The following is a 72,089-nucleotide window of genomic DNA, read 5'->3' as shown; positions in this document are numbered from 1 at the left end:
AAGTTTCTCAGAAAGCTTCTTTCTCTTTGTTATCGGAGGATATTTCCTTTGGCCCTATAGTCTTCAAAGGGATCCGAAATATCTGTTCTCAGATTCCACAGAAATAAGGCTAGCAAAGAGATCCACGAAATATAGAAGTAACTCTGTGAGATGAATTAACAGAACACTAAGCAGGTTCTCAGAAAGCTTCTTTCCAGATTTCATCTGAGGATATTTCCTTTTTCACCAAAGCCCTCAATGGGCTTCCAAATATCACTTTGCCAATTCCACAAGAACTCTCTTAGCGAAAGGCTTCTTGAGGGGAAAGCTGTAACTCTGTGAGATGATTTCACAGAACACAAAGAAGTTTCTCAGAAAGCTTCTTTCTCTTTGTTATCGGAGGATATTTCCTTTGGCCCTAGAGTCTTCAAAGGGATCCGAAATATCTGTTCTCAGATTCCACAGAAATAAGGCTAGCAAAGAGATCCACGAAATATAGAAGTAACTCTGTGAGATGAATTAACAGAACACTAAGCAGTTTCTCAGAAAGCTTCTTTCCAGATTTCATCGGAGGATATTTCCTTTTACACCATAGCCCTCTATGGGCTTCCAAATATCATTTTGCCAATTCCACAAGAACTGTCTTAGCGAAAGGCTTCTTGAGGGGAAAGCTGTAACTCTGTGAGATGATTTCACAGAACACAAAGAAGTTTCTCAGAAAGCTTCTTTCTCTTAGTTATCGGAGGATATTTCCTTTGGCCCTATAGTCTTCAAAGGGATACGAAATATCTGTTCTCAGATTCCACAGAAATAAGGCTAGCAAAGAGATCCACGAAATACAGATGTAACTCTGTGAGATGAATTAACAGAACACTAAGCAGTTTCTCAGAAACCTTCTTTCCAGATTTCATCTGAGGATATTTCCTTTTTCACCATAGCCCTCTATGGGCTTTCAAATATCACTTTGCCAATTCCACAAGAACTGTCTTAGCGAAAGTCTTCTTGAGGGAAAGCTGTAACTCTGTGAGATGATTTGACAGAACACAAAGAAGTTTCTCAGAAAGCTTCTTTCTCTTTGTTATCGGAGGATATTTCCTTTGGCCCTATAGTCTTCAAAGGGATCCGAAATATCTGTTCTCAGATTCCACAGAAATAAGGCTAGCAAAGAGATCCACGAAATACAGATGTAACTCTGTGAGATGAATTAACAGAACACTAAGCAGTTTCTCAGAAAGCTTCTTTCCAGATTTCATCTGCGGATATTTCCTTTTTCACCATAGCCCTCTATGGGCTTCCAAATATCACTTTGCCAATTCCACAAGAACTGTGTTAGCGAAAGGCTTCTTGAGGGGAAAGCTGTAACTCTGTGAGCTCATTTCACAGAACACAAAGAAGTTTCTCAGAAAGCTTCTTTCTCTTAGTTTTCGGAGGATATTTCCTTTGGCCCTACAGTCTTCAAAGAGATCCAAAATATCTGTTTTCAGATTCCACAGAAATAAGGCTAGCAAAGAGATCCACGAAATATAGATGTAACTCTGTGAGATGAATTAACAGAACACTAAATAGTTTCTCAGAAAGCTTCTTTCCATATTTCATCGGAGGATATTTCCTTTTTCACCATAGCACTCTATGGGCTTCCAAATATCACTTTGCCAATTCCACAAGAACTGTCTTAGCGAAAGGTTTCTTGAGGGGAAAGCTGTAACTCTGTGAGATGATTTCACAGAACACAAAGAAGTTTCTCAGAAAGCTTCTTTCTCTTAGTTTTCGGAGGATATTTCCTTTGGCCCTATAGTCTTCAAAGGGATCCAAAATATCTGTTGTCAGATTCCACAGAAATAAGGCTAGCAAAGAGATCCACGAAATACAGATGTAACTCTGTGAGATGAATTAACAGAACACTAAGCAGTTTCTCAGAAAGCTTCTTTCCAGATTTCATCTGAGGATATTTCCTTTTTCACCATAGCCCTCTATGGGCTTCCAAATATCACTTGGCCAATTCCACAAGAACTGTCTTAGCGAAAGGCTTCTTGAGGGGAAAGCTGTAACTCTGTGAGATGATTTCACAGAACACAAAGAAGTTTCACAGAAAGCTTCTTTCTCTAAGTTATCGGAGGATATTTCCTTTGGCCCTATAGTCTTCAAAGGGATCCGAAATATCTGTTCTCAGATTCCACAGAAATAAGGCTAGCAAAGAGATCCACGAAATATAGAAGTAACTCTGTGAGATGAATTAACAGAACACTAAGCAGTTTCTCAGAAAGCTTCTTTCCAGATTTCATCTGCGGATATTTCCTTTTTCACCATAGCCCTCTATGGGCTTCCAAATATCACTTTGCCAATTCCACAAGAACTGTCTTAGCGAAAGGCTTCTTGAGGGGAAAGCTGTAACTCTGTGAGCTCATTTCACAGAACACAAAGAAGTTTCTCAGAAAGCTTCTTTCTCTTAGTTTTCGGAGGATATTTCCTTTGGCCCTACAGTCTTCAAAGAGATCCAAAATATCTGTTTTCAGATTCCACAGAAATAAGGCTAGCAAAGAGATCCACGAAATATAGATGTAACTCTGTGAGATGAATTAACAGAACACTAAATAGTTTCTCAGAAAGCTTCTTTCCATATTTCATCGGAGGATATTTCCTTTTTCACCATAGCACTCTATGGGCTTCCAAATATCACTTTGCCAATTCCACAAGAACTGTCTTAGCGAAAGGTTTCTTGAGGGGAAAGCTGTAACTCTGTGAGATCATTTCACAGAACACAAAGAGGTTTCTCAGAAAGCTTCTTTCCCTTAGTTTTCGGAGGATATTTCCTTTGGCCCTATAGTCTTCAAAGGGATCCAAAATATCTGTTGTCAGATTCCACAGAAATAAGGCTAGCAAAGAGATCCACGAAATACAGATGTAACTCTGTGAGATGAATTAACAGAACACTAAGCAGTTTCTCAGAAAGCTTCTTTCCAGATTTCATCTGAGGATATTTCCTTTTTCACCATAGCCCTCTATGGGCTTCCAAATATCACTTGGCCAATTCCACAAGAACTGTCTTAGCGAAAGGCTTCTTGAGGGGAAAGCTGTAACTCTGTGAGATGATTTCACAGAACACAAAGAAGTTTCACAGAAAGCTTCTTTCTCTAAGTTATCGGAGGATATTTCCTTTGGCCCTGTAGTCTTCAAAGGGATCCGAAATATCTGTTCTCAGATTCCACAGAAATAAGGCTAGCAAAGAGATCCACGAAATATAGAAGTAACTCTGTGAGATGAATTAACAGAACACTAAGCAGTTTCTCAGAAAGCTTCTTTCCAGATTTCATCGGAGGATATTTCCTTTTTCACCATAGCCCTCTATGGGCTTCCAAATATCACTTTGCCAATTCCACAAGAACTGTCTTAGCGAAAGTCTTCTTGAGGGGAAAGCTGTAACTCTGTGAGATGATTTCACAGAACACAAAGAAGTTTCTCAGAAAGCTTCTTTCTCTTTGTTATCGGAGGATATTTCCTTTGGCCCTATAGTCTTCAAAGGGATCCGAAATATCTGTTCTCAGATTCCACAGAAATAAGGCTAGCAAAGAGATCCACGAAATATAGAAGTAACTCTGTGAGATGAATTAACAGAACACTAAGCAGGTTCTCAGAAAGCTTCTTTCCAGATTTCATCTGAGGATATTTCCTTTTTCACCAAAGCCCTCAATGGGCTTCCAAATATCACTTTGCCAATTCCACAAGAACTCTCTTAGCGAAAGGCTTCTTGAGGGGAAAGCTGTAACTCTGTGAGATGATTTCACAGAACACAAAGAAGTTTCTCAGAAAGCTTCTTTCTCTTTGTTATCGGAGGATATTTCCTTTGGCCCTAGAGTCTTCAAAGGGATCCGAAATATCTGTTCTCAGATTCCACAGAAATAAGGCTAGCAAAGAGATCCACGAAATATAGAAGTAACTCTGTGAGATGAATTAACAGAACACTAAGCAGTTTCTCAGAAAGCTTCTTTCCAGATTTCATCGGAGGATATTTCCTTTTACACCATAGCCCTCTATGGGCTTCCAAATATCATTTTGCCAATTCCACAAGAACTGTCTTAGCGAAAGGCTTCTTGAGGGGAAAGCTGTAACTCTGTGAGATGATTTCACAGAACACAAAGAAGTTTCTCAGAAAGCTTCTTTCTCTTAGTTATCGGAGGATATTTCCTTTGGCCCTATAGTCTTCAAGGGGATACGAAATATCTGTTCTCAGATTCCACAGAAATAAGGCTAGCAAAGAGATCCACGAAATACAGATGTAACTCTGTGAGATGAATTAACAGAACACTAAGCAGTTTCTCAGAAACCTTCTTTCCAGATTTCATCTGAGGATATTTCCTTTTTCACCATAGCCCTCTATGGGCTTTCAAATATCACTTTGCCAATTCCACAAGAACTGTCTTAGCGAAAGTCTTCTTGAGGGAAAGCTGTAACTCTGTGAGATGATTTGACAGAACACAAAGAAGTTTCTCAGAAAGCTTCTTTCTCTTTGTTATCGGAGGATATTTCCTTTGGCCCTATAGTCTTCAAAGGGATCCGAAATATCTGTTCTCAGATTCCACAGAAATAAGGCTAGCAAAGAGATCCACGAAATACAGATGTAACTCTGTGAGATGAATTAACAGAACACTAAGCAGTTTCTCAGAAAGCTTCTTTCCAGATTTCATCTGCGGATATTTCCTTTTTCACCATAGCCCTCTATGGGCTTCCAAATATCACTTTGCCAATTCCACAAGAACTGTGTTAGCGAAAGGCTTCTTGAGGGGAAAGCTGTAACTCTGTGAGCTCATTTCACAGAACACAAAGAAGTTTCTCAGAAAGCTTCTTTCTCTTAGTTTTCGGAGGATATTTCCTTTGGCCCTACAGTCTTCAAAGAGATCCAAAATATCTGTTTTCAGATTCCACAGAAATAAGGCTAGCAAAGAGATCCACGAAATATAGATGTAACTCTGTGAGATGAATTAACAGAACACTAAATAGTTTCTCAGAAAGCTTCTTTCCATATTTCATCGGAGGATATTTCCTTTTTCACCATAGCACTCTATGGGCTTCCAAATATCACTTTGCCAATTCCACAAGAACTGTCTTAGCGAAAGGTTTCTTGAGGGGAAAGCTGTAACTCTGTGAGATGATTTCACAGAACACAAAGAAGTTTCTCAGAAAGCTTCTTTCTCTTAGTTTTCGGAGGATATTTCCTTTGGCCCTATAGTCTTCAAAGGGATCCAAAATATCTGTTGTCAGATTCCACAGAAATAAGGCTAGCAAAGAGATCCACGAAATACAGATGTAACTCTGTGAGATGAATTAACAGAACACTAAGCAGTTTCTCAGAAAGCTTCTTTCCAGATTTCATCTGAGGATATTTCCTTTTTCACCATAGCCCTCTATGGGCTTCCAAATATCACTTGGCCAATTCCACAAGAACTGTCTTAGCGAAAGGCTTCTTGAGGGGAAAGCTGTAACTCTGTGAGATGATTTCACAGAACACAAAGAAGTTTCACAGAAAGCTTCTTTCTCTAAGTTATCGGAGGATATTTCCTTTGGCCCTATAGTCTTCAAAGGGATCCGAAATATCTGTTCTCAGATTCCACAGAAATAAGGCTAGCAAAGAGATCCACGAAATATAGAAGTAACTCTGTGAGATGAATTAACAGAACACTAAGCAGTTTCTCAGAAAGCTTCTTTCCAGATTTCATCTGCGGATATTTCCTTTTTCACCATAGCCCTCTATGGGCTTCCAAATATCACTTTGCCAATTCCACAAGAACTGTCTTAGCGAAAGGCTTCTTGAGGGGAAAGCTGTAACTCTGTGAGCTCATTTCACAGAACACAAAGAAGTTTCTCAGAAAGCTTCTTTCTCTTAGTTTTCGGAGGATATTTCCTTTGGCCCTACAGTCTTCAAAGAGATCCAAAATATCTGTTTTCAGATTCCACAGAAATAAGGCTAGCAAAGAGATCCACGAAATATAGATGTAACTCTGTGAGATGAATTAACAGAACACTAAATAGTTTCTCAGAAAGCTTCTTTCCATATTTCATCGGAGGATATTTCCTTTTTCACCATAGCACTCTATGGGCTTCCAAATATCACTTTGCCAATTCCACAAGAACTGTCTTAGCGAAAGGTTTCTTGAGGGGAAAGCTGTAACTCTGTGAGATCATTTCACAGAACACAAAGAGGTTTCTCAGAAAGCTTCTTTCCCTTAGTTTTCGGAGGATATTTCCTTTGGCCCTATAGTCTTCAAAGGGATCCAAAATATCTGTTGTCAGATTCCACAGAAATAAGGCTAGCAAAGAGATCCACGAAATACAGATGTAACTCTGTGAGATGAATTAACAGAACACTAAGCAGTTTCTCAGAAAGCTTCTTTCCAGATTTCATCTGAGGATATTTCCTTTTTCACCATAGCCCTCTATGGGCTTCCAAATATCACTTGGCCAATTCCACAAGAACTGTCTTAGCGAAAGGCTTCTTGAGGGGAAAGCTGTAACTCTGTGAGATGATTTCACAGAACACAAAGAAGTTTCACAGAAAGCTTCTTTCTCTAAGTTATCGGAGGATATTTCCTTTGGCCCTGTAGTCTTCAAAGGGATCCGAAATATCTGTTCTCAGATTCCACAGAAATAAGGCTAGCAAAGAGATCCACGAAATATAGAAGTAACTCTGTGAGATGAATTAACAGAACACTAAGCAGTTTCTCAGAAAGCTTCTTTCCAGATTTCATCGGAGGATATTTCCTTTTTCACCATAGCCCTCTATGGGCTTCCAAATATCACTTTGCCAATTCCACAAGAACTGTCTTAGCGAAAGGCTTCTTGAGGGGAAAGCTGTAACTCTGTGAGATGATTTCACAGAACACAAAGAAGTTTCTCAGAAAGCTTCTTTCTCTTAGTTATCGGAGGATATTTCCTTTGGCCCTATAGTCTTCAAAGGGATCCAAAATATCTGTTCTCAGATTCCACAGAAATAAGGCTAGCAAAGAGATCCACGAAATATAGATGTAACTCTGTGATATGAATTAACAGAACACTAAAGAGTTTCTCAGAAAGCTTCTTTCCATATTTCATCGCAGGATATTTCCTTTTTCACCATAGCACTCTATGGGCTTCCAAATATCACTTTGCCAATTCCACAAGAACTGTCTTAGCGAAAGGCTTCTTGAGGGGAAAGCTGTAACTCTGTGAGATCATTTCACAGAACACAAAGGAGTTTCTCAGAAAGCTTCTTTCTCTTAGTTCTCGGAGGATATTTCCTTTGGCCCTATAGTCTTCAAAGGGATCCGAAATATATGTTTTCAGATTCCACAGAAATAAGGCTAGCAAAGAGATCCACGAAATACAGATGTAACTCTGTGAGATGAATTAACAGAACACTAAGCAGTTTCTCAGAAAGCTTCTTTCCAGATTTCATCAGAGGATATTTCCTTTTTCACCATAGTCCTCTATGGGCTTCCAAATATCACTTTGCCAATTCCACAAGAACTGTCTTAGCGAAAGTCTTCTTGAGGGGAAAGCTGTAACTCTGTGAGATGATTTCACAGAACACAAAGAAGTTTCTCAGAAAGCTTCTTTCTCTTTGTTATCGGAGGATATTTCCTTTGGCCCTATAGTCTTCAAAGGGATCCGAAATATCTGTTCTCAGATTCCACAGAAATAAGGCTAGCAAAGAGATCCACGAAATATAGAAGTAACTCTGTGAGATGAATTAACAGAACACTAAGCAGTTTCTCAGAAAGCTTCTTTCCAGATTTCATCTGAGGATATTTCCTTTTTCACCAAAGCCCTCTATGGGCTTCCAAATATCACTTTGCCAATTCCACAAGAACTCTCTTAGCGAAAGGCTTCTTGAGGGGAAAGCTGTAACTCTGTGAGATGATTTCACAGAACACAAAGAAGTTTCTCAGAAATCTTCTTTCTCTTTGTTATCGGAGGATATTTCCTTTGGCCCTAGAGTCTTCAAAGGGATCCGAAATATCTGTTCTCAGATTCCACAGAAATAAGGCTAGCAAAGAGATCCACGAAATATAGAAGTAACTCTGTGAGATGAATTAACAGAACACTAAGCAGTTTCTCAGAAAGCTTCTTTCCAGATTTCATCGGAGGATATTTCCTTTTTCACCATAGCCCTCTATGGGCTTCCAAATATCACTTTGCCAATTCCTCAAGAAATGTCTTAGCGAAAGGCTTCTTGAGGGGAAAGCTGTAACTCTGTGTGATGATTTCACAGAACAGAAAGAAGTTTCTCAGAAAGCTTCTTTCTCTTAGTTATCGGAGGATATTTCCTTTGGCCCTATAGTCTTCAAAGGGATCCGAAATATCGGTTCTCAGATTCCACAGAAATAAGGCTAGCAAAGAGATCCACGAAATACAGATGTAACTCTGTGAGATGAATTAACAGAACACTAAGCAGTTTCTCAGAAAGCTTCTTTCCAGATTTCATCTGCGGATATTTCCTTTTTCAACATAGCCCTCTATGGGCTTCCAAATATAACTTTGCCAATTCCACAAGAACTGTCTTAGCGAAAGGCTTCTTGAGGGGAAAGCTGTAACTCTGTGAGCTCATTTCACAGAACACAAAGAAGTTTCTCAGAAAGCTTCTTTCTCTTAGTTTTCGGAGGATATTTCCTTTGGCCCTATAGTCTTCAAAGGGATCCAAAATATCTGTTCTCAGATTCCAAAGAAATAAGGCTAGCAAAGAGATCCACGAAATACAGATGTAACTCTGTGATATGAATTAACAGAACACTAAATAGTTTCTCAGAAAGCTTCTTTCCATATTTCATCGCAGGATATTTCCTTTTTCACCATAGCACTCTATGGGCTTCCAAATATCACTTTGCCAATTCCACAAGAACTGTCTTAGCGAAAGGCTTCTTGAGGGGAAAGCTGTAACTCTGTGAGATCATTTCACAGACACAAAGAAGTTTCTCAGAAAGCTTCTTTCTCTTAGTTCTCGGAGGATATTTCCTTTGGCCCTATAGTCTTCAAAGGGATCCGAAATATCTGTTTTCAGATTCCACAGAAATAAGGCTAGCAAAGAGATCCACGAAATACAGATGTAACTCTGTGAGATGAATTAACAGAACACTAAGCAGTTTCTCAGAAAGCTTCTTTCCAGATTTCATCAGAGGATATTTCCTTTTTCACCATAGTCCTCTATGGGCTTCCAAATATCACTTTGCGAATTCCACAAGAACTGTCTTAGCGAAAGTCTTCTTGAGGGGAAAGCTGTAACTCTGTGAGATGATTTCACAGAACACAAAGAAGTTTCTCAGAAAGCTTCTTTCTCTTTGTTATCGGAGGATATTTCCTTTGGCCCTATAGTCTTCAAAGGGATCCGAAATATCTGTTCTCAGATTCCACAGAAATAAGGCTAGCAAAGAGATCCACGAAATATAGAAGTAACTCTGTGAGATGAATTAACAGAACACTAAGCAGTTTCTCAGAAAGCTTCTTTCCAGATTTCATCTGAGGATATTTCCTTTTTCACCAAAGCCCTCTATGGGCTTCCAAATATCACTTTGCCAATTCCACAAGAACTCTCTTAGCGAAAGGCTTCTTGAGGGGAAAGCTGTAACTCTGTGAGATGATTTCACAGAACACAAAGAAGTTTCTCAGAAAGCTTCTTTCTCTTAGTTATCGGAGGATATTTCCTTTGGCCCTAGAGTCTTCAAAGGGATCCGAAATATCTGTTCTCAGATTCCACAGAAATAAGGCTAGCAAAGAGATCCAGGAAATATAGAAGTAACTCTGTGAGATGAATTAACAGAACACTAAGCAGTTTCTCAGAAAGCTTCTTTCCAGATTTCATCGGAGGATATTTCCTTTTACACCATAGCCCTCTATGGGCTTCCAAATATCACTTTGCCAATTCCACAAGAACTGTCTTAGCGAAAGGCTTCTTGAGGGGAAAGCTGTAACTCTGTGAGATGATTTCACAGAACACAAAGAAGTTTCTCAGAAAGCTTCTTTCTCTTAGTTATCGGAGGATATTTCCTTTGGCCCTATAGTCTTCAAAGGGATACGAAATATCTGTTCTCAGATTCCACAGAAATAAGGCTAGCAAAGAGATCCACGAAATACAGATGTAACTCTGTGAGATGAATTAACAGAACACTAAGCAGTTTCTCAGAAAGCTTCTTTCCAGATTTCATCTGAGGATATTTCCTTTTTCACCAAAGCCCTCTATGGGCTTCCAAATATCACTTTGCCAATTCCACAAGAACTGTCTTAGCGAAAGGCTTCTTGAGGGGAAAGCTGTAACTCTGTGAGATCATTTCACAGAACACAAAGAAGTTTCTCAGAAAGCTTCTTTCTCTTTGTTATCGGAGGATATTTCCTTTGGCCCTAGAGTCTTCAAAGGGATCCGAAATATCTGTTCTCAGATTCCACAGAAATAAGGCTAGCAAAGAGATCCACGAAATACAGATGTAACTCTGTGAGATGAATTAACAGAACACTAAGCAGTTTCTCAGAAAGCTTCTTTCCAGATTTCATCTGCGGATATTTCCTTTTTCACCATAGCCCTCTATGGGCTTCCAAATATCACTTTGCCAATTCCACAAGAACTGTCTTAGCGAAAGGCTTCTTGAGGGGAAAGCTGTAACTCTGTGAGCTCATTTCACAGAACACAAAGAAGTTTCTCAGAAAGCTTCTTTCTCTTAGTTTTCGGAGGATATTTCCTTTGGCCCTATAGTCTTCAAAGGGATCCAAAATATCTGTATTCAGATTCCACAGAAATAAGGCTAGCAAAGAGATCCACGAAATATAGATGTAACTCTGTGAGATGAATTAACAGAACACTAAATAGTTTCTCAGAAAGCTTCTTTCCATATTTCATCGGAGGATATTTCCTTTTTCACCATAGCACTCTCTGGGCTTCCAAACATCACTTTGCCAATTCCACAAGAACTGTCTTAGCGAAAGGCTTCTTGAGGGGAAAGCTGTAACTCTGTGAGATCATTTCACAGAACACAAAGAAGTTTCTCAGAAAGCTTCTTTCTCTTAGTTTTCGGAGGATATTTCCTTTGGCCCTATAGTCTTCAAAGGGATCCAAAATATCTGTTGTCAGATTCCACAGAAATAAGGCTAGCAAAGAGATCCACGAAATATAGATGTAACTCTGTGAGATGAATTAACAGAACACTAAATAGTTTCTCAGAAAGCTTCTTTCCATATTTCATCGGAGGATATTTCCTTTTTCACCATAGCACTCTATGGGATTCCAAATATCACTTTGCCAATTCCACAAGAAGTGTCTTAGCGAAAGGCTTCTTGAGGGGAAAGCTGTAACTCTGTGAGATCATTTCACAGAACACAAAGAAGTTTCTGAGAAAGCTTCTTTCTCTTAGTTATCGGAGGATATTTCCTTTGGCCCTATAGTCTTCAAAGGGATCCAAAATATCTGTTGTCAGATTCCACAGAAATAAGGCTAGCAAAGAGATCCACGAAATACAGATGTAACTCTGTGAGATGAATTAACAGAACACTAAGCAGTTTCTCAGAAAGCTTCTTTCCAGATTTCATCTGAGGATATTTCCTTTTTCACCATAGCCCTCTATGGGCTTCCAAATATCACTTTGCCAATTCCACAAGAACTGTCTTAGCGAAAGGCTTCTTGAGGGGAAAGCTGTAACTCTGTGAGATGATTTCACAGAACACAAAGAAGTTTCTCAGAAAGCTTCTTTCTCTTTGTTATCGGAGGATATTTCCTTTGGCCCTATAGTCTTCAAAGGGATCCGAAATATCTGTTCTCAGATTCCACAGAAATAAGGCTAGCAAAGAGATCCACGAAATACAGATGTAACTCTGTGAGATGACTTAACAGAACACTAAGCGGTTTCTCAGAAAGCTTCTTTCCAGATTTCATCTGAGGATATTTCCTTTTTCACCATAGCCCTCTATGGGCTTCCAAATATCACTTTGCCAATTCCACAAGAACTGTCTTAGCGAAAGGCTTCTTGAGGGGAAAGCTGTAACTCTGTGAGATGATTTCACAGAACACAAAGAAGTTTCTCAGAAAGCTTCTTTCTCTTTGTTATCGGAGGATATTTCCTTTGGCCCTATAGTCTTCAAAGGGATCCGAAATATCTGTTCTCAGATTCCACAGAAATAAGGCTAGCAAAGAGATCCACGAAATATAGAAGTAACTCTGTGAGATGAAGTAACAGAACACTAAGCAGTTTCTCAGAAAGCTTCTTTCCAGATTTCATCGGAGGATATTTCCTTTTTCACCATAGCCCTCTATGGGCTTCCAAATATCACTTTGCCAATTCCTCAAGAAATGTCTTAGCGAAAGGCTTCTTGAGGGGAAAGCTGTAACTCTGTGAGATGATTTCAGAGAACACAAAGAAGTTTCTTAGAAAGCTTCTTTCTCTTAGTTATCGGAGGATATTTCCTTTGGTCCTATAGTCTTCAAAGGGATCCGAAATATCTGTTCTCAGATTCCACAGAAATAAGGCTAGCAAAGAGATCCACGAAATATAGAAGTAACTCTGTGAGATGAATTAACAGAACACTAAGCAGTTTCTCAGAAAGCTTCTTTCCAGATTTCATCGGAGGATATTTCCTTTTTCACCATAGCCCTCTATGGGCTTCCAAATATCACTTTGCCAATTCCTCAAGAAATGTCTTAGCGAAAGGCTTCTTGAGGGGAAAGCTGTAACTCTGTGAGATGATTTCACAGAACACAAAGAAGTTTCTCAGAAAGCTTCTTTCTCTTAGTTATCGGAGGATATTTCCTTTGGCCCTATAGTCTTCAAAGGGATCCGAAATATCGGTTCTCAGATTCCACAGAAATAAGGCTAGCAAAGAGATCCACGAAATACAGATGTAACTCTGTGAGATGAATTAACAGAACACTAAGCAGTTTCTCAGAAAGCTTCTTTCCAGATTTCATCTGAGGATATTTCCTTTTTCACCATAGCCCTCTACGGGCTTTCAAATATCACTTTGCCAATTCCACAAGAACTGTCTTAGCGAAAGTCTTCTTGAGGGAAAGCTGTAACTCTGTGAGATGATTTCACAGAACACAAAGAAGTTTCTCAGAAAGCTTCTTTCTCTTTGTTATCGGAGGATATTTCCTTTGGCCCTATAGTCTTCAAAGGGATCCGAAATATCTGTTCTCAGATTCCACAGAAATAAGGCTAGCAAAGGGATCCACGAAATACAGATGTAACTCTGTGAGATGAATTAACAGAACACTAAGCAGTTTCTCAGAAAGCTTCTTTCCAGATTTCATCTGCGGATATTTCCTTTTTCACCATAGCCCTCTATGGGCTTCCAAATATCACTTTGCCAATTCCACAAGAACTGTCTTAGCGAAAGGCTTCTTGAGGGGAAAGCTGTAACTCTGTGAGCTCATTTCACAGAACACAAAGAAGTTTCTCAGAAAGCTTCTTTCTCTTAGTTTTCGGAGGATATTTCCTTTGGCCCTATAGTCTTCAAAGGGATCCAAAATATCTGTTTTCAGATTCCACAGAAATAAGGCTAGCAAAGAGATCCACGAAATATAGATGTAACTCTGTGAGATGAATTAACAGAACACTAAATAGTTTCTCAGAAAGCTTCTTTCCCTATTTCATCAGAGGATATTTCCTTTTTCACCATAGCACTCTATGGGCTTCCAAATATCACTTTGCCAATTCCACAAGAACTGTCTTAGCGAAAGGCTTCTTGAGGGGAAAGCTGTAACTCTGTGAGATCATTTCACAGAACACAAAGAAGTTTCTCAGAAAGCTTCTTTCTCTTAGTTATCGGAGGATATTTCCTTTGGCCCTATAGTCTTCAAAGGGATCCGAAATATCTGTTTTCAGATTCCACAGAAATAAGGCTAGCAAAGAGATCCACGAAATACAGATGTAACACTGTGAGATGAATTAACAGAACACTAAGCAGTTTCTCAGAAAGCTTCTTTCCAGATTTCATCAGAGGATATTTCCTTTTTCACCGTAGTCCTCAATGGGCTTCCAAATATCCCTTTGCCAATTCCACAAGAACTGTCTTAGCGAAAGGCTTCTTGAGGGGAAAGCTGTAACTCTCTGAGATGATTTCACAGAACACAAAGAAGTTTCTCAGAAAGCTTCTTTCTCTTTGTTATCGGAGGATATTTCCTTTGGCCCTATAGTCTTCAAAGGGATCCGAAATATCTGTTCTCAGATTCCACAGAAATAAGGCTAGCAAAGAGATCCACGAAATACAGATGTAACTCTGTGAGATGAATTAAGAGAACACTAAGCAGTTTCTCAGAAAGCTTCTTTCCAGATTTCATCTGAGGATATTTCCTTTTTCACCATAGCCCTCTATGGGCTTCCAAATATCACTTTGCCAATTCCACAAGAACTGTCTTCGCGAAAGGCTTCTTGAGGGGAAAGCTGTAACTCTGTGAGATGATTTCACAGAACACAAAGAAGTTTCTCAGAAAGCTTCTTTCTCTTTGTTATCGGAGGATATTTCCTTTGGCCCTATAGTCTTCAAAGGGATCCGAAATATCTGTTCTCAGATTCCACAGAAATAAGGCTAGCAAAGAGATCCAGGAAATATAGAAGTAACTCTGTGAGATGAACTAACAGAACACTAAGCAGTTTCTCAGACAGCTTCTTTCCAGATTTCATCGGAGGATATTTCCTTTTACACCATAGCCCTCTATGGGCTTCCAAATATCACTTTGCCAATTCCTCAAGAAATGTCTTAGCGAAAGGCTTCTTGAGGGGAAAGCTGTACCTCTGTGAGATGATTTCACAGAACACAAAGAAGTTTCTCAGAAAGCTTCTTTCTCTTAGTTATCGGAGGATATTTCCTTTGGCCCTATAGTCTTCAAAGGGATCCGAAATATCTGTTCTCAGATTCCACAGAAATAAGGCTAGCAAAGAGATCCTCGAAATATAGATGTAACTCTGTGAGACGACTTAACAGAACACTAAGCAGTTTCTCAGAAAGCTTCTTTCCAGATTTCATCTGAGGATATTTCCTTTTTCACCATAGCCCTCTATGGGCTTCCAAATATCACTTTGCCAATTCCACAAGAACTGTCTTAGCGAAAGGCTTCTTGAGGGGAAAGCTGTAACTCTCTGAGATGATTTCACAGAACACAAAGAATTTTCTTAGAAAGCTTCTTTCTCTTTGTTATCGGAGGATATTTCCTTTGGCCCTATAGTCTTCAAAGGGATCCGAAATACCTGTTCTCAGATTCCACAGAAATAAGGCTAGCAAAGAGATCCACGAAATACAGATGTAACTCTGTGAGATGAATTAACAGAACACTAAGCAGTTTCTCAGAAAGCTTCTTTCCAGATTTCATCTGAGGATATTTCCTTTTTCACCATAGCCCTCTATGGGCTTCCAAATATCACTTTGCCAATTCCACAAGAACTGTCTTAGCGAAAGGCTTCTTGCGGGAAAAGCTGTAACTCTGTGAGCTCATTTCACAGAACACAAAGAAGTTTCTCAGAAAGCTTCTTTCTCTTAGTTATCGGAGGATATTTCCTTTGGCCCTATAGTCTTCAAAGGGATCCGAAATATCTGTTCTCAGATTCCACAGAAATAAGGCTAGCCAAGTGTTCCACGAAATACAGATGTAACTCTGTGAGATGAATTAACAGAACACTAAGCAGTTTCTCAGAAAGCTTCTTTCCAGATTTCATCTGCGGATATTTCCTTTTTCACCATAGCCCTCTAAGGGCTTCCAAATATCACTTTGCCAATTCCACAAGAACTGTCTTAGCGAAAGGCTTCTTGAGGGGCAAGCTGTAACTCTGTGAGATGATTACAAAGAACACAAAGAAATTTCTCACAAAGCTTCTTTCTCTTAGTTATCGGAGGATATTTCCTTTGGCCCTATAGTCTTCAAAGGGATCCGAAATATCTGTTCTCAGATTCCACAGAAATGAGGCTAGCAAAGAGATCCACGAAATACAGATGTAACTCTGTGAGATGAATTAACAGAACACTAAGCAGTTTCTCAGAAAGCTTCTTTCCAGATTTCATCAGAGGATATTTCCTTTTTCACCATAGTCCTCTATGGGCTTCCAAATATCATTTTGCCAATTCCACAAGAACTGTCTTAGCGAAAGGCTTCTTGAGGGGAAAGCTGTAACTCTGTGAGATGATTTCACAGAACACAAAGAAGTTTCTCAGAAAGCTTCTTTCTCTTAGTTATCGGAGGATATTTCCTTTGGCCCTATAGTCTTCAAAGGGATACGAAATATCTGTTCTCAGATTCCACAGAAATAAGGCTAGCAAAGAGATCCACGAAATACAGATGTAACTCTGTGAGATGAATTAACAGAACACTAAGCAGTTTCTCAGAAAGCTTCTTTCCAGATTTCATCTGCGGATATTTCCTTTTTCACCATAGCCCTCTATGGGCTTCCAAATATCACTTTGCCAATTCCACAAGAACTGTCTTAGCGAAAGGCTTCTTGAGGGGAAAGCTGTAACTCTGTGAGCTCATTTCACAGAACACAAAGAAGTTTCTCAGAAAGCTTCTTTCTCTTAGTTTTCGGAGGATATTTCCTTTGGCCCTACAGTCTTCAAAGAGATCCAAAATATCTGTTTTCAGATTCCACAGAAATAAGGCTAGCAAAGAGATCCACGAAATATAGATGTAACTCTGTGAGATGAATTAACAGAACACTAAATAGTTTCTCAGAAAGCTTCTTTCCATATTTCATCGGAGGATATTTCCTTTTTCACCATAGCACTCTATGGGCTTCCAAATATCACTTTGCCAATTCCACAAGAACTGTCTTAGCGAAAGGTTTCTTGAGGGGAAAGCTGTAACTCTGTGAGATCATTTCACAGAACACAAAGAAGTTTCTCAGAAAGCTTCTTTCTCTTAGTTTTCGGAGGATATTTCCTTTGGCCCTATAGTCTTCAAAGGGATCCAAAATATCTGTTGTCAGATTCCACAGAAATAAGGCTAGCAAAGAGATCCACGAAATACAGATGTAACACTGTGAGATGAATTAACAGAACACTAAGCAGTTTCTCAGAAAGCTTCTTTCCAGATTTCATCTGAGGATATTTCCTTTTTCACCATAGCCCTCTATGGGCTTCCAAATATCACTTGGCCAATTCCACAAGAACTGTCTTAGCGAAAGGCTTCTTGAGGGGAAAGCTGTAACTCTGTGAGATGATTTCACAGAACACAAAGAAGTTTCACAGAAAGCTTCTTTCTCTAAGTTATCGGAGGATATTTCCTTTGACCCTATAGTCTTCAAAGGGATCCGGAATATCTGTTCTCAGATTCCACAGAAATAAGGCTAGCAAAGAGATCCACGAAATATAGAAGTAACTCTGTGAGATGAATTAACAGAACACTAAGCAGTTTCTCAGAAAGCTTCTTTCCAGATTTCATCTGCGGATATTTCCTTTTTCACCATAGCCCTCTATGGTCTTCCAAATATCACTTTGCCAATTCCACAAGAACTGTCTTAGCGAAAGGCTTCTTGAGGGGAAAGCTGTAACTCTGTGAGCTCATTTCACAGAACACAAAGAAGTTTCTCAGAAAGCTTCTTTCTCTTAGTTTTCGGAGGATATTTCCTTTGGCCCTACAGTCTTCAAAGAGATCCAAAATATCTGTTTTCAGATTCCACAGAAATAAGGCTAGCAAAGAGATCCACGAAATATAGATGTAACTCTGTGAGATGAATTAACAGAACACTAAATAGTTTCTCAGAAAGCTTCTTTCCATATTTCATCGGAGGATATTTCCTTTTTCACCATAGCCCTCTATGGGCTTCCAAATATCACTTTGCCAATTCCACAAGAACTGTCTTAGCGAAAGGTTTCTTGAGGGGAAAGCTGTAACTCTGTGAGATCATTTCACAGAACACAAAGAAGTTTCTCAGAAAGCTTCTTTCTCTTAGTTTTCGGAGGATATTTCCTTTGGCCCTATAGTCTTCAAAGGGATCCAAAATATCTGTTGTCAGATTCCACAGAAATAAGGCTAGCAAAGAGATCCACGAAATACAGATGTAACACTGTGAGATGAATTAACAGAACACTAAGCAGTTTCTCAGAAAGCTTCTTTCCAGATTTCATCTGAGGATATTTCCTTTTTCACCATAGCCCTCTATGGGCTTCCAAATATCACTTGGCCAATTCCACAAGAACTGTCTTAGCGAAAGGCTTCTTGAGGGGAAAGCTGTAACTCTGTGAGATGATTTCACAGAACACAAAGAAGTTTCACAGAAAGCTTCTTTCTCTAAGTTATCGGAGGATATTTCCTTTGGCCCTATAGTCTTCAAAGGGATCCGGAATATCTGTTCTCAGATTCCACAGAAATAAGGCTAGCAAAGAGATCCACGAAATATAGAAGTAACTCTGTGAGATGAATTAACAGAACACTAAGCAGTTTCTCAGAAAGCTTCTTTCCAGATTTCATCTGCGGATATTTCCTTTTTCACCATAGCCCTCTATGGGCTTCCAAATATCACTTTGCCAATTCCACAAGAACTGTCTTAGCGAAAGGCTTCTTGAGGGGAAAGCTGTAACTCTGTGAGCTCATTTCACAGAACACAAAGAAGTTTCTCAGAAAGCTTCTTTCTCTTAGTTTTCGGAGGATATTTCCTTTGGCCCTACAGTCTTCAAAGAGATCCAAAATATCTGTTTTCAGATTCCACAGAAATAAGGCTAGCAAAGAGATCCACGAAATATAGATGTAACTCTGTGAGATGAATTAACAGAACACTAAATAGTTTCTCAGAAAGCTTCTTTCCATATTTCATCGGAGGATATTTCCTTTTTCACCATAGCACTCTATGGGCTTCCAAATATCACTTTGCCAATTCCACAAGAACTGTCTTAGCGAAAGGTTTCTTGAGGGGAAAGCTGTAACTCTGTGAGATCATTTCACAGAACACAAAGAAGTTTCTCAGAAAGCTTCTTTCTCTTAGTTTTCGGAGGATATTTCCTTTGGCCCTATAGTCTTCAAAGGGATCCAAAATATCTGTTGTCAGATTCCACAGAAATAAGGCTAGCAAAGAGATCCACGAAATACAGATGTAACTCTGTGAGATGAATTAACAGAACACTAAGCAGTTTCTCAGAAAGCTTCTTTCCAGATTTCATCTGAGGATATTTCCTTTTTCACCATAGCCCTCTATGGGCTTCCAAATATCACTTGGCCAATTCCACAAGAACTGTCTTAGCGAAAGGCTTCTTGAGGGGAAAGCTGTAACTTTGTGAGATGATTTCACAGAACACAAAGAAGTTTCACAGAAAGCTTCTTTCTCTAAGTTATCGGAGGATATTTCCTTTGGCCCTATAGTCTTCAAAGGGATCCGAAATATCTGTTCTCAGATTCCACAGAAATAAGGCTAGCAAAGAGATCCACGAAATATAGAAGTAACTCTGTGAGATGAATTAACAGAACCCTAAGCAGTTTCTCAGAAAGCTTCTTTCCAGATTTCATCGGAGGATATTTCCTTTTTCACCATAGCCCTCTATGGGCTTCCAAATATCACTTTGCCAATTCCTCAAGAACTGTCTTAGCGAAAGGCTTCTTGAGGGGAAAGCTGTAACTCTGTGAGATGATTTCACAGAACACAAAGAAGTTTCTCAGAAAGCTTCTTTCTCTTAGTTATCGGAGGATATTTCCTTCGGCCCTATAGTCTTCAAAGGATCCGAAATATCTGTTCTCAGATTCCACAGAAATAAGGCTAGCAAAGAGATCCACGAAATACAGATGTAACTCTGTCAGATGAATTAACAGAACACTAAGCAGTTTCTCAGAAAGCTTCTTTCCAGATTTCATCTGAGGATATTTCCTTTTTCAACATAGCCCTCTATGGGCTTTCAAATATCACTTTGCCAATTCCACAAGAACTGTCTTACCGAAAGTCTTCTTGAGGGAAAGCTGTAACTCTGTGAGATCATTTCACAGAACACAAAGAAGTTTCTCAGAAAGCTTCTTTCTCTTAGTTATCGGAGGATATTTCCTTTGGCCCTATAGTCTTCAAAGGGATCCGAAATATCTGTTCTCAGATTCCACAGAAATAAGGCTAGCAAAGAGATCCACGAAATACAGATGTAACTCTGTGAGATGAATTAACAGAACACTAAGCAGTTTCTCAGAAAGCTTCTTTCCAGATTTCATCTGCGGATATTTCCTTTTTCACCATAGCCCTCTATGGGCTTCCAAATATCACTTTGCCAATTCCACAAGAACTGTCTTCGCGAAAGGCTTCTTGAGGGGAAAGCTGTAACTCTGTGAGCTCATTTCACAGAACACAAAGAAGTTTCTCAGAAAGCTTCTTTCTCTTAGTTTTCGGAGGATATTTCCTTTGGCCCTACAGTCTTCAAAGGGATCCAAAATATCTGTTTTCAGATTCCACAGAAATAAGGCTAGCAAAGAGATCCACGAAATATAGATGTAACTCTGTGAGATGAATTAACAGAACACTAAATAGTTTCTCAGAAAGCTTCTTTCCATATTTCATCGGAGGATATTTCCTTTTTCACCATAGCACTCTATGGGCTTCCAAATATCACTTTGCCAATTCCACAAGAACTGTCTTAGCGAAAGGCTTCTAGAGGGGAAAGCTGTAACTCTGTGAGATCATTTCACAGAACACAAAGAAGTTTCTCATAAAGCTTCTTTCTCTTAGTTTTCGGAGGATATTTCCTTTGGCCCTATAGTCTTCAAAGGGATCCAAAATATCTGTTGTCAGATTCCACAGAAATAAGGCTAGCAAAGAGATCCACGAAATACAGATGTAACTCTGTGAGATGAATTAACAGAACACTAAGCAGTTTCTCAGAAAGCTTCTTTCCAGATTTCATCTGAGGATATTTCCTTTTTCACCATTGCCCTCTATGGGCTTCCAAATATCACTTGGCCAATTCCACAAGAACTGTCTTAGCGAAAGGCTTCTTGAGGGGAAAGCTGTAACTCTGTGAGATGATTTCACAGAACACAAAGGAGTTTCACAGAAAGCTTCTTTCTCTAAGTTATCGGAGGATATTTCCTTTGGCCCTATAGTCTTCAAAGGGATCCGAAATATCTGTTCTCAGATTCCACAGAAATAAGGCTAGCAAAGAGATCCACGAAATATAGAAGTAACTCTGTGAGATGAATTAACAGAACACTAAGCAGTTTCTCAGAAAGCTTCTTTCCAGATTTCATCGGAGGATATTTCCTTTTTCACCATAGCCCTCTATGGGCTTCCAAATATCACTTTGCCAATTCCACAAGAACTGTCTTAGCGAAAGGCTTCTTGAGGGGAAAGCTGTAACTCTGTGAGATGATTTCACAGAACACAAAGAAGTTTCTCAGAAAGCTTCTTTCTCTTAGTTATCGGAGGATATTTCCTTCGGCCCTATAGTCTTCAAAGGGATCCGAAATATCTGTTCTCAGATTCCACAGAAATAAGGCTAGCAAAGAGATCCACGAAATACAGATGTAACTCTGTCAGATGAATTAACAGAACACTAAGCAGTTTCTCAGAAAGCTTCTTTCCAGATTTCATCTGAGGATATTTCCTTTTTCACCATAGCCCTCTACGGGCTTTCAAATATCACTTTGCCAATTCCACAGGAAATGTCTTAGCGAAAGTCTTCCTGAGGGAAAGCTGTAACTCTGTGAGATCATTTCACAGAACACAAAGAAGTTTCTCAGAAAGCTTCTTTCTCTTTGTTATCGGAGGATATTTCCTTTGGCCCTATAGTCTTCAAAGGGATCCGAAATATCTGTTCTCAGATTCTACAGAAATAAGGCTAGCAAAGAGATCCACGAAATATAGATGTAACTCTGTGAGATGACTTAACAGAACACTAAGCGGTTTCTCAGAAAGCTTCTTTCCAGATTTCATCTGAGGATATTTCCTTTTTCACCATAGCCCTCTATGGGCTTCCAAATATCACTTTGCCAATTCCACAAGAACTGTCTTAGCGAAAGGCTTCTTGAGGGGAAAGCTGTACCTCTGTGAGATGATTTCACAGAACACAAAGAAGTTTCTCAGAAAGCTTCTTTCTCTTAGTTATCGGAGGATATTTCCTTTGGCCCTATAGTCTTCAAAGGGATCCGAAATATCTGTTCTCAGATTCCACAGAAATAAGGCTAGCAAAGAGATCCTCGAAATATAGATGTAACTCTGTGAGACGACTTAACAGAACACTAAGCAGTTTCTCAGAAAGCTTCTTTCCAGATTTCATCTGAGGATATTTCCTTTTTCACCATAGCCCTCTATGGGCTTCCAAATATCACTTTGCCAATTCCACAAGAACTGTCTTAGCGAAAGGCTTCTTGAGGGGAAAGCTGTAACTCTCTGAGATGATTTCACAGAACACAAAGAATTTTCTTAGAAAGCTTCTTTCTCTTTGTTATCGGAGGATATTTCCTTTGGCCCTATAGTCTTCAAAGGGATCCGAAATACCTGTTCTCAGATTCCACAGAAATAAGGCTAGCAAAGAGATCCACGAAATACAGATGTAACTCTGTGAGATGAATTAACAGAACACTAAGCAGTTTCTCAGAAAGCTTCTTTCCAGATTTCATCTGAGGATATTTCCTTTTTCACCATAGCCCTCTATGGGCTTCCAAATATCACTTTGCCAATTCCACAAGAACTGTCTTAGCGAAAGTCTTCTTGAGGGAAAGCTGTAACTCTGTGAGATGATTTCACAGAACACAAAGAAGTTTCTCAGAAAGCTTCTTTCTCTTTGTTATCGGAGGATATTTCCTTTGGCCCTATTGTCTTCAAAGGGATCCGAAATATCTGTTCTCAGATTCCACAGAAATAAGGCTAGCAAAGGGATCCACGAAATACAGATGTAACTCTGTGAGATGAATTAACAGAACACTAAGCAGTTTCTCAGAAAGCTTCTTTCCAGATTTCATCTGCGGATATTTCCTTTTTCACCATAGCCCTCTATGGGCTTCCAAATATCACTTTGCCAATTCCACAAGAACTGTCTTAGCGAAAGGCTTCTTGAGGGGAAAGCTGTAACTCTGTGAGCTCATTTCACAGAACACAAAGAAGTTTCTCAGAAAGCTTCTTTCTCTTAGTTTTCGGAGGATATTTCCTTTGGCCCTATAGTCTTCAAAGGGATCCAAAATATCTGTTTTCAGATTCCACAGAAATAAGGCTAGCAAAGAGATCCACGAAATATAGATGTAACCCTGTGAGATGAATTAACAGAACACTAAATAGTTTCTCAGAAAGCTTCTTTCCATATTTCATCAGAGGATATTTCCTTTTTCACCATAGCACTCTATGGGCTTCCAAATATCACTTTGCCAATTCCACAAGAACTGTCTTAGCGAAAGGCTTCTTGAGGGGAAAGCTGTAACTCTGTGAGATCATTTCACAGAACACAAAGAAGTTTCTCCGAAAGCTTCTTTCTCTTAGTTATCGGAGGATATTTCCTTTGGCCCTATAGTCTTCAAAGGGATCCGAAATATCTGTTTTCAGATTCCACAGAAATAAGGCTAGCAAAGAGATCCACGAAATACAGATGTAACTCTGTGAGATAAATTAACAGAACACTAAGCAGTTTCTCAGAAAGCTTCTTTCCAGATTTCATCAGAGGATATTTCCTTTTTCACCATAGTCCTCAATGGGCTTCCAAATATCACTTTGCCAATTCCACAAGAACTGTCTTAGCGAAAGGCTTCTTGAGGGGAAAGCTGTAACTCTCTGAGATGATTTCACAGAACACAAAGAAGTTTCTCAGAAAGCTTCTTTCTCTTTGTTATCGGAGGATATTTCCTTTGGCCCTATAGTCTTCAAAGGGATCCGAAATATCTGTTCTCATATTCCACAGAAATAAGGCTAGCAAAGAGATCCACGAAATACAGATGTAACTCTGTGAGATGAATTAAGAGAACACTAAGCAGTTTCTCAGAAAGCTTCTTTCCAGATTTCATCTGAGGATATTTCCTTTTTCACCATAGCCGTCTATGGGCTTCCAAATATCACTTTGCCAATTCCACAAGAACTGTCTTCGCGAAAGGCTTCTTGAGGGGAAAGCTGTAACTCTGTGAGATGATTTCACAGAACACAAAGAAGTTTCTCAGAAAGCTTCTTTCTCTTTGTTATCGGAGGATATTTCCTTTGGCCCTATAGTCTTCAAAGGGATCCGAAATATCTGTTCTCAGATTCCACAGAAATAAGGCTAGCAAAGAGATCCAGGAAATATAGAAGTAACTCTGTGAGATGAACTAACAGAACACTAAGCAGTTTCTCAGAAAGCTTCTTTCCAGATTTCATCGGAGGATATTTCCTTTTACACCATAGCCCTCTATGGGCTTCCAAATATCACTTTGCCAATTCCACAAGAACTGTCTTAGCGAAAGGCTTCTTGAGGGGAAAGCTGTAACTCTGTGAGATGATTTCACAGAACACAAAGAAGTTTCTCAGAAAGCTTCTTTCTCTTTGTTATCGGAGGATATTTCCTTTGGTCCTATAGTCTTCAAAGGGATCCGAAATATCTGTTCTCAGATTCCACAGAAATAAGGCTAGCAAAGAGATCCACGAAATATAGAAGTAACTCTGTGAGATGAATTAACAGAACACTAAGCAGTTTCTCAGAAAGCTTCTTTCCAGATTTCATCGGAGGATATTTCCTTTTTCACCATAGCCCTCTATGGGCTTCCAAATATCACTTTGCCAATTCCTCAAGAAATGTCTTAGCGAAAGGCTTCTTGAGGGGAAAGCTGTACCTCTGTGAGATGATTTCGCAGAACACAAAGAAGTTTCTCAGAAAGCTTCTTTCTCTTAGTTATCGGAGGATATTTCCTTTGGCCCTATAGTCTTCAAAGGGATCCGAAATATCTGTTCTCAGATTCCACTGAAATAAGGCTAGCAAAGAGATCCTCGAAATATAGATGTAACTCTGTGAGACGACTTAACAGAACACTAAGCAGTTTCTCAGAAAGCTTCTTTCCAGATTTCATCTGAGGATATTTCCTTTTTCACCATAGCCCTCTATGGGCTTCCAAATATCACTTTGCCAATTCCACAAGAACTGTCTTAGCGAAAGGCTTCTTGAGGGGAAAGCTGTAACTCTCTGAGATGATTTCACAGAACACAAAGAATTTTCTTAGAAAGCTTCTTTCTCTTTGTTATCGGAGGATATTTCCTTTGGCCCTATAGTCTTCAAAGGGATCCGAAATACCTGTTCTCAGATTCCACAGAAATAAGGCTAGCAAAGAGATCCACGAAATACAGATGTAACTCTGTGAGATGAATTAACAGAACACTAAGCAGTTTCTCAGAAAGCTTCTTTCCAGATTTCATCTGAGGATATTTCCTTTTTCACCATAGCCCTCTATGGGCTTCCAAATATCACTTTGCCAATTCCACAAGAACTGTCTTAGCGAAAGGCTTCTTGCGGGAAAAGCTGTAACTCTGTGAGCTCATTTCACAGAACACAAAGAAGTTTCTCAGAAAGCTTCTTTCTCTTAGTTATCGGAGGATATTTCCTTTGGCCCTATAGTCTTCAAAGGGATCCGAAATATCTGTTCTCAGATTCCACAGAAATAAGGCTAGCCAAGTGATCCACGAAATACAGATGTAACTCTGTGAGATGAATTAACAGAACACTAAGCAGTTTCTCAGAAAGCTTCTTTCCAGATTTCATCTGCGGATATTTCCTTTTTCACCATAGCCCTCTATGGGCTTCCAAATATCACTTTGCCAATTCCACAAGAACTGTCTTAGCGAAAGGCTTCTTGAGGGGCAAGCTGTAACTCTGTGAGATGATTACAAAGAACACAAAGAAATTTCTCACAAAGCTTCTTTCTCTTAGTTATCGGAGGATATTTCCTTTGGCCCTATAGTCTTCAAAGGGATCCGAAATATCTGTTCTCAGATTCCACAGAAATGAGGCTAGCAAAGAGATCCACGAAATACAGATGTAACTCTGTGAGATGAATTAACAGAACACTAAGCAGTTTCTCAGAAAGCTTCTTTCTAGATTTCATCAGAGGATATTTCCTTTTTCACCATAGTCCTCTATGGGCTTCCAAATATCATTTTGCCAATTCCACAAGAACTGTCTTAGCGAAAGGCTTCTTGAGGGGAAAGCTGTAACTCTGTGAGATGATTTCACAGAACACAAAGAAGTTTCTCAGAAAGCTTCTTTCTCTTAGTTATCGGAGGATATTTCCTTTGGCCCTATAGTCTTCAAAGGGATACGAAATATCTGTTCTCAGATTCCACAGAAATAAGGCTAGCAAAGAGATCCACGAAATACAGATGTAACTCTGTGAGATGAATTAACAGAACACTAAGCAGTTTCTCAGAAACCTTCTTTCCAGATTTCATCTGAGGATATTTCCTTTTTCACCATAGCCCTCTATGGGCTTTCAAATATCACTTTGCCAATTCCGCAAGAACTGTCTTAGCGAAAGTCTTCTTGAGGGAAAGCTGTAACTCTGTGAGATGATTTCACAGAACACAAAGAAGTTTCTCAGAAAGCTTCTTTCTCTTTGTTATCGGAGGATATTTCCTTTGGCCCTATAGTCTTCAAAGGGATCCGAAATATCTGTTCTCAGATTCCACAGAAATAAGGCTAGCAAAGAGATCCACGAAATACAGATGTAACTCTGTGAGATGAATTAACAGAACACTAAGCAGTTTCTCAGAAAGCTTCTTTCCAGATTTCATCTGCGGATATTTCCTTTTTCACCATAGCCCTCTATGGGCTTCCAAATATCACTTTGCCAATTCCACAAGAACTGTCTTAGCGAAAGGCTTCTTGAGGGGAAAGCTGTAACTCTGTGAGCTCATTTACAGAACACAAAGAAGTTTCTCAGAAAGCTTCTTTCTCTTAGTTTTCGGAGGATATTTCCTTTGGCCCTACAGTCTTCAAAGAGATCCAAAATATCTGTTTTCAGATTCCACAGAAATAAGGCTAGCAAAGAGATCCACGAAATATAGATGTAACTCTGTGAGATGAATTAACAGAACACTAAATAGTTTCTCAGAAAGCTTCTTTCCATATTTCATCGGAGGATATTTCCTTTTTCACCATAGCACTCTATGGGCTTCCAAATATCACTTTGCCAATTCCACAAGAACTGTCTTAGCGAAAGGTTTCTTGAGGGGAAAGCTGTAACTCTGTGAGATCATTTCACAGAACACAAAGAACTTTCTCAGAAAGCTTCTTTCTCTTAGTTTTCGGAGGATATTTCCTTTGGCCCTATAGTCTTCAAAGGGATCCAAAATATCTGTTGTCAGATTCCACAGAAATAAGGCTAGCAAAGAGATCCACGAAATACAGATGTAACTCTGTGAGATGAATTAACAGAACACTAAGCAGTTTCTCAGAAAGCTTCTTTCCAGATTTCATCTGAGGATATTTCCTTTTTCACCATAGCCCTCTATGGGCTTCCAAATATCACTTGGCCAATTCCACAAGAACTGTCTTAGCGAAAGGCTTCTTGAGGGGAAAGCTGCAACTCTGTGAGATGATTTCACAGAACACAAAGAAGTTTCACAGAAAGCTTCTTTCTCTAAGTTATCGGAGGATATTTCCTTTGGCCCTATAGTCTTCAAAGGGATCCGGAATATCTGTTCTCAGATTCCACAGAAATAAGGCTAGCAAAGAGATCCACGAAATATAGAAGTAACTCTGTGAGATGAATTAACAGAACACTAAGCAGTTTCTCAGAAAGCTTCTTTCCAGATTTCATCTGCAGATATTTCCTTTTTCACCATAGCCCTCTATGGGCTTTCAAATATCACTTTGCCAATTCCACAAGAACTGTCTTAGCGAAAGGCTTCTTGAGAGGAAAGCTGTAACTCTGTGAGCTCATTTCACAGAACACAAAGAAGTTTCTCAGAAAGCTTCTTTCTCTTAGTTTTCGGAGGATATTTCCTTTGGCCCTACAGTCTTCAAAGAGATCCAAAATATCTGTTTTCAGATTCCACAGAAATAAGGCTAGCAAAGAGATCCACGAAATATAGATGTAACTCTGTGAGATGAATTAACAGAACACTAAATAGTTTCTCAGAAAGCTTCTTTCCATATTTCATCGGAGGATATTTCCTTTTTCACCATAGAACTCTATGGGCTTCCAAATATCACTTTGCCAATTCCACAAGAACTGTCTTAGCGAAAGGTTTCTTGAGGGGAAAGCTGTAACTCTGTGAGATCATTTCACAGAACACAAAGAAGTTTCTCAGAAAGCTTCTTTCTCTTAGTTTTCGGAGGATATTTCCTTTGGCCCTATAGTCTTCAAAGGGATCCAAAATATCTGTTGTCAGATTCCACAGAAATAAGGCTAGCAAAGAGATCCACGAAATACAGATGTAACTCTGTGAGATGAATTAACAGAACACTAAGCAGTTTCTCAGAAAGCTTCTTTCCAGATTTCATCTGAGGATATTTCCTTTTTCACCATAGCCCTCTATGGGCTTCCAAATATCACTTGGCCAATTCCACAAGAACTGTCTTAGCGAAAGGCTTCTTGAGGGGAAAGCTGTAACTCTGTGAGATGATTTCACAGAACACAAAGAAGTTTCTCAGAAAGCTTCTTTCTCTACGTTATCGGAGGATATTTCCTTTGGCCCTATAGTCTTCAAAGGGATCCGAAATATCTGTTCTCAGATTCCACAGAAATAAGGCTAGCAAAGAGATCCACGAAATATAGAAGTAACTCTGTGAGATGAATTAACAGAACCCTAAGCAGTTTCTCAGAAAGCTTCTTTCCAGATTTCATCGGAGGATATTTCCTTTTTCACCATAGCCCTCTATGGGCTTCCAAATATCACTTTGCCAATTCCACAAGAACTGTCTTAGCGAAAGGCTTCTTGAGGGGAAAGCTGTAACTCTGTGAGATTATTTCACAGAACACAAAGAAGTTTCTCAGAAAGCTTCTTTCTCTTAGTTATCGGAGGATATTTCCTTCGGCCCTATTGTCTTCAAAGGATCCGAAATATCTGTTCTCAGATTCCACAGAAATAAGGCTAGCAAAGAGATCCACGAAATACAGATGTAACTCTGTCAGATGAATTAACAGAACACTAAGCAGTTTCTCAGAAAGCTTCTTTCCAGATTTCATCTGAGGATATTTCCTTTTTCAACATAGCCCTCTATGGGCTTTCAAATATCACTTTGCCAATTCCACAAGAACTGTCTTACCGAAAGTCTTCTTGAGGGAAAGCTGTAACTCTGTGAGATCATTTCACAGAACACAAAGAAGTTTCTCAGAAAGCTTCTTTCTCTTAGTTATCGGAGGATATTTCCTTTGGCCCTATAGTCTTCAAAGGGATCCGAAATATCTGTTCTCAGATTCCACAGAAATAAGGCTAGCAAAGAGATCCACGAAATACAGATGTAACTCTGTGAGATGAATTAACAGAACACTAAGCAGTTTCTCAGAAAGCTTCTTTCCAGATTTCATCTGCGGATATTTCCTTTTTCACCATAGCCCTCTATGGGCTTCCAAATATCACTTTGCCAATTCCACAAGAACTGTCTTAGCGAAAGGCTTCTTGAGGGGAAAGCTGTAACTCTGTGAGCTCATTTCACAGAACACAAAGAAGTTTCTCAGAAAGCTTCTTTCTCTTAGTTTTCGGAGGATATTTCCTTTGGCCCTACAGTCTTCAAAGGGATCCAAAATATCTGTTTTCAGATTCCACAGAAATAAGGCTAGCAAAGAGATCCACGAAATATAGATGTAACTCTGTGAGATGAATTAACAGAACACTAAATAGTTTCTCAGAAAGCTTCTTTCCATATTTCATCGGAGGATATTTCCTTTTTCACCATAGCACTCTATGGGCTTCCAAATATCACTTTGCCAATTCCACAAGAACTGTCTTAGCGAAAGGCTTCTTGAGGGGAAAGCTGTAACTCTGTGAGATCATTTCACAGAACACAAAGAAGTTTCTCATAAAGCTTCTTTCTCTTAGTTTTCGGAGGATATTTCCTTTGGCCCTATAGTCTTCAAAGGGATCCAAAATATCTGTTGTCAGATTCCACAGAAATAAGGCTAGCAAAGAGATCCACGAAATACAGATGTAACTCTGTGAGATGAATTAACAGAACACTAAGCAGTTTCTCAGAAAGCTTCTTTCCAGATTTCATCTGAGGATATTTCCTTTTTCACCATTGCCCTCTATGGGCTTCCAAATATCACTTGGCCAATTCCACAAGAACTGTCTTAGCGAAAGGCTTCTTGAGGGGAAAGCTGTAACTCTGTGAGATGATTTCACAGAACACAAAGGAGTTTCACAGAAAGCTTCTTTCTCTAAGTTATCGGAGGATATTTCCTTTGGCCCTATAGTCTTCAAAGGGATCCGAAATATCTGTTTTCAGATTCCACAGAAATAAGGCTAGCAAAGAGATCCACGAAATATAGAAGTAACTCTGTGAGATGAATTAACAGAACACTAAGCAGTTTCTCAGAAAGCTTCTTTCCAGATTTCATCGGAGGATATTTCCTTTTTCACCATAGCCCTCTATGGGCTTCCAAATATCACTTTGCCAATTCCACAAGAACTGTCTTAGCGAAAGGCTTCTTGAGGGGAAAGCTGTAACTCTGTGAGATGATTTCACAGAACACAAAGAAGTTTCTCAGAAAGCTTCTTTCTCTTAGTTATCGGAGGATATTTCCTTCGGCCCTATAGTCTTCAAAGGGATCCGAAATATCTGTTCTCAGATTCCACAGAAATAAGGCTAGCAAAGAGATCCACGAAATACAGATGTAACTCTGTCAGATGAATTAACAGAACACTAAGCAGTTTCTCAGAAAGCTTCTTTCCAGATTTCATCTGAGGATATTTCCTTTTTCACCATAGCCCTCTATGGGCTTCCAAATATCACTTTGCCAATTCCACAAGAACTGTCTTAGCGAAAGGCTTCTTGAGGGGAAAGCTGTAACTCTGTGAGATGATTTCACAGAACACAAAGAAGTTTCTCAGAAAGCTTCTTTCTCTTTGTTATCGGAGGATATTTCCTTTGGCCCTATAGTCTTCAAAGGGATCCGAAATATCTGTTCTCAGATTCCACAGAAATAAGGCTAGCAAAGAGATCCACGAAATATAGAAGTAACTCTGTGAGATGAATTAACAGAACACTAAGCAGTTTCTCAGAAAGCTTCTTTCCAGATTTCATCGCAGGATATTTCCTTTTTCACCATAGCCCTCTATGGGCTTCCAAATATCACTTTGCCAATTCCTCAAGAAATGTCTTAGCGAAAGGCTTCTTGAGGGGAAAGCTGTAACTCTGTGAGATGATTTCACAGAACACAAAGAAGTTTCTCAGAGAGCTTCTTTCTCTTAGTTATCGGAGGATATTTCCTTTGGCCCTATAGTCTTCAAAGGGATCCGAAATATCTGTTCTCAGATTCCACAGAAATAACGCTCGCAAAGAGATCCACGAAATACAGATGTAACTCTGTGAGATGAATTAACAGAACACTAAGCGGTTTCTCAGAAAGCTTCTTTCCAGATTTCATCTGAGGATATTTCCTTTTTCACCAAAGCCCTCTATGGGCTTCCAAATATCACTTTGCCAATTCCACAAGAACTGTCTTAGCGAAAGGCTTCTTGAGGGGAAAGCTGTAACTCTGTGAGATGATTTCACAGAACACAAAGAAGTTTCTCAGAAAGCTTCTTTCTCTTTGTTATCGGAGGATATTTCCTTTGGCCCTATAGTCTTCAAAGGGATCCGAAATATCTGTTCTCAGATTCCACAGAAATAAGGCTAGCAAAGAGATCCACGAAATACAGATGTAACTCTCTGAGATGAATTAACAGAACACTAAGCAGTTTCTCAGAAAGCTTCTTTCCAGATTTCATCTGCGGATATTTCCTTTTTCACCATAGCCCTCTATGGGCTTCCAAATATAACTTTGCCAATTCCACAAGAACTGTCTTAGCGAAAGGCTTCTTGAGGGGAAAGCTGTAACTCTGTGAGCTCATTTCACAGAACACAAAGAAGTTTCTCAGAAAGCTTCTTTCTCTTAGTTTTCGGAGGATATTTCCTTTGGCCCTATAGTCTTCAAAGGGATCCGAAATATCTGTTGTCAGATTCCACAGAAATAAGGCTAGCAAAGAGATCCACGAAATACAGATGTAACTCTGTGAGATGAATTAACAGAACACTAAGCAGTTTCTCAGAAAGCTTCTTTCCAGATTTCATCTGCGGATATTTCCTTTTTCACCATAGCCCTCTATGGGCTTCCAAATATCACTTTGCCAATTCCACAAGAACTGTCTTAGCGAAAGGCTTCTTGAGGGGAAAGCTGTAACTCTGTGAGCTCATTTCACAGAACACAAAGAAGTTTCTCAGAAAGCTTCTTTCTCTTAGTTTTCGGAGGATATTTCCTTTGTCCCTACAGTCTTCAAAGGGATCCAAAATATCTGTTTTCAGATTCCACAGAAATAAGGCTAGCAAAGAGATCCACGAAATATAGATGTAACTCTGTGAGATGAATTAACAGAACACTAAATAGTTTCTCAGAAAGCTTCTTTCCATATTTCATCGGAGGATATTTCCTTTTTCACCATAGCACTCTATGGGCTTCCAAATATCACTTTGCCAATTCCACAAGAACTGTCTTAGCGAAAGGCTTCTTGAGGGGAAAGCTGTAACTCTGTGAGATCATTTCACAGAACACAAAGAAGTTTCTCATAAAGCTTCTTTCTCTTAGTTTTCGGAGGATATTTCCTTTGGCCTTATAGTCTTCAAAGGGATCCAAAATATCTGTTGTCAGATTCCACAGAAATAAGGCTAGCAAAGAGATCCACGAAATACAGATGTAACTCTGTGAGATGAATTAACAGAACACTAAGCAGTTTCTCAGAAAGCTTCTTTCCAGATTTCATCGGAGGATATTTCCTTTTTCACCATAGCCCTCTATGGGCTTCCAAATATCACTTGGCCAATTCCACAAGAACTGTCTTAGCGAAAGGCTTCTTGAGGGGAAAGCTGTAACTCTGTGAGATGATTTCACAGAACACAAAGGAGTTTCACAGAAAGCTTCTTTCTCTAAGTTATCGGAGGATATTTCCTTTGGCCCTATAGTCTTCAAAGGGATCCGAAATATCTGTTCTCAGATTCCACAGAAATAAGGCTAGCAAAGAGATCCACGAAATATAGAAGTAACTCTGTGAGATGAATTAACAGAACACTAAGCAGTTTCTCAGAAAGCTTCTTTCCAGATTTCATCGGAGGATATTTCCTTTTTCACCATAGCCCTCTATGGGCTTCCAAATATCACTTTGCCAATTCCACAAGAACTGTCTTAGCGAAAGGCTTCTTGAGGGGAAAGCTGTAACTCTGTGAGATGATTTCACAGAACACAAAGAAGTTTCTCAGAAAGCTTCTTTCTCTTAGTTATCGGAGGATATTTCCTTCGGCCCTATAGTCTTCAAAGGGATCCGAAATATCTGTTCTCAGATTCCACAGAAATAAGGCTAGCAAAGAGATCCACGAAATACAGATGTAACTCTGTCAGATGAATTAACAGAACACTAAGCAGTTTCTCAGAAAGCTTCTTTCCAGATTTCATCTGAGGATATTTCCTTTTTCACCATAGCCCTCTACGGGCTTTCAAATATCACTTTGCCAATTCCACAAGAAATGTCTTAGCGAAAGTCTTCCTGAGGGAAAGCTGTAACTCTGTGAGATCATTTCACAGAACACAAAGAAGTTTCTCAGAAAGCTTCTTTCTCTTAGTTATCGGAGGATATTTCCTTTGGCCCTATAGTCTTCAAAGGGATCCGAAATATCTGTTTTCAGATTCCACAGAAATAAGGCTAGCAAAGAGATCCACGAAATACAGATGTAACTCTGTGAGATGAATTAACAGAACACTAAGCAGATTCTCAGAAAGCTTCTTTCCAGATTTCATCAGAGGATATTTCCTTTTTCACCATAGTCCTCTATGGGCTTCCAAATATCACTTTGCCAATTCCACAAGAACTGTCTTAGCGAAAGACTTCTTGAGGGGAAAGTTGTAACTCTGTGAGATGATTTCACAGAACACAAAGAAGTTTCTCAGAAAGCTTCTTTCTCTTTGTTATCGGAGGATATTTCCTTTGGCCCTATAGTTTCAAAGGGATCCGAAATATCTGTTGTCAGATTCCACAGAAATAAGGCTAGCAAAGAGATCCACGAAATATAGAAGTAACTCTGTGAGATGAATTAACAGAACACTAAGCAGTTTCTCAGAAAGCTTCTTTCCAGATTTCATCGCAGGATATTTCCTTTTTCACCATAGCCCTCTATGGGCTTCCAAATATCACTTTGCCAATTCCTCAAGAAATGTCTTAGCGAAAGGCTTCTTGAGGGGAAAGCTGTAACTCTGTGAGATGATTTCACAGAACACAAAGAAGTTTCTCAGAGAGCTTCTTTCTCTTAGTTATCGGAGGATATTTCCTTTGGCCCTATAGTCTTCAAAGGGATCCGAAATATCTGTTCTCAGATTCCACAGAAATAAGGCTCGCAAAGAGATCCACGAAATACAGATGTAACTCTGTGAGATGAATTAACAGAACACTAAGCAGTTTCTCAGAAAGCTTCTTTCCAGATTTCATCTGAGGATATTTCCTTTTTCACCAAAGCCCTCTATGGGCTTCCAAATATCACTTTGCCAATTCCACAAGAACTCTCTTAGCGAAAGGCTTCTTGAGGGGAAAGCTGTAACTCTGTGAGATCATTTCACAGAACACAAAGAAGTTTCTCAGAAAGCTTCTTTATCTTAGTTTTCGGAGGAATATTTCCTTTGGCCCTAGAGTCTTCAAAGGGATCCGAAATATCTGTTCTCAGATTCCACAGAAATAAGGCTAGCAAAGAGATCCACGAAATACAGATGTAACTCTGTGAGATGAATTAACAGAACACTAAGCAGTTTCTCAGAAAGCTTCTTTCCATATTTCATCGGAGGATATTTCCTTTTTCACCATAGCCCTCTCTGGGCTTCCAAATATCACTTTGCCAATTCCACAAGAACTGTCTTAGCGAAAGGCTTCTTGAGGGGAAAGCTGTAACTCTGTGAGATCATTTCACAGAACACAAAGAAGTTTCTCAGAAAGCTTCTTTCTCTTAGTTTTCGGAGGATATTTCCTTTGGCCCTATAGTCTTCAAAGGGATCCAAAATATCTGTTGTCAGATTCCACAGAAATAAGGCTAGCAAAGAGATCCACGAAATATAGATGTAACTCTGTGAGATGAATTAACAGAACACTAAATAGTTTCTCAGAAAGCTTCTTTCCATATTTCATCGGAGGATATTTCCTTTTTCACCATAGAACTCTATGGGATTCCAAATATCACTTTGCCAATTCCACAAGAAGTGTCTTAGCGAAAGGCTTCTTGAGGGGAAAGCTGTAACTCTGTGAGATCATTTCACAGAACACAAAGAAGTTTCTGAGAAAGCTTCTTTCTCTTAGTTATCGGAGGATATTTCCTTTGGCCCTATAGTCTTCAAAGGGATCCAAAATATCTGTTGTCAGATTCCACAGAAATAAGGCTAGCAAAGAGATCCACGAAATACAGATGTAACTCTGTGAGATGAATTAACAGAACACTAAGCAGTTTCTCAGAAAGCTTCTTTCCAGATTTCATCTGAGGATATTTCCTTTTTCACCATAGCCCTCTATGGGCTTCCAAATATCACTTTGCCAATTCCACAAGAACTGTCTTAGCGAAAGGCTTCTTGAGGGGAAAGCTGTAACTCTGTGAGATGATTTCACAGAACACAAAGAGGTTTCACAGAAAGCTTCTTTCTCTTAGTTATCGGAAGATATTTCCTTTGGCCCTATAGTCTTCAAAGGGATCCGAAATATCTGTTCTCAGATTCCACAGAAATAAGGCTAGCAAAGAGATCCACGAAATAAAGATGTAACTCTGTGAGATGAATTAACAGAACACTAAGCCGTTTCTCAGAAAGCTTCTTTCCAGATTTCATCTGAGGATATTTCCTTTTTCACCATAGCCCTCTATGGGCTTCCAAATATCACTTTGCCAATTCCACAAGAACTGTCTTAGCGAAAGGCTTCTTGAGGGGAAAGCTGTAACTCTGTGAGATGATTTCACAGAACACAAAGAAGTTTCTCAGAAAGCTTCTTTCTCTTTGTTATCGGAGGATATTTCCTTTGGCCCTATAGTCTTCAAAGGGATCCGAAATATCTGTTCTCAGATTCCACAGAAATAAGGCTAGCAAAGAGATCCACGAAATATAGATGTAACTCTGTGAGATGACTTAACAGAACACTAAGCGGTTTCTCAGAAAGCTTCTTTCCAGATTTCATCTGAGGATATTTCCTTTTTCACCATAGCCCTCTATGGGCTTCCAAATATCACTTTGCCAATTCCACAAGAACTGTCTTAGCGAAAGGCTTCTTGAGGGGAAAGCTGTAACTCTGTGAGATGATTTCACAGAACACAAAGAAGTTTCTCAGAAAGCTTCTTTCTCTTTGTTATCGGAGGATATTTCCTTTGGCCCTATAGTCTTCAAAGGGATCCGAAATATCTGTTCTCAGATTCCACAGAAATAAGGCTAGCAAAGAGATCCACGAAATATAGAAGTAACTCTGTGAGATGAAGTAACAGAACACTAAGCAGTTTCTCAGAAAGCTTCTTTCCAGATTTCATCGGAGGATATTTCCTTTTTCACCATAGCCCTCTATGGCTTCCAAATATCACTTTGCCAATTCCTCAAGAAATGTCTTAGCGAAAGGCTTCTTGAGGGGAAAGCTGTAACTCTGTGAGATGATTTCAGAGAACACAAAGAAGTTTCTTAGAAAGCTTCTTTCTCTTAGTTATCGGAGGATATTTCCTTTGGTCCTATAGTCTTCAAAGGGATCCGAAATATCTGTTCTCAGATTCCACAGAAATAAGGCTAGCAAAGAGATCCACGAAATATAGAAGTAACTCTGTGAGATGAATTAACAGAACACTAAGCAGTTTCTCAGAAAGCTTCTTTCCAGATTTCATCAGAGGATATTTCCTTTTTCACCATAGCCCTCTATGGGCTTCCAAATATCTCTTTGCCAATTCCTCAAGAAATGTCTTAGCGAAAGGCTTCTTGAGGGGAAAGCTGTAACTCTGTGAGATGATTTCACAGAACAGAAAGAAGTTTCTCAGAAAGCTTCTTTCTCTTAGTTATCGGAGGATATTTCCTTTGGCCCTATAGTCTTCAAAGGGATCCGAAATATCGGTTCTCAGATTCCACAGAAATAAGGCTAGCAAAGAGATCCACGAAATACAGATGTAACTCTCTGAGACGAATTAACAGAACACTAAGCAGTTTCTCAGAAAGCTTCTTTCCAGATTTCATCTGCGGATATTTCCTTTTTCACCATAGCCCTCTATGGGCTTCCAAATATAACTTTGCCAATTCCACAAGAACTGTCTTAGCGAAAGGCTTCTTGAGGGGAAAGCTGTAACTCTGTGAGCTCATTTCACAGAACACAAAGAAGTTTCTCAGAAAGCTTCTTTCTCTTAGTTTTCGGAGGATATTTCCTTTGGCCCTATAGTCTTCAAAGGGATCCAAAATATCTGTTCTCAGATTCCACAGAAATAAGGCTAGCAAAGAGATCCACGAAATATAGATGTAACTCTGTGATATGAATTAACAGAACACTAAATAGTTTCTCAGAAAGCTTCTTTCCATATTTCATCGCAGGATATTTCCTTTTTCACCATAGCACTCTATGGGCTTCCAAATATCACTTTGCCAATTCCACAAGAACTGTCTTAGCGAAAGGCTTCTTGAGGGGAAAGCTGTAACTCTGTGAGATCATTTCACAGAACACAAAGAAGTTTCTCAGAAAGCTTCTTTCTCTTAGTTCTCGGAGGATATTTCCTTTGGCCCTATAGTCTTCAAAGGGATCCGAAATATCTGTTTTCAGATTCCACAGAAATAAGGCTAGCAAAGAGATCCACGAAATACAGATGTAACTCTGTGAGATGAATTAACAGAACACTAAGCAGTTTCGCAGAAAGCTTCTTTCCAGATTTCATCAGAGGATATTTCCTTTTTCACCATAGTCCTCTATGGGCTTCCAAATATCACTTTGCCAATTCCACAAGAACTGTCTTAGCGAAAATCTTCTTGAGGGGAAAGCTGTAACTCTGTGAGATGATTTCACAGAACACAAAGAAGTTTCTCAGAAAGCTTCTTTCTCTTTGTTATCGGAGGATATTTCCTTTGGCCCTATAGTCTTCAAAGGGATCCGAAATATCTGTTCTCAGATTCCACAGAAATAAGGCTAGCAAAGAGATCCACGAAACATAGAAGTAACTCTGTGAGATGAATTAACAGAACACTAAGTAGTTTCTCAGAAAGCTTCTTTCCAGATTTCATCTGAGGATATTTCCTTTTTCACCAAAGCCCTCTATGGGCTTCCAAATATCACTTTGCCAATTCCACAAGAACTCTCTTAGCGAAAGGCTTCTTGAGGGGAAAGCTGTAACTCTGTGAGATGATTTCACAGAACACAAAGAAGTTTCTCAGAAAGCTTCTTTCTCTTTGTTATCGGAGGATATTTCCTTTGGCCCTAGAGTCTTCAAAGGGATCCGAAATATCTGTTCTCAGATTCCACAGAAATAAGGCTAGCAAAGAGATCCACGAAATATAGAAGTAACTCTGTGAGATGAATTAACAGAACACTAAGCAGTTTCTCAGAAAGCTTCTTTCCAGATTTCATCGGAGGATATTTCCTTTTTCACCATAGCCCTCTATGGGCTTCCAAATATCACTTTGACAATTCCTCAAGAAATGTCTTAGCGAAAGGCTTCTTGAGGGGAAAGCTGTAACTCTGTGAGATGATTTCACAGAACAGAAAGAAGTTTCTCAGAAAGCTTCTTTCTCTTAGTTATCGGAGGATATTTCCTTTGGCCCTATAGTCTTCAAAGGGATCCGAAATATCGGTTCTCAGATTCCACAGAAATAAGGCTAGCAAAGAGATCCACGTAATACAGATGTAATTCTGTGAGATGAATTAACAGAACACTAAGCAGTTTCTCAGAAAGCTTCTTTCCAGATTTCATCTGCGGATATTTCCTTTTTCACCATAGCCCTCTATGGGCTTCCAAATATAACTTTGCCAATTCCACAAGAACTGTCTTAGCGAAAGGCTTCTTGAGGGGAAAGCTGTAACTCTGTGAGCTCATTTCACAGAACACAAAGAAGTTTCTCAGAAAGCTTCTTTCTCTTAGTTTTCGGAGGATATTTCCTTTGGCCCTATAGTCTTCAAAGGGATCCAAAATATCTGTTCTCAGATTCCACAGAAATAAGGCTAGCAAAGAGATCCACGAAATATAGATGTAACTCTGTGATATGAATTAACAGAACACTAAATAGTTTCTCAGAAAGCTTCTTTCCATATTTCATCGCAGGATATTTCCTTTTTCACCATAGCACTCTATGGGCTTCCAAATATCACTTTGCCAATTCCACAAGAACTGTCTTAGCGAAAGGCTTCTTGAGGGGAAAGCTGTAACTCTGTGAGATCATTTCACAGAACACAAAGAAGTTTCTCAGAAAGCTTCTTTCTCTTAGTTCTCGGAGGATATTTCCTTTGGCCCTATAGTCTTCAAAGGGATCCGAAATATCTGTTTTCAGATTCCACAGAAATAAGGCTAGCAAAGAGATCCACGAAATACAGATGTAACTCTGTGAGATGAATTAACAGAACACTAAGCAGTTTCTCAGAAAGCTTCTTTCCAGATTTCATCAGAGGATATTTCCTTTTTCACCATAGTCCTCTATGGGCTTCCAAATATCACTTTGCCAATTCCACAAGAACTGTCTTAGCGAAAGTCTTCTTGAGGGGAAAGCTGTAACTCTGTGAGATGATTTCACAGAACACAAAGAAGTTTCTCAGAAAGCTTCTTTCTCTTTGTTATCGGAGGATATTTCCTTTGGCCCTATAGTCTTCAAAGGGATCCGAAATATCTGTTCTCAGATTCCACAGAAATAAGGCTACCAAAGAGATCCACGAAATATAGAAGTAACTCTGTGAGATGAATTAACAGAACACTAAGCAGTTTCTCAGAAAGCTTCTTTCCAGATTTCATCTGAGGATATTTCCTTTTTCACCAAAGCCCTCTATGGGCTTCCAAATATCACTTTGCCAATTCCACAAGAACTCTCTTAGCGAAAGGCTTCTTGAGGGGAAAGCTGTAACTCTGTGAGATGATTTCACAGAACACAAAGAAGTTTCTCAGAAAGCTTCTTTCTCTTAGTTATCGGAGGATATTTCCTTTGGCCCTAGAGTCTTCAAAGGGATCCGAAATATCTGTTCTCAGATTCCACAGAAATAAGGCTAGCAAAGAGATCCACGAAATATAGAAGTAACTCTGTGAGATGAATTAACAGAACACTAAGCAGTTTCTCAGAAAGCTTCTTTCCAGATTTCATCGGAGGATATTTCCTTTTACACCATAGCCCTCTATGGGCTTCCAAATATCACTTTGCCAATTCCACAAGAACTGTCTTAGCGAAAGGCTTCTTGAGGGGAAAGCTGTAACTCTGTGAGATGATTTCACAGAACACAAAGAAGTTTCTCAGAAAGCTTCTTTCTCTTAGTTATCGGAGGATATTTCCTTTGGCCCTATAGTCTTCAAAGGGATACGAAATATCTGTTCTCAGATTCCACAGAAATAAGGCTAGCAAAGAGATCCACGAAATACAGATGTAACTCTGTGAGATGAATTAACAGAACACTAAGCAGTTTCTCAGAAAGCTTCTTTCCAGATTTCATCTGAGGATATTTCCTTTTTCACCATAGCCCTCTATGGGCTTTCAAATATCACTTTGCCAATTCCACAAGAACTGTCTTAGCGAAAGTCTTCTTGAGGGAAAGCTGTAACTCTGTGAGATGATTTCACAGAACACAAAGAAGTTCCTCAGAAAGCTTCTTTCTCTTTGTTATCGGAGGATATTTCCTTTGGCCCTATAGTCTTCAAAGGGATCCGAAATATCTGTTCTCAGATTCCACAGAAATAAGGCTAGCAAAGAGATCCACGAAATATAGATGTAACTCTGTGAGATGAATTAACAGAACACTAAATAGTTTCTCAGAAAGCTTCTTTCCAGATTTCATCGGAGGATATTTCCTTTTTCACCATAGCCCTCTATGGGCTTCCAAATATCACTTTGCCAATTCCACAAGAACTGTCTTAGCGAAAGGCTTCTTGAGGGGAAAGCTGTAACTCTGTGAGATGATTTCACAGAACACAAAGAAGTTTCTCAGAAAGCTTCTTTCTCTTAGTTATCGGAGGATATTTCCTTCGGCCCTATAGTCTTCAAAGGGATCCGAAATATCTGTTCTCAGATTCCACAGAAATAAGGCCAGCAAAGAGATCCACGAAATACAGATGTAACTCTGTGAGATGAATTAACAGAACACTAAGCAGTTTCTCAGAAAGCTTCTTTCCAGATTTCATCTGAGGATATTTCCTTTTTCAACATAGCCCTCTATGGGCTTTCAAATATCACTTTGCCAATTCCACAAGAACTGTCTTAGCGAAAGTCTTCTTGAGGGAAAGCTGTAACTCTGTGAGATCATTTCACAGAACACAAAGAAGTTTCTCAGAAAGCTTCTTTCTCTTAGTTATCGGAGGATATTTCCTTTGGCCCTATAGTCTTCAAAGGGATCCGAAATATCTGTTCTCAGATTCCACAGAAATAAGGCTAGCAAAGAGATCCACGAAATACAGATGTAACTCTGTGAGATGAATTAACAGAACACTAAGCAGTTTCTCAGAAAGCTTCTTTCCAGATTTCATCTGCGGATATTTCCTTTTTCACCATAGCCCTCTATGGGCTTCCAAATATCACTTTGCCAATTCCACAAGAACTGTCTTAGCGAAAGGCTTCTTGAGGGGAAAGCTGTAACTCTGTGAGCTCATTTCACAGAACACAAAGAAGTTTCTCAGAAAGCTTCTTTCTCTTAGTTTTCGGAGGATATTTCCTTTGGCCCTACAGTCTTCAAAGGGATCCAAAATATCTGTTTTCAGATTCCACAGAAATAAGGCTAGCAAAGAGATCCACGAAATATAGATGTAACTCTGTGAGATGAATTAACAGAACACTAAATAGTTTCTCAGAAAGCTTCTTTCCATATTTCATCGGAGGATATTTCCTTTTTCACCATAGCACTCTATGGGCTTCCAAATATCACTTTGCCAATTCCACAAGAACTGTCTTAGCGAAAGGCTTCTTGAGGGGAAAGCTGTAACTCTGTGAGATCATTTCACAGAACACAAAGAAGTTTCTCATAAAGCTTCTTTCTCTTAGTTTTCGGAGGATATTTCCTTTGGCCCTATAGTCTTCAAAGGGATCCAAAATATCTGTTGTCAGATTCCACAGAAATAAGGCTAGCAAAGAGATCCACGAAATACAGATGTAACTCTGTGAGATGAATTAACAGGACACTAAGCAGTTTCTCAGAAAGCTTCTTTCCAGATTTCATCTGAGGATATTTCCTTTTTCACCATAGCCCTCTATGGGCTTCCAAATATCACTTGGCCAATTCCACAAGAACTGTCTTAGCGAAAGGCTTCTTGAGGGGAAAGCTGTAACTCTGTGAGATGATTTCACAGAACACAAAGAAGTTTCACAGAAAGCTTCTTTCTCTAAGTTATCGGAGGATATTTCCTTTGGCCCTATAGTCTTCAAAGGGATCCGAAATATCTGTTCTCAGATTCCACAGAAATAAGGCTAGCAAAGAGATCCACGAAATATAGAAGTAACTCTGTGAGATGAATTAACAGAACACTAAGCAGTTTCTCAGAAAGCTTCTTTCCAGATTTCATCGGAGGATATTTCCTTTTTCACCATAGCCCTCTATGGGCTTCCAAATATCACTTTGCCAATTCCACAAGAACTGTCTTAGCGAAATGCTTCTTGAGGGGAAAGCTGTAACTCTGTGAGATGATTTCACAGAACACAAAGAAGTTTCTCAGAAAGCTTCTTTCTCTTAGTTATCGGAGGATATTTCCTTCGGCCCTATAGTCTTCAAAGGGATCCGAAATATCTGTTCTCAGATTCCACAGAAATAAGGCTAGCAAAGAGATCCACGAAATACAGATGTAACTCTGTCAGATGAATTAACAGAACACTAAGCAGTTTCTCAGAAAGCTTCTTTCCAGATTTCATCTGAGGATATTTCCTTTTTCACCATAGCCCTCTACGGGCTTTCAAATATCACTTTGCCAATTCCACAAGAACTGTCTTAGCGAAAGTCTTCCTGAGGGAAAGCTGTAACTCTGTGAGATCATTTCACAGAACACAAAGAAGTTTCTCAGAAAGCTTCTTTCTCTTAGTTATCGGAGGATATTTCCTTTGGCCCTATAGTCTTCAAAGGGATCCGAAATATCTGTTTTCAGATTCCACAGAAATAAGGCTAGCAAAGAGATCCACGAAATACAGATGTAACTCTGTGAGATGAATTAACAGAACACTAAGCAGTTTCTCAGAAAGCTTCTTTCCAGATTTCATCAGAGGATATTTCCTTTTTCACCATAGTCCTCTACGGGCTTCCAAATATCACTTTGCCAATTCCACAAGAACTGTCTTAGCGAAAGGCTTCTTGAGGGGAAAGTTGTAACTCTGTGAGATGATTTCACAGAACACAAAGAAGTTTCTCAGAAAGCTTCTTTCTCTTTGTTATCGGAGGATATTTCCTTTGGCCCTATAGTCTTCAAAGGGATCCGAAATATCTGTTGTCAGATTCCACAGAAATAAGGCTAGCAAAGAAGATCCACGAAATATAGAAGTAACTCTGTGAGGTGAATTAACAGAACACTAAGCAGTTTCTCAGAAAGCTTCTTTCCAGATTTCATCGCAGGATATTTCCTTTTTCACCATAGCCCTCTATGGGCTTCCAAATATCACTTTGCCAATTCCTCAAGAAATGTCTTAGCGAAAGGCTTCTTGAGGGGAAAGCTGTAACTCTGTGAGATGATTTCACAGAACACAAAGAAGTTTCTCAGAGAGCTTCTTTCTCTTAGTTATCGGAGGATATTTCCTTTGGCCCTATAGTCTTCAAAGGGATCCGAAATATCTGTTCTCAGATTCCACAGAAATAAGGCTCGCAAAGAGATCCACGAAATACAGATGTAACTCTGTGAGATGAATTAACAGAACACTAAGCAGTTTCTCAGAAAGCTTCTTTCCAGATTTCATCTGAGGATATTTCCTTTTTCACCAAAGCCCTCTATGGGCTTCCAAATATCACTTTGCCAATTCCACAAGAACTGTCTTAGCGAAAGGCTTCTTGAGGGGAAAGCTGTAACTCTGTGAGATCATTTCACAGAACACAAAGAAGTTTCTCAGAAAGCTTCTTTCTCTTTGTTATCGGAGGATATTTCCTTTGGCCCTATAGTCTTCAAAGGGATCCGAAATATCTGTTCTCAGATTCCACAGAAATAAGGCTAGCAAAGAGATCCACGAAATACAGATGTAACTCTGTGAGATGAATTAACAGAACACTAAGCAGTTTCTCAGAAAGCTTCTTTCCAGATTTCATCTGCGGATATTTCCTTTTTCACCATAGCCCTCTATGGGCTTCCAAATATCACTTTGCCAATTCCACAAGAACTGTCTTAGCGAAAGGCTTCTTGAGGGGAAAGCTGTAACTCTGTGAGCTCATTTCACAGAACACAAAGAAGTTTCTCAGAAAGCTTCTTTCTCTTAGTTTTCGGAGGATATTTCCTTTGGCCCTATAGTCTTCAAAGGGATCCAAAATATCTGTATTCAGATTCCACAGAAATAAGGCTAGCAAAGAGATCCACGAAATATAGATGTAACTCTGTGAGATGAATTAACAGAACACTAAATAGTTTCTCAGAAAGCTTCTTTCCATATTTCATCGGAGGATATTTCCTTTTTCACCATAGCACTCTCTGGGCTTCCAAATATCACTTTGCCAATTCCACAAGAACTGTCTTAGCGAAAGGCTTCTTGAGGGGAAAGCTGTAACTCTGTGAGATCATTTCACAGAACACAAAGAAGTTTCTCAGAAAGCTTCTTTCTCTTAGTTTTCGGAGGATATTTCCTTTGGCCCTATAGTCTTCAAAGGGATCCAAAATATCTGTTGTCAGATTCCACAGAAATAAGGCTAGCAAAGAGATCCACGAAATATAGATGTAACTCTGTGAGATGAATTAACAGAACACTAAATAGTTTCTCAGAAAGCTTCTTTCCATATTTCATCGGAGGATATTTCCTTTTTCACCATAGCACTCTATGGGATTCCAAATATCACTTTGCCAATTCCACAAGAAGTGTCTTAGCGAAAGGCTTCTTGAGGGGAAAGCTGTAACTCTGTGAGATGATTTCACAGAACACAAAGAAGTTTCTCAGAAAGCTTCTTTCTCTTAGTTATCGGAGGATATTTCCTTCGGCCCTATAGTCTTCAAAGGGATCCGAAATATCTGTTCTCAGATTCCACAGAAATAAGGCTAGCAAAGAGATCCACGAAATACAGATGTAACTCTGTCAGATGAATTAACAGAACACTAAGCAGTTTCTCAGAAAGCTTCTTTCCAGATTTCATCTGAGGATATTTCCTTTTTCAACATAGCCCTCTATGGGCTTTCAAATATCACTTTGCCAATTCCACAAGAACTGTCTTACCGAAAGTCTTCTTGAGGGAAAGCTGTAACTCTGTGAGATCATTTCACAGAACACAAAGAAGTTTCTCAGAAAGCTTCTTTCTCTTAGTTATCGGAGGATATTTCCTTTGGCCCTATAGTCTTCAAAGGGATCCGAAATATCTGTTCTCAGATTCCACAGAAATAAGGCTAGCAAAGAGATCCACGAAATACAGATGTAACTCTGTGAGATGAATTAACAGAACACTAAGCAGTTTCTCAGAAAGCTTCTTTCCAGATTTCATCTGCGGATATTTCCTTTTTCACCATAGCCCTCTATGGGCTTCCAAATATCACTTTGCCAATTCCACAAGAACTGTCTTAGCGAAAGGCTTCTTGAGGGGAAAGCTGTAACTCTGTGAGCTCATTTCACAGAACACAAAGAAGTTTCTCAGAAAGCTTCTTTCTCTTAGTTTTCGGAGGATATTTCCTTTGGCCCTACAGTCTTCAAAGGGATCCAAAATATCTGTTTTCAGATTCCACAGAAATAAGGCTAGCAAAGAGATCCACGAAATATAGATGTAACTCTGTGAGATGAATTAACAGAACACTAAATAGTTTCTCAGAAAGCTTCTTTCCATATTTCATCGGAGGATATTTCCTTTTTCACCATAGCACTCTATGGGCTTCCAAATATCACTTTGCCAATTCCACAAGAACTGTCTTAGCGAAAGGCTTCTTGAGGGGAAAGCTGTAACTCTGTGAGATCATTTCACAGAACACAAAGAAGTTTCTCATAAAGCTTCTTTCTCTTAGTTTTCGGAGGATATTTCCTTTGGCCCTATAGTCTTCAAAGGGATCCAAAATATCTGTTGTCAGATTCCACAGAAATAAGGCTAGCAAAGAGATCCACGAAATACAGATGTAACTCTGTGAGATGAATTAACAGAACACTAAGCAGTTTCTCAGAAAGCTTCTTTCCAGATTTCATCTGAGGATATTTCCTTTTTCACCATAGCCCTCTATGGGCTTCCAAATATCACTTGGCCAATTCCACAAGAACTGTCTTAGCGAAAGGCTTCTTGAGGGGAAAGCTGTAACTCTGTGAGATGATTTCACAGAACACAAAGAAGTTTCACAGAAAGCTTCTTTCTCTAAGTTATCGGAGGATATTTCCTTTGGCCCTATAGTCTTCAAAGGGATCCGAAATATCTGTTCTCAGATTCCACAGAAATAAGGCTAGCAAAGAGATCCACGAAATATAGAAGTAACTCTGTGAGATGAATTAACAGAACACTAAGCAGTTTCTCAGAAAGCTTCTTTCCAGATTTCATCGGAGGATATTTCCTTTTTCACCATAGCCCTCTATGGGCTTCCAAATATCACTTTGCCAATTCCACAAGAACTGTCTTAGCGAAATGCTTCTTGAGGGGAAAGCTGTAACTCTGTGAGATGATTTCACAGAACACAAAGAAGTTTCTCAGAAAGCTTCTTTCTCTTAGTTATCGGAGGATATTTCCTTCGGCCCTATAGTCTTCAAAGGGATCCGAAATATCTGTTCTCAGATTCCACAGAAATAAGGCTAGCAAAGAGATCCACGAAATACAGATGTAACTCTGTCAGATGAATTAACAGAACACTAAGCAGTTTCTCAGAAAGCTTCTTTCCAGATTTCATCTGAGGATATTTCCTTTTTCACCATAGCCCTCTACGGGCTTTCAAATATCACTTTGCCAATTCCACAAGAACTGTCTTAGCGAAAGTCTTCCTGAGGGAAAGCTGTAACTCTGTGAGATCATTTCACAGAACACAAAGAAGTTTCTCAGAAAGCTTCTTTCTCTTAGTTATCGGAGGATATTTCCTTTGGCCCTATAGTCTTCAAAGGGATCCGAAATATCTGTTTTCAGATTCCACAGAAATAAGGCTAGCAAAGAGATCCACGAAATACAGATGTAACTCTGTGAGATGAATTAACAGAACACTAAGCAGTTTCTCAGAAAGCTTCTTTCCAGATTTCATCAGAGGATATTTCCTTTTTCACCATAGTCCTCTACGGGCTTCCAAATATCACTTTGCCAATTCCACAAGAACTGTCTTAGCGCAAGGCTTCTTGAGGGGAAAGTTGTAACTCTGTGAGATGATTTCACAGAACACAAAGAAGTTTCTCAGAAAGCTTCTTTCTCTTTGTTATCGGAGGATATTTCCTTTGGCCCTATAGTCTTCAAAGGGATCCGAAATATCTGTTCTCAGATTCCACAGAAATAAGGCTAGCAAAGAGATCCACGAAATATAGAAGTAACTCTGTGAGATGAATTAACAGAACACTAAGCAGTTTCTCAGAAAGCTTCTTTCCAGATTTCATCTGAGGATATTTCCTTTTTCACCATAGCCCTCTATGGGCTTCCAAATATCACTTTGCCAATTCCTCAAGAAATGTCTTAGCGAAAGGCTTCTTGAGGGGAAAGCTGTAACTCTGTGAGATGATTTCACAGAACACAAAGAAGTTTCTCAGAGAGCTTCTTTCTCTTAGTTATTGGAGGATATTTCCTTTGGCCCTATAGTCTTCAAAGGGATCCGAAATATCTGTTCTCAGATTCCACAGAAATAAGGCTCGCAAAGAGATCCACGAAATACAGATGTAACTCTGTGAGATGAATTAACAGAACACTAAGCAGTTTCTCAGAAAGCTTCTTTCCAGATTTCATCTGAGGATATTTCCTTTTTCACCATAGCCCTCTATGGGCTTCCAAATATCACTTTGCCAATTCCACAAGAACTGTCTTAGCGAAAGGCTTCTTGAGGGGAAAGCTGTAACTCTGTGAGATAATTTCACAGAACACAAAGAATTTTCTCAGAAAGCTTCTTTCTCTTTGTGATCGGAGGATATTTCCTTTGGCCCTATAGTCTTCAAAGGGATCCGAAATATCTGTTCTCAGATTCCACAGAAATAAGGCTAGCAAAGAGATCCACGAAATACAGATGTAACTCTGTGAGATGAATTAACAGAACACTAAGCAGTTTCTCAGAAAGCTTCTTTCCAGATTTCATCTGCGGATATTTCCTTTTTCACCATAGCCCTCTATGGGCTTCCAAATATCACTTTGCCAATTCCACAAGAACTGTCTTAGCGAAAGGCTTCTTGAGGGGAAAGCTGTAACTCTGTGAGCTCATTTCACAGAACACAAAGAAGTTTCTCAGAAAGCTTCTTTCTCTTAGTTTTCGGAGGATATTTCCTTTGGCCCTATAGTCTTCAAAGGGATCCAAAATATCTGTATTCAGATTCCACAGAAATAAGGCTAGCAAAGAGATCCACGAAATATAGATGTAACTCTGTGAGATGAATTAACAGAACACTAAATAGTTTCTCAGAAAGCTTCTTTCCATATTTCATCGGAGGATATTTCCTTTTTCACCATAGCACTCTCTGGGCTTCCAAATATCACTTTGCCAATTCCACAAGAACTGTCTTAGCGAAAGGCTTCTTGAGGGGAAAGCTGTAACTCTGTGAGATCATTTCACAGAACACAAAGAAGTTTCTCAGAAAGCTTCTTTCTCTTAGTTTTCGGAGGATATTTCCTTTGGCCCTATAGTCTTCAAAGGGATCCAAAATATCTGTTGTCAGATTCCACAGAAATAAGGCTAGCAAAGAGATCCACGAAATATAGATGTAGCTCTGTGAGATGAATTAACAGAACACTAAATAGTTTCTCAGAAAGCTTCTTTCCATATTTCATCGGAGGATATTTCCTTTTTCACCATAGCACTCTATGGGATTCCAAATATCACTTTGCCAATTCCACAAGAAGTGTCTTAGCGAAAGGCTTCTTGAGGGGAAAGCTGTAACTCTGTGAGATCATTTCACAGAACACAAAGAAGTTTCTGAGAAAGCTTCTTTCTCTTTGTTATCGGAGGATATTTCCTTTGGCCCTATAGTCTTCAAAGGGATCCAAAATATCTGTTGTCAGATTCCACAGAAATAAGGCTAGCAAAGAGATCCACGAAATACAGATGTAACTCTGTGAGATGAATTAACAGAACACTAAGCAGTTTCTCAGAAAGCTTCTTTCCAGATTTCATGTGAGGATATTTCCTTTTTCACCATAGCCCTCTATGGGCTTCCAAATATCACTTTGCCAATTCCACAAGAACTGTCTTAGCGAAAGGCTTCTTGAGGGGAAAGCTGTAACTCTGTGAGATGATTTCACAGAACACAAAGAAGTTTCTCAGAAAGCTTCTTTCTCTTTGTTATCGGAGGATATTTCCTTTGGCCCTATAGTCTTCAAAGGGATCCGAAATATCTGTTCTCAGATTCCACAGAAATAAGGCTAGCAAAGAGATCCACGAAATATAGATGTAACTCTGTGAGATGACTTAACAGAACACTAAGCGGTTTCTCAGAAAGCTTCTTTCCAGATTTCATCTGAGGATATTTCCTTTTTCACCATAGCCCTCTATGGGCTTCCAAATATCACTTTGCCAATTCCACAAGAACTGTCTTAGCGAAAGGCTTCTTGAGGGGAAAGCTGTAACTCTGTGAGATGATTTCACAGAACACAAAGAAGTTTCTCAGAAACCTTCTTTCTCTTTGTTATCGGAGGATATTTCCTTTGGCCCTATAGTCTTCAAAGGGATCCGAAATATCTGTTCTCAGATTCCACAGAAATAAGGCTAGCAAAGAGATCCACGAAATATCGAAGTAACTCTGTGAGATGAAGTAACAGAACACTAAGCAGTTTCTCAGAAAGCTTCTTTCCAGATTTCATCGGAGGATATTTCCTTTTTCACCATAGCCCTCTATGGGCTTCCAAATATCACTTTGCCAATTCCTCAAGAAATGTCTTAGCGAAAGGCTTCTTGAGGGGAAAGCTGTACCTCTGTGAGATGATTTCAGAGAACACAAAGAAGTTTCTTAGAAAGCTTCTTTCTCTTAGTTATCGGAGGATATTTCCTTTGGTCCTATAGTCTTCAAAGGGATCCGAAATATCTGTTCTCAGATTCCACAGAAATAAGGCTAGCAAAGAGATCCACGAAATATAGAAGTAACTCTGTGAGATGAATTAACAGAACACTAAGCAGTTTCTCAGAAAGCTTCTTTCCAGATTTCATCGGAGGATATTTGTTTTTCACCATAGCCCTCTATGGGCTTCCAAATATCACTTTGCCAATTCCTCAAGAAATGTCTTAGCGAAAGGCTTCTTGAGGGGAAAGCTGTAACTCTGTGAGATGATTTCACAGAACAGAAAGAAGTTTCTCAGAAAGCTTCTTTCTCTTAGTTATCGGAGGATATTTCCTTTGGCCCTATAGTCTTCAAAGGGATCCGAAATATCGGTTCTCAGATTCCACAGAAATAAGGCTAGCAAAGAGATCCACGAAATACAGATGTAACTCTGTGAGATGAATTAACAGAACACTAAGCAGTTTCTCAGAAAGCTTCTTTCCAGATTTCATCTGAGGATATTTCCTTTTTCACCATAGCCCTCTATGGGCTTTCAAATATCACTTTGCCAATTCCACAAGAACTGTCTTAGCGAAAGTCTTCTTGAGGGAGAGCTGTAACTCTGTGAGATGATTTCACAGAACACAAAGAAGTTTCTCAGAAAGCTTCTTTCTCTTTGTTATCGGAGGATATTTCCTTTGGCCCTATAGTCTTCAAAGGGATCCGAAATATCTGTTCTCAGATTCCACAGAAATAAGGCTAGCAAAGGGATCCACGAAATACAGATGTAACTCTGTGAGATGAATTAACAGAACACTAAGCAGTTTCTCAGAAAGCTTCTTTCCAGATTTCATCTGCGGATATTTCCTTTTTCACCATAGCCCTCTATGGGCTTCCAAATATCACTTTGCCAATTCCACAAGAACTGTCTTAGCGAAAGGCTTCTTGAGGGGAAAGCTGTAACTCTGTGAGCTCATTTCACAGAACACAAAGAAGTTTCTCAGAAAGCTTCTTTCTCTTAGTTTTCGGAGGATATTTCCTTTGGCCCTATAGTCTTCAAAGGGATCCAAAATATCTGTTTTCAGATTCCACAGAAATAAGGCTAGCAAAGAGATCCACGAAATATAGATGTAACTCTGTGAGATGAATTAACAGAACACTAAATAGTTTCTCAGAAAGCTTCTTTCCATATTTCATCAGAGGATATTTCCTTTTTCACCATAGCCCTCTATGGGCTTCCAAATATCACTTTGCCAATTCCACAAGAACTGTCTTAGCGAAAGGCTTCTTGAGGGGAAAGCTGTAACTCTGTGAGCTCATTTCACAGAACACAAAGAAGTTTCTCAGAAAGCTTCTTTCTCTTAGTTATCGGAGGATATTTCCTTTGGCCCTATAGTCTTCAAAGGGATCCAAAATATCTGTATTCAGATTCCACAGAAATAAGGCTAGCAAAGAGATCCACGAAATATAGATGTAACTCTGTGAGATGAATTAACAGAACACTAAATAGTTTCTCAGAAAGCTTCTTTCCATATTTCATCGGAGGATATTTCCTTTTTCACCATAGCACTCTCTGGGCTTCCAAATATCACTTTGCCAATTCCACAAGAACTGTCTTAGCGAAAGGCTTCTTGAGGGGAAAGCTGTAACTCTGTGAGATCATTTCACAGAACACAAAGAAGTTTCTCAGAAAGCTTCTTTCTCTTAGTTTTCGGAGGATATTTCCTTTGGCCCTATAGTCTTCAAAGGGATCCAAAATATCTGTTGTCAGATTCCACAGATATAAGGCTAGCAAAGAGATCCACGAAATATAGATGTAACTCTGTGAGATGAATTAACAGAACACTAAATAGTTTCTCAGAAAGCTTCTTTCCATATTTCATCGGAGGATATTTCCTTTTTCACCATAGCACTCTATGGGATTCCAAATATCACTTTGCCAATTCCACAAGAAGTGTCTTAGCGAAAGGCTTCTTGAGGGGAAAGCTGTAACTCTGTGAGATCATTTCACAGAACACAAAGAAGTTTCTGAGAAAGCTTCTTTCTCTTAGTTATCGGAGGATATTTCCTTTGGCCCTATAGTCTTCAAAGGGATCCAAAATATCTGTTGTCAGATTCCACAGAAATAAGGCTAGCAAAGAGATCCACGAAATACAGATGTAACTCTGTGAGATGAATTAACAGAACACTAAGCAGTTTCTCAGAAAGCTTCTTTCCAGATTTCATCTGAGGATATTTCCTTTTTCACCATAGCCCTCTATGGGCTTCCAAATATCACTTTGCCAATTCCACAAGAACTGTCTTAGCGAAAGGCTTCTTGAGGGGAAAGCTGTAACTCTGTGAGATGATTTCACAGAACACAAAGAAGTTTCTCAGAAAGCTTCTTTCTCTTTGTTATCGGAGGATATTTCCTTTGGCCCTATAGTCTTCAAAGGGATCCGAAATATCTGTTCTCAGATTCCACAGAAATAAGGCTAGCAAAGAGATCCACGAAATAAAGATGTAACTCTGTGAGATGACTTAACAGAACACTAAGCGGTTTCTCAGAAAGCTTCTTTCCAGATTTCATCTGAGGATATTTCCTTTTTCACCATAGCCCTCTATGGGCTTCCAAATATCACTTTGCCAATTCCACAAGAACTGTCTTAGCGAAAGGCTTCTTGAGGGGAAAGCTGTAACTCTGTGAGATGATTTCACAGAACACAAAGAAGTTTCTCAGAAAGCTTCTTTCTCTTTGTTATCGGAGGATATTTCCTTTGGCCCTATAGTCTTCAAAGGGATCCGAAATATCTGTTCTCAGATTCCACAGAAATAAGGCTAGCAAAGAGATCCACGAAATACAGATGTAACTCTGTGAGATGAATTAAGAGAACACTAAGCAGTTTCTCAGAAAGCTTCTTTCCAGATTTCATCTGAGGATATTTCCTTTTTCACCATAGCCCTCTATGGGCTTCCAAATATCACTTTGCCAATTCCACAAGAACTGTCTTCGCGAAAGGCTTCTTGAGGGGAAAGCTGTAACTCTGTGAGATGATTTCACAGAACACAAAGAAGTTTCTCAGAAAGCTTCTTTCTCTTTGTTATCGGAGGATATTTCCTTTGGCCCTATAGTCTTCAAAGGGATCCGAAATATCTGTTCTCAGATTCCACAGAAATAAGGCTAGCAAAGAGATCCACGAAATATAGAAGTAACTCTGTGAGATGAATTAACAGAACACTAAGCAGTTTCTCAGAAAGCTTCTTTCCAGATTTCATCTGAGGATATTTCCTTTTTCACCATAGCCCTCTATGGGCTTCCAAATATCACTTTGCCAATTCCTCAAGAAATGTCTTAGCGAAAGGCTTCTTGAGGGGAAAGCTGTAACTCTGTGAGATGATTTCACAGAACACAAAGAAGTTTCTCAGAAAGCTTCTTTCTCTTAGTTATCGGAGGATATTTCCTTTGGCCCTATAGTCTTCAAAGGGATCCGAAATATCTGTTCTCAGATTCCACAGAAATAAGGCTAGCAAAGAGATCCTCGAAATATAGATGTAACTCTGTGAGACGACTTAACAGAACACTAAGCAGTTTCTCAGAAAGCTTCTTTCCAGATTTCATCTGAGGATATTTCCTTTTTCACCATAGCCCTCTATGGGCTTCCAAATATCACTTTGCCAATTCCACAAGAACTGTCTTAGCGAAAGGCTTCTTGAGGGGAAAGCTGTAACTCTCTGAGATGATTTCACAGAACACAAAGAATTTTCTCAGAAAGCTTCTTTTTCTTTGTTATCGGAGGATATTTCCTTTGGCCCTATAGTCTTCAAAGGGATCCGAAATACCTGTTCTCAGATTCCACAGAAATAAGGCTAGCAAAGAGATCCACGAAATACAGATGTAACTCTGTGAGATGAATTAACAGAACACTAAGCAGTTTCTCAGAAAGCTTCTTTCCAGATTTCATCTGAGGATATTTCCTTTTTCACCATAGCCCTCTATGGGCTTCCAAATATCACTTTGCCAATTCCACAAGAACTGTCTTAGCGAAAGGCTTCTTGCGGGAAAAGCTGTAACTCTGTGAGCTCATTTCACAGAACACAAAGAAGTTTCTCAGAAAGCTTCTTTCTCTTAGTTTTCGGAGGATATTTCCTTTGGCCCTATAGTCTTCAAAGGGATCCAAAATATCTGTATTCAGATTCCACAGAAATAAGGCTAGCAAAGAGATCCACGAAATATAGATGTAACTCTGTGAGATGAATTAACAGAACACTAAATAGTTTCTCAGAAAGCTTCTTTCCATGTTTCATCGGAGGATATTTCCTTTTTCACCATAGCACTCTCTGGGCTTCCAAATATCACTTTGCCAATTCCACAAGAACTGTCTTAGCGAAAGGCTTCTTGAGGGGAAAGCTGTAACTCTGTGAGATCATTTCACAGAACACAAAGAAGTTTCTCAGAAAGCTTCTTTCTCTTAGTTTTCGGAGGATATTTCCTTTGGCCCTATAGTCTTCAAAGGGATCCAAAATATCTGTTGTCAGATTCCACAGAAATAAGGCTAGCAAAGAGATCCACGAAATATAGATGTAACTCTGTGAGATGAATTAACAGAACACTAAATAGTTTCTCAGAAAGCTTCTTTCCATATTTCATCGGAGGATATTTCCTTTTTCACCATAGCACTCTATGGGATTCCAAATATCACTTTGCCAATTCCACAAGAAGTGTCTTAGCGAAAGGCTTCTTGAGGGGAAAGCTGTAACTCTGTGAGATCATTTCACAGAACACAAAGAAGTTTCTGAGAAAGCTTCTTTCTCTTAGTTATCGGAGGATATTTCCTTTGGCCCTATAGTCTTCAAAGGGATCCAAAATATCTGTTGTCAGATTCCACAGAAATAAGGCTAGCAAAGAGATCCACGAAATACAGATGTAACTCTGTGAGATGAATTAACAGAACACTAAGCAGTTTCTCAGAAAGCTTCTTTCCAGATTTCATCAGAGGATATTTCCTTTTTCACCATAGTCCTCAATGGGCTTCCAAATATCACTTTGCCAATTCCACAAGAACTGTCTTAGCGAAAGGCTTCTTGAGGGGAAAGCTGTAACTCTCTGAGATGATTTCACAGAACACAAAGAAGTTTCTCAGAAAGCTTCTTTCTCTTTGTTATCGGAGGATATTTCCTTTGGCCCTATAGTCTTCGAAGGGATCCGAAATATCTGTTCTCAGATTCCACAGAAATAAGGCTAGCAAAGAGATCCACGAAATACAGATGTAACTCTGTGAGATGAATTAAGAGAACACTAAGCAGTTTCTCAGAAAGCTTCTTTCCAGATTTCATCTGAGGATATTTCCTTTTTCACCATAGCCCTCTATGGGCTTCCAAATATCACTTTGCCAATTCCACAAGAACTGTCTTAGCGAAAGGCTTCTTGAGGGGAAAGCTGTAACTCTCTGAGATGATTTCACAGAACACAAAGAATTTTCTCAGAAAGCTTCTTTTTCTTTGTTATCGGAGGATATTTCCTTTGGCCCTATAGTCTTCAAAGGGATCCGAAATACCTGTTCTCAGATTCCACAGAAATAAGGCTAGCAAAGAGATCCACGAAATACAGATGTAACTCTGTGAGATGAATTAACAGAACACTAAGCAGTTTCTCAGAAAGCTTCTTTCCAGATTTCATCTGAGGATATTTCCTTTTTCACCATAGCCCTCTATGGGCTTCCAAATATCACTTTGCCAATTCCACAAGAACTGTCTTAGCGAAAGGCTTCTTGCGGGAAAAGCTGTAACTCTGTGAGCTCATTTCACAGAACACAAAGAAGTTTCTCAGAAAGCTTCTTTCTCTTAGTTATCGGAGGATATTTCCTTTGGCCCTATAGTCTTCAAAGTGATCCGAAATATCTGTTCTCAGATTCCACAGAAATAAGGCTAGCCAAGTGATCCACGAAATACAGATGTAACTCTGTGAGATGAATTAACAGAACACTAAGCAGTTTCTCAGAAAGCTTCTTTCCAGATTTCATCTGCGGATATTTCCTTTTTCACCATAGCCCTCTATGGGCTTCCAAATATCACTTTGCCAATTCCACAAGAACTGTCTTAGCGAAAGGCTTCTTGAGGGGCAAGCTGTAACTCTGTGAGATGATTACAAAGAACACAAAGAAATTTCTCACAAAGCTTCTTTCTCTTAGTTATCGGAGGATATTTCCTTTGGCCCTATAGTCTTCAAAGGGATCCGAAATATCTGTTCTCAGATTCCACAGAAATGAGGCTAGCAAAGAGATCCACGAAATACAGATGTAACTCTGTGAGATGAATTAACAGAACACTAAGCAGTTTCTCAGAAAGCTTCTTTCCAGATTTCATGTGAGGATATTTCCTTTTTCACCATAGCCCTCTATGGGCTTCCAAATATCACTTTGCCAATTCCACAAGAACTGTCTTAGCGAAAGGCTTCTTGAGGGGAAAGCTGTAACTCTGTGAGATGATTTCACAGAACACAAAGAAGTTTCTCAGAAAGCTTCTTTCTCTTAGTTATCGGAGGATATTTCCTTTGGCCCTATAGTCTTCAAAGGGATCCGAAATATCTGTTCTCAGATTCCACAGAAATAAGGCTAGCAAAGAGATCCAAGAAATATAGAAGTAACTCTGTGAGATGAATTTACAGAACACTAAGCAGTTTCTCAGAAAGCTTCTTTCCAGATTTCATCGGAGGATATTTCCTTTTACACCATAGCCCTCTATGGGCTTCCAAATATCACTTTGCCAATTCCTCAAGAAATGTCTTAGCGAAAGGCTTCTTGAGGGGAAAGCTGTAACTCTGTGAGACGATTTCACAGAACACAAAGAAGTTTCTCAGAAAGCTTCTTTCTCTTAGTTATCGGAGGATATTTCCTTTAGCCCTATAGTCTTCAAAGGGATCCGAAATATCTGTTCTCAGATTCCACAGAAATAAGGCTAGCAAAGAGATCCACGAAATACAGATGTAACCCTGTGAGATGAATTAACAGAACACTAAGCCGTTTCTCAGAAAGCTTCTTTCCAGATTTCATCGGAGGATATTTCCTTTTTCACCATAGCCCTCTATGGGCTTCCAAATATCACTTTGCCAATTCCACAAGAACTGTCTTAGCGAAAGGCTTCTTGAGGGGAAAGCTGTAACTCTGTGAGATGATTTCACAGAACACAAAGAAGTTTCTCAGAAAGCTTCTTTCTCTTAGTTATCGGAGGATATTTCCTTTGGCCCTATAGTCTTCAAAGGGATCCGAAATATCTGTTCTCAGATTCCACAGAAATAAGGCTAGCAAAGAGATCCACGAAATACAGAAGTAACTCTGTGAGATGAAGTAACAGAACACTAAGCAGTTTCTCAGAAAGCTTCTTTCCAGATTTCATCGGAGGATATTTCCTTTTTCACCATAGCCCTCTATGGGCTTCCAAATATCACTTTGCCAATTCCTCAAGAAATGTCTTAGCGAAAGGCTTCTTGAGGGGAAAGCTGTAACTCTGTGAGATGATTTCAGAGAACACAAAGAAGTTTCTTAGAAAGCTTCTTTCTCTTAGTTATCGGAGGATATTTCCTTTGGTCCTATAGTCTTCAAAGGGATCCGAAATATCTGTTCTCAGATTCCACAGAAATAAGGCTAGCAAAGAGATCCACGAAATATAGAAGTAACTCTGTGAGATGAATTAACAGAACACTAAGCAGTTTCTCAGAAAGCTTCTTTCCAGATTTCATCGGAGGATATTTCCTTTTTCACCATAGCCCTCTATGGGCTTCCAAATATCACTTTGCCAATTCCTCAAGAAATGTCTTAGCGAAAGGCTTCTTGAGGGGAAAGCTGTAACTCTGTGAGATGATTTCACAGAACAGAAAGAAGTTTCTCAGAAAGCTTCTTTCTCTTAGTTATCGGAGGATATTTCCTTTGGCCCTATAGTCTTCAAAGGGATCCGAAATATCGGTTCTCAGATTCCACAGAAATAAGGCTAGCAAAGAGATCCACGAAATACAGATGTAACTCTGTGAGATGAATTAACAGAACACTAAGCAGTTTCTCAGAAAGCTTCTTTCCAGATTTCATCTGAGGATATTTCCTTTTTCACCATAGCCCTCTATGGGCTTTCAAATATCACTTTGCCAATTCCACAAGAACTGTCTTAGCGAAAGTCTTCTTGAGGGAGAGCTGTAACTCTGTGAGATGATTTCACAGAACACAAAGAAGTTTCTCAGAAAGCTTCTTTCTCTTTGTTATCGGAGGATATTTCCTTTGGCCCTATAGTCTTCAAAGGGATCCGAAATATCTGTTCTCAGATTCCACAGAAATAAGGCTAGCAAAGGGATCCACGAAATACAGATGTAACTCTGTGAGATGAATTAACAGAACACTAAGCAGTTTCTCAGAAAGCTTCTTTCCAGATTTCATCTGCGGATATTTCCTTTTTCACCATAGCCCTCTATGGGCTTCCAAATATCACTTTGCCAATTCCACAAGAACTGTCTTAGCGAAAGGCTTCTTGAGGGGAAAGCTGTAACTCTGTGAGCTCATTTCACAGAACACAAAGAAGTTTCTCAGAAAGCTTCTTTCTCTTAGTTTTCGGAGGATATTTCCTTTGGCCCTATAGTCTTCAAAGGGATCCAAAATATCTGTTTTCAGATTCCACAGAAATAAGGCTAGCAAAGAGATCCACGAAATATAGATGTAACTCTGTGAGATGAATTAACAGAACACTAAATAGTTTCTCAGAAAGCTTCTTTCCATATTTCATCAGAGGATATTTCCTTTTTCACCATAGCACTCTATGGGCTTCCAAATATCACTTTGCCAATTCCACAAGAACTGTCTTAGCGAAAGGCTTCTTGAGGGGAAAGCTGTAACTCTGTGAGATCATTTCACAGAACACAAAGAAGTTTCTCAGAAAGCTTCTTTCTCTTAGTTATCGGAGGATATTTCCTTTGGCCCTATAGTCTTCAAAGGGATCCGAAATATCTGTTTTCAGATTCCACAGAAATAAGGCTAGCAAAGAGATCCACGAAATACAGATGTAACTCTGTGAGATGAATTAACAGAACACTAAGCAGTTTCTCAGAAAGCTTCTTTCCAGATTTCATCAGAGGATATTTCCTTTTTCACCATAGTCCTCAATGGGCTTCCAAATATCACTTTGCCAATTCCACAAGAACTGTCTTAGCGAAAGGCTTCTTGAGGGGAAAGCTGTAACTCTCTGAGATGATTTCACAGAACACAAAGAAGTTTCTCAGAAAGCTTCTTTCTCTTTGTTATCGGAGGATATTTCCTTTGGCCCTATAGTCTTCGAAGGGATCCGAAATATCTGTTCTCAGATTCCACAGAAATAAGGCTAGCAAAGAGATCCACGAAATACAGATGTAACTCTGTGAGATGAATTAAGAGAACACTAAGCAGTTTCTCAGAAAGCTTCTTTCCAGATTTCATCGGAGGATATTTCCTTTTTCACCATAGCACACTATGGGCTTCTAAATATCACTTTGCCAATTCCACAAGAACTGTCTTAGCGAAAGGCTTCTTGAGGGGAAAGCTGTAACTCTGTGAGATGATTTCACAGAACACAAAGAAGTTTCTCAGAAAGCTTCTTTCTCTTAGTTATCGGAAGATATTTCCTTTGGCCCTATAGTCTTCAAAGGGATCCGAAATATCTGTTTTCAGATTCCACAGAAATAAGGCTAGCAAAGAGATCCACGAAATACAGATGTAACTCTGTGAGATGAATTAACAGAAGACTAGGCAGTTTCTCAGAAAGCTTCTTTCCAGATTTCATCTGAGGATACTTCATTTTTCACCACAGCCCTCTATGGGCTTCCAAATATCACTTTGCCAATTGCACAAGAACTGTCTTAGCAAAAGGCTTCTTGAGGGGAAAGCTGTAACTCTGTGAGATGATTTCACAGAACACAAAGAAGTTTCTCAGAAAGCTTCTTTCTCTTAGTTATCGGAGGATATTTCCTTTGGCCCTATAGTCTTCAAAGGGATCCGAAATATCTGTTCTCAGATTCCACAGAAATAAGGCTAGCAAAGAGATCCAAGAAATATAGAAGTAACTCTGTGAGATGAATTAACAGAACACTAAGCAGTTTCTCAGAAAGCTTCTTTCCAGATTTCATCGGAGGATATTTCCTTTTACACCATAGCCCTCTATGGGCTTCCAAATATCACTTTGCCAATTCCTCAAGAAATGTCTTAGCGAAAGGCTTCTTGAGGGGAAAGCTGTAACTCTGTGAGACGATTTCACAGAACACAAAGAAGTTTCTCAGAAAGCTTCTTTCTCTTAGTTATCGGAGGATATTTCCTTTAGCCCTATAGTCTTCAAAGGGATCCGAAATATCTGTTCTCAGATTCCACAGAAATAAGGCTAGCAAAGAGATCCACGAAATACAGATGTAACCCTGTGAGATGAATTAACAGAACACTAAGCCGTTTCTCAGAAAGCTTCTTTCCAGATTTCATCGGAGGATATTTCCTTTTTCACCATAGCCCTCTATGGGCTTCCAAATATCAATTTGCCAATTCCACAAGAACTGTCTTAGCGAAAGGCTTCTTGAGGGGAAAGCTGTAACTCTGTGAGATGATTTCACAGAACACAAAGAAGTTTCTCAGAAAGCTTCATTCTCTTAGTTATCGGAGGATATTTCCTTTGGCCCTATAGTCTTCAAAGGGATCCGAAATATCTGTTCTCAGATTCCACAGAAATAAGGCTAGCAAAGAGATCCACGAAATACAGATGTAACTCTGTGAGATGAATTAACAGAACACTAAGCAGTTTCTCAGAAAGCTTCTTTCCAGATTTCATCTGAGGATATTTCCTTTTTCACCATAGCCCTCTATGGGCTTCCAAATATCACTTTGCCAATTCCACAAGAACTGTCTTAGCGAAAGGCTTCTTGAGGGGAATGCTGTAACTCTGTGAGCTCATTTCACAGAACACAAAGAAGTTTCTCAGAAAGCTTCTTTCTCTTTGTTATCGGAGGATATTTCCTTTGGCCCTATAGTCTTCAAAGGGATCCGAAATATCTGTTCTCAGATTCCACAGAAATAAGGCTAGCAAAGAGATCCACGAAATATAGAAGTAACTCTGTGAGATGAATTAACAGAACACTAAGCAGTTTCTCAGAAAGCTTCTTTCCAGATTTCATCGGAGGATATTTCCCTTTACACCGTAGCCCTCTATGGGCTTCCAAATATCAATTTGCCAATTCCACAAGAACTGTCTTAGCGAAAGGCTTCTTTAGGGGAAAGCTGTAACTCTGTGAGATGATTTCACAGAACACAAAGAAGTTTCTCAGAAAGCTTCTTTCTCTTTGTTATCGGAGGATATTTCCTTTGGCCCTATAGTCTTCAAAGGGATCCGAAATATCTGTTCTCAGATTCCACAGAAACAAGGCTAGCAAAGAGATCCACGAAATATAGAAGTAACTCTGTGAGATGACTTAACAGAACACTAAGCAGTTTCTCAGAAAGCTTCTTTCCAGATTTCATCTGAGGATATTTCCTTTTTCACCATAGCCCTCTATGGGCTTCCAAATATCACTTTGCCAATTCCACAAGAACTGTCTAAGCGAAAGGCTTCTTGAGGGGAAAGCTGTAACTCTGTGAGATGATTTCACAGAACACAAAGAAGTTTCTCAGAAAGCTTCTTTCTCTTTGTTATCGGAGGATATTTCCTTTGGCCCTATAGTCTTCAAAGGGATCCGAAATATCTGTTCTCAGATTCCACAGAAATCAGGCTAGCAAAGAGATCCACGAAATACAGATGTAACTCTGTGAGATGAATTAACAGAACACTAAGCCGTTTCTCAGAAAGCTTCTTTCCAGATTTCATCGGAGGATATTTCCTTTTTCACCATAGCCCTCTATGGGCTTCCAAATATCACTTTGCCAATTCCACAAGAACTGTCTTAGCGAAAGGCTTCTTGAGGGGAAAGCTGTAACTCTGTGAGATGATTTCACAGAACACAAAGAAGTTTCTCAGAAAGCTTCTTTCTCTTAGTTATCGGAAGATATTTCCTTTGGCCCTATAGTCTTCAAAGGGATCCGAAATATCTGTTTTCAGATTCCACAGAAATAAGGCTAGCAAAGAGATCCACGAAATACAGATGTAACTCTGTGAGATGAATTAACAGAACACTAAGCAGTTTCTCAGAAAGCTTCTTTCCAGATTTCATCTGAGGATACTTCATTTTTCACCAAGCCCTCTATGGGCTTCCAAATATCACTTTGCAAATTGCACAAGAACTGTCTTAGCAAAAGGCTTCTTGAGGGGAAAGCTGTAACTCTGTGAGATGATTTCACAGAACACAAAGAAGTTTCTCAGAAAGCTTCTTTCTCTTAGTTATCGGAGGATATTTCCTTTGGCCCTATAGTCTTCAAAGGGATCCGAAATATCTGTTCTCAGATTCCACAGAAATAAGGCTAGCAAAGAGATCCAAGAAATATAGAAGTAACTCTGTGAGATGAATTAACAGAACACTAAGCAGTTTCTCAGAAAGCATCTTTCCAGATTTCATCGGAGGATATTTCCTTTTACACCATAGCCCTCTATGGGCTTCCAAATATCACTTTGCCAATTCCTCAAGAAATGTCTTAGCGAAAGGCTTCTTGAGGGGAAAGCTGTAACTCTGTGAGACGATTTCACAGAACACAAAGAAGTTTCTCAGAAAGCTTCTTTCTCTTAGTTATCGGAGGATATTTCCTTTAGCCCTATAGTCTTCAAAGGGATCCGAAATATCTGTTCTCAGATTCCACAGAAATAAGGCTAGCAAAGAGATCCACGAAATACAGATGTAACCCTGTGAGATGAATTAACAGAACACTAAGCCGTTTCTCAGAAAGCTTCTTTCCAGATTTCATCGGAGGATATTTCCTTTTTCACCATAGCCCTCTATGGGCTTCCAAATATCACTTTGCCAATTCCACAAGAACTGTCTTAGCGAAAGGCTTCTTGAGGGGAAAGCTGTAACTCTGTGAGATGATTTCACAGAACACAAAGAAGTTTCTCAGAAAGCTTCTTTCTCTTAGTTATCGGAGGATATTTCCTTTGGCCCTATAGTCTTCAAAGGGATCCGAAATATCTGTTCTCAGATTCCACAGAAATAAGGCTAGCAAAGAGATCCACGAAATAGAGATGTAACTCTGTGAGATGAATTAACAGAACACTAAGCAGTTTCTCAGAAAGCTTCTTTCCAGATTTCATCTGAGGATATTTCCTTTTTCACCATAGCCCTCTATGGGCTTCCAAATATCACTTTGCCAATTCCACAAGAACTGTCTTAGCGAAAGGCTTCTTGAGGGGAATGCTGTAACTCTGTGAGCTCATTTCACAGAACACAAAGAAGTTTCTCAGAAAGCTTCTTTCTCTTTGTTATCGGAGGATATTTCCTTTGGCCCTATAGTCTTCAAAGGGATCCGAAATATCTGTTCTCAGATTCCACAGAAATAAGGCTAGCAAAGAGATCCACGAAATATAGAAGTAACTCTGTGAGATGAATTAACAGAACACTAAGCAGTTTCTCAGAAAGCTTCTTTCCAGATTTCATCGGAGGATATTTCCCTTTACACCGTAGCCCTCTATGGGCTTCCAAATATCAGTTTGCGAATTCCACAAGAACTGTCTTAGCGAAAGGCTTCTTGAGGGGAAAGCTGTAACTCTGTGAGATCATTTCACAGAACACAAAGAAGTTTCTCAGAAAGCTTCTTTCTCTTTGTTATCGGAGGATATTTCCTTTGGCCCTATAGTCTTCAAAGGGATCCGAAATATCTGTTCTCAGATTCCACAGAAACAAGGCTAGCAAAGAGATCCACGAAATATAGATGTAACTCTGTGAGATGACTTAACAGAACACTAAGCAGTTTCTCAGAAACCTTCTTTCCAGATTTCATCGGAGGATATTTCCTTTTTCACCATAGCCCTCTAAGGGCTTCCAAATATCACTTTGCCAATTCCACAAGAACTGTCTAAGCGAAAGGCTTCTTGAGGGGAAAGCTGTAACTCTGTGAGATGATTTCACAGAACACAAAGAAGTTTCTCAGAAAGCTTCTTTCTCTTTGTTATCGGAGGATATTTCCTTTGGCCCTATAGTCTTCAAAGGGATCCGAAATATCTGTTCTCAGAATCCACAGAAATCAGGCTAGCAAAGAGATCCACGAAATACAGATGTAACTCTGTGAGATGAATTAACAGAACACTAAGCCGTTTCTCAGAAAGCTTCTTTCCAGATTTCATTGGAGGATATTTCCTTTTTCACCATAGCCCTCTATGGGCTTCCAAATATCACTTTGCCAATTCCACAAGAACTGTCTTAGCGAAAGGCTTCTTGAGGGGAAAGCTGTAACTCTGTGAGATGATTTCACAGAACACAAAGAAGTTTCTCAGAAAGCTTCTTTCTCTTAGTTATCGGAGGATATTTCCTTTGGCCCTATAGTCTTCAAAGGGATCCGAAATATCTGTTCTCAGATTCCACAGAAATAAGGATAGCAAAGAGATCCACGAAATACAGATGTAACTATGGGAGATGAATTAACAGAACACTAAGCAGTTTCTCAGAAAGCTTCTTTCCAGATTTCATCTGAGGATATTTCCTTTTTCAAAATAGTCCTCTATGGGCTTCCAAATATCACTTTGCCAATTCCACAAGTACTGTCTTAGCGAAAGGCTTCTTGAGGGGAAAGCTGTAACTCTCTGAGATGATTTCACAGAACACAAAGAAGTTTCTCAGAAAGCTTCTTTCTCTTTGTTATCGGAGGATATTTCCTTTGGCACTATAGTCATCAAAGGGATCCGAAATACCTGTTCTCAGATTCCACAGAAATAAGGCTAGCAAAGAGATACACGAAATACAGATGTAACTCTGTGAGATGAATTAACAGAACACTAAGCAGTTTCTCAGAAAGCTTCTTTCCAGATTTCATCTGAGGATATTTCCTTTTTCACCATAGCCCTCTATGGGCTTCCAAATATCACTTTGCCAATTCCACAAGAACTGTCTTAGCGAAAGGCTTCTTGAGGGGAAAGCTGTAACTCTGTGAGCTCATTTCACAGAACACAAAGAAGTTTCTCAGAAAGCTTCTTTCTCTTAGTTATCGGAGGATATTTCCTTTGGCCCTATAGTCTTCAAAGGGATCCGAAATATCTGTTCTCAGATTCCACAGAAATAAGGCTAGCCAAGTGATCCACGAAATACAGATGTAACTCTGTGAGATGAATTAACAGAACACTAAGCAGTTTCTCAGAAAGCTTCTTTCCAGATTTCATGTGCGGATATTTCCTTTTTCCCCATAGCCCTCTATGGGCTTCCAAATATCACTTTGCCAATTCCACAAGAACTGTCTTAGCGAAAGGCTTCTTGAGGGGAAAGCTGTAACTCTGTGAGATGATTACATAGAACACAAAGAAATTTCTCACAAAGCTTCTTTCTCTTAGTTATCGGAGGATATTTCCTTTGGCCCTATAGTCTTCAAAGGGATCCGAAATATCTGTTCTCAGATTCCACAGAAATAAGGCTAGCAAAGAGATACACGAAACATAGATGTAACTCTGTGAGATGAATTAACAGAACACTAAGCAGTTTCTCAGAAAGCTTCTTTCCATATTTCATCGGAGGATATTTCCTTTTTCACCGTAGCCCTCTATGGGCTTCCAAATATCACTTTGCGAATTCCACAAAAACTGTCTTAGCAAAAGGCTTCTTGAGGGGAAAGCTGTAACTCTGTGAGATGATTTCACAGAACACAAAGAAGTTTCTCAGAAAGCTTCTTTCTCTTAGTTATCGGAGGATATTTCCTTTGGCCCTATAGTCTTCAAAGGGATCGGAAATATCTGTTCTCAGATTCCACAGAAATAAGCCTAGCAAAGAGATCCACGAAATATAGATGTAACTCTGTGAGATGAATTAACAGAACACTAAGCCGTTTCTCAGAAAGCTTCTTTCCAGATTTCATCGGAGGATATTTCCTTTTTCACCATAGCCCTCTATGGGCTTCCAAATATCACTTTGCCAATTCCACAAGAACTGTCTTAGCGAAATGCTTCTTGAGGGGAAAGCTGTAACTCTGTGAGATGATTTCACAGAACACAAAGAAGTTTCTCAGAAAGCTTCTTTCTCTTAGTTATCGGAGGATATTTCCTTTGGCGCTATAGTCTTCAAAGGGATCCGAAATATCTGTTCTCAGATTCCACAGAAATAAGGCTAGCAAAGAGATCCACGAAATACAGATGTAACTCTGTGAGATGAATTAACAGAACACTAAGCAGTTTCTCAGAAAGCTTCTTTCCAGATTTCATCTGAGGATATTTCCTTTTTCACCATAGCCCTCTATGGGCTTCCAAATATCACTTTGCCAATTCCACAAGAACTGTCTTAGCGAAAGGCTTCTTGAGGGGAAAGCTGTAACTCTGTGAGATGATTTCACAGAACACAAAGAAGTTTCTCAGAAAGCTTCTTTCTCTTTGTTATCGGAGGATATTTCCTTTGGCCTTATAGACTTCAAAGGGATCCGAAATATCTGTTCTCAGATTCCAGAGAAATAAGGCTAGCAAAGAGATCCACGAAATATAGAAGTAACTCGGTGAGATGAATTAACAGAACACTAAGCAGTTTCTCAGAAAGCTTCTTTCCAGATTTCATCGGAGGATATTTCCTTTTACACCATAGCCCTCTATGGGCTTCCAAATATCACTTTGCCAATTCCACAAGAACTGTCTTAGCGAAAGGCTTCTTGAGGGGAAAGCTGTAACTCTGTGAGCTCATTTCACAGAACACAAAGAAGTTTCTCAGAAAGCTTCTTTCTCTTTGTTATCCGAGGATATATCCTTTGGCCCTATAGTCTTCAAAGGGATCCGAAATATCTGTTTTCAGATTCCACAGAAATAAGGCTACCAAAGAGATCCACGAAATATAGAAGTAACTCTGTGAGATGAATTAACAGAACACTAAGCAGTTTCTCAGAAAGCTTCTTTCCAGATTTCATCTGAGGATATTTCCTTTTTCACCATAGCCCTCTATGGGCTTCCAAATATCACTTTGCCAATTCCTCAAGAAATGTCTTAGCGAAAGGCTTCTTGAGGGGAAAGCTGTAACTCTGTGAGATGATTTCACAGAACACAAAGAAGTTTCTCAGAAAGCTTCTTTCTCTTAGTTATCGGAGGATATTTCCTTTGGCCCTATAGTCTTCAAAGGGATCCGAAATATCTGTTCTCAGATTCCACAGAAATAAGGCTAGCAAAGAGAGCCACGAAACATAGATGTAACTCTGTGAGATGAATTAACAGAACACTAAGCAGTTTCTCAGAAAGCTTCTTTCCAGATTTCATCGGAGGATATTTCCTTTTTCACCATAGCACTCTATGGGCTTCCAAATATCACTTTGCCAATTCCACAAGAACTGTCTTAGCGAAAGGCTTCTTGAGGGGAAAGCTGTAACTCTGTGAGATGATTTCACAGAACACAAAGAAGTTTCTCAGAAAGCTTCTTTCTCTTAGTTATCGGAAGATATTTCCTTTGGCTCTATAGTCTTCAAGCGGATCCGAAATATCTGTTTTCAGATTCCACAGAAATAAGGCTAGCAAAGAGATCCACGAAATACAGATGTAACTCTGTGAGATGAATTAACAGAACACTAAGCCGTTTCTCAGAAAGCTTCTTTCCAGATTTCATCGGAGGATATTTCCTTTTTCACCATAGCCCTCTATGGGCTTCCAAATATCACTTTTCCAATTACACAAGAACTGTCTTAGCGAAAGGCTTCTTGAGGGGAAAGCTGTAACTCTGTGAGACGATTTCACAGAACACAAAGAAGTTTCTCAGAAAGCTTCTTTCTCTTAGTTATCGGAGGATATTTCCTTTGGCCCTATAGTCTTCAAAGGGATCCGAAATATCTGTTCTCAGATTCCACAGAAATAAGGCTAGCAGAGAGATCCACGAAATATAGAAGTAACTCTGTGAGATGAATTAACAGAACACTAAGCAGTTTCTCAGAAAGCTTCTTTCCAGATTTCATCTGAGGACATTTCCTTTTACAACATAGCCCTCTATGGGCTTCCAAATATCACTTTGCCAATTCCACAAGAACTGTCTTAGCGAAAGGCTGCTTGAGGGGAAAGTTGTAACTCTGAGAGCTCATTTCACAGAACACAAAGAAGTTTCTCAGAAAGCTTCTTTGTCTTAGTTTTCGGAGGATATTTCCTTTCGCCCTATAGTCTTCAAAGGGATCAGAAATTTATGTTCTCAGATTCCACAGAAATAAGGCTAGCAAAGAGATCCACGAAATATAGATGTAACTCTGTGAGATGAATTAACAGAACACTAAGCAGTTTCTCAGAAAGCTTCTTTCCATATTTCATCGGAGGATATTTCCTTTTTCACCATAGCACTCTATGGGCTTCAAAATATCACTTTGCCAATTCCACAAGAACTGTCTTAGCGAAAGGCTTCTTGAGGGGAAAGCTGTATCTCTGTGAGATGATTTCACAGAACACAAAGAAGTTTCTCAGAAAGCTTCTTTCTCTTTGATATCGGAGGATATTTCCTTTGGCCCTATAGTCTTCAAAGGGATCCGAAATATCTGTTCTCAGATTCCACAGAAATAAGGCTAGCAAAGAGATCCACGAAATATAGAAGTAACTCTGTGAGATGAATTAACAGAACACTAAGCAGTTTCTCAGAAAGCTTCTTTCCAGATTTCATCGGAGGATATTTCCTTTTACACCATAGCCCTCTATGGGCTTCCAAATATCACTTTGCCAATTCCACAAGAACTGTCTTAGCGAAAGGCTTCTTGAGGGGAAAGCTGTAACTCTGTGAGATGATTTCACAGAACACAAAGAAGTTTCTCAGAAAGCTTCTTTCTCTTTGTTATCGGAGGATATTTCCTTTGGCCCTATAGCCTTCAAAGGGATCCGAAATATCTGTTCTCAGATTCCACAGAAATAAGGCTAGCAAAGAGATCCACGAAATATAGAAGTAACTCTATGAGATGAATTAACAGAACACTAAGCAGTTTCTCAGAAAGCTTCCTTCCAGATTTCATCGGAGGATATTTCCTTTTTCACCATAGCCCTCTATGGGCTTCCAAATATCACTTTGCCAATTCCTCAAGAAATGTCTTAGCGAAAGGCTTCTTGAGGGGAAAGCTGTAACTCTGTGAGATGATTTCACAGAACACAAAGAAGTTTCTCTGAAAGCTTCTTTCTCTTAGTTATCGGAGGATATTTCCTTTGGCCCTGTAGTCTTCAAAGGGATCCGAAATATGTGTTCTCAGATTCCACAGAAATAAGGCTAGCAAAGAGATCCACTAAATACAGATGTAACTCTGTAAGATGAATTAACAGAACACTAAGCAGTTTCTCAGAAAGCTTCTTTCCAGATTTCATCTGAGGATATTTCCTTTTTCACCATAGCCCTCTATGGGCTTCCAAATATCACTTTGCCAATTCCACAAGAACTGTCTTAGCGAAAGTCTTCTTGAGGGAAAGCTGTAACTCTGTGAGATGATTTCACAGAACACAAAGAAGTTTCTCAGAAAGCTTCTTTCTCTTTGTTATCGGAGGATATTTCCTTTGGCCCTATAGTCTTCAAAGGGATCCGAAATATCTGTTCTCAGATTCCACAGAAATAAGGCTAGCAAAGAGATCCACGAAATACAGATGTAACTCTGTGAGATGAATTAACAGAACACTAAGCAGTTTCTCAGAAAGCTTCTTTCCAGATTTCATCTGCGGATATTTCCTTTTTCACCATAGCCCTCTCTGGGCTTCCAAATATCACTTTGCCAATTCCACAAGAACTGTCTTAGCGAAAGGCTTCTTGAGGGGAAAGCTGTAACTCTGTGAGATGATTTCACAGAACACAAAGAAGTTTCTCAGAAAGCTTCTTTCTCTTTGTTATCGGAGGATATTTCCTTTCGCCCTGTAGTCTTCAAAGGGATCCGAAATATCTGTTCTCAGATTCCACAGAAATAAGGCTAGCAAAGAGATCCACGAAATACAGATGTAACTCCGTGAGATGAATTAACAGAACACTAAGCAGTTTCTCAGAAAGCTTCTTTCCAGATTTCATCTGAGGATATTTCCTTTTTCACCATAGCCCTCTATGGGCTTCCAAATATCACTTTGCCAATTCCACAAGAACTGTCTCAGCGAAAGGCTTCTTGAGGGGAAAGCTGTAACTCTGTGAGATGATTACATAGAACACAAAGAAATTTCCCACAAAGCTTCTTTCTCTTAGTTATCGGAGGATATTTCCTTTGGCCCTATAGTCTTCAAAGCGATCCGAAATATCTGTTCTCAGATTCCACAGAAATGAGGCTAGCAAAGAGATCCACGAAATACACATGTAACTCTGTGAGATGAATTAACAGAACACTAAGCAGTTTCTCAGAAAGCTTCTTTCCAGATTTCATCTGAGGATATTTCCTTTTTCACCATAGCCCTCTATGGGCTTCCAAATATCACTTTGCCAATTCCACAAGAACTGTCTTAGCAAAAGGCTTCTTGAGGGGAAAGCTGTAACTCTGAGAGCTCATTTCACAGAACACAAAGAAGTTTCTCAGAAAGCTTCTTTGTCTTAGTTTTCGGAGGATATTTCCTTTGGCCCTATAGTCTTCAAAGGGATTCGAAATATCTGTTATCAGATTCTACAGAAATAAGGCTAGCAAAGAGATCCACGAAATATAGATGTAACTCTGTGAGATGAATTAGCAGAACACTAAGCAGTTTCTCAGAAAGCTTCTTTCCATATTTCATCGGAGGATATTTCCTTTTTCACCATAGCACTCTATGGGCTTCCAAATATCACTTTGCCAATTCCACAATAACTGTCTTAGCGAAAGGCTTCTTGAGGGGAAAGCTGTAACTCTGTGAGATGATTTCACAGAACACAAAGACGTTTCTCGGAAAGCTTCTTTCTCTTAGTTATCCGAAGATATTTCCTTTGGCCCTATAGTCTTCAAAGGGATCCGAAATATCTGTTTTCAGATTCCACAGAAATAAGGCTAGCAAAGAGATCCACGAAATACAGATGTAACTCTGTGAGATGAATTAACAGAACACTAAGCAGTTTCTCAGAAAGCTTCTTTCCAGATTTCATCTGAGGATACTTCATTTTTCAACATAGCCCTCTATGGGCTTCCAAATATCACTTTGCCAATTCCAGAAGAACTGTCTTAGCAAAAGGATTCTTGAGGGGAAAGCTGTAACTCTGTGAGATGATTTCACAGAACACAAAGAAGTTTCTCAGAAAGCTTCTTTCTCTTTGTTATCCGAAGATATTTCCTTTGGCCCTATAGTCTTCAAAGGGATCCGAAATATTTGTTCTCAGATTCCACAGAAATAAGGCTAGCAAAGAGATCCACGAAATATAGAAGAAACTCTGTGAGATGAATTAATAGAACACTAAGCAGTTTCTCAGAAAGCTTCTTTCCAGATTTCATCGGAGGATATTTCCTTTTTGACCGTAGCCCTCTATGGGCTTCCAAATATCACTTTGCCAATTCCTCAAGAAATGTCTTAGCGAAAGGCTTCTTGAGGGGAAAGCTGCAACTCTGTGAGATGATTTCACAGAACACAAAGAAGTTTCTCAGAAAGCTTCTTTCTCTTAGTTATCGGAGGATATTTCCTTTGGCCCTATAGTCTTCAAAGGGATCCGAAATAT

The sequence above is a fragment of the Macaca mulatta genome, chromosome 5 (assembly GCF_049350105.2).
Source record: "Macaca mulatta isolate MMU2019108-1 chromosome 5, T2T-MMU8v2.0, whole genome shotgun sequence".
In the NCBI taxonomy this organism is placed as follows: Eukaryota; Metazoa; Chordata; class Mammalia; order Primates; family Cercopithecidae; genus Macaca; species Macaca mulatta.
Note: the sequence above shows the minus strand (reverse complement) of the source record.